The 72,089-nt window shown below is 44.6% G+C and overlaps 2 protein-coding genes across 2 annotated transcripts; both read left to right on the top strand.

Annotated features, from left to right (window-relative positions):
- Positions 1-23,435: 23,435 nt before the first annotated feature.
- LOC125508603 (haloacid dehalogenase-like hydrolase family protein) lies at positions 23,436-34,011 on the top strand. The gene is made up of 12 exons (XM_048673363.2): positions 23,436-23,769; positions 26,236-26,372; positions 26,455-26,550; positions 29,481-29,600; positions 29,951-30,040; positions 30,465-30,626; positions 31,608-31,763; positions 31,921-32,070; positions 32,151-32,252; positions 32,972-33,081; positions 33,160-33,278; positions 33,639-34,011. The coding sequence occupies exons 1-12, from the start codon at positions 23,550-23,552 to the stop codon at positions 33,728-33,730; spliced, it is 1,554 nt and encodes a 517-aa protein (XP_048529320.1). The 5' UTR covers positions 23,436-23,549; the 3' UTR covers positions 33,731-34,011.
- Positions 34,012-43,297: 9,286 nt separating this feature from the next.
- On the top strand, positions 43,298-44,186 carry LOC125555885 (NDR1/HIN1-like protein 26). The gene has a single exon (XM_048718694.2). The coding sequence runs from the start codon at positions 43,409-43,411 to the stop codon at positions 44,045-44,047; it is 639 nt and encodes a 212-aa protein (XP_048574651.1). The 5' UTR covers positions 43,298-43,408; the 3' UTR covers positions 44,048-44,186.
- The last annotated feature ends 27,903 nt before the right edge of the window (positions 44,187-72,089 follow it).

The raw sequence follows: 72,089 nt of genomic DNA, 5'->3' as shown, positions 1-72,089 counted from the left end.
ATGCAAAGTCCTATCATTTTCTTTTTATTCCTTTTAGAAGGACTAGGTGCATCTATATTATTTCTCTAAGAATCTTGCTCAATTCTCTTAGGGTGGCCTTCAGGATACAAAGGTTCCTGAGTCATTCTACCAGTTCTAGTAGCCACTCTAACAGCATTATCATTATTCTTACTATTCAATTCATTGAGCAAATCATTTTGAACTTTAAGTACTTGTTCTACTTGAGTGGTAACCATAGAAGCATGTTTACTAATAAGTTTAAGTTCACCTTTGACATTAGCCATATAATCACCCAAGTGTTCAAGCATATTTGAATTGTATTTCAATTGTCTACCAAAATAAGCATTAAAATCTTCTTGCTTAGCCATAAATTTATCAAACTCATCTAAGCATGGGCTAGCAAACTTAGTAAATGGGATTTCAGCTTTAACATATCTATAGAGAGGATGTACCTTTACTACCTGTGTCGGGTTATCAAGACCATGATTTTCTTTAATGGGTAATGGGTTAAGATCATATGTTTCTTCAATAGACGGTAAATTAAGGCCATGTATTTCTTCAATAGGAGGTAAATTCTTAACATCTTTAGCTTTAATACCTTTTTTATTTCATAGATTTCTTTGCCTCTTGCATATCTTCAGGACTGAGAAATAGAATACCCCTCTTCTTCGGAGTTGGTTTAGGAATAGGCTAAGGAATTGGCTCTGGAGGTGTCCAATTATTTGCATTTGTCAACATATTATTCAATAGAATTTCAACTTCATCCGGTGTTCTTTCCCTGAAAACAGAACCAGCAGAACTATCCAGGTAATCTTTGGAGGCATCGGTTAGTCCATTATAAAAGATATCAAGTATTTCATTTTTCTTAAGAGGATGATCAGGCAAATCATTAAGTAATTGGAGAAGCCTCCCCCAAGCTTGTGGGAGACTCTCTTCTTCAATTTGCACAAAATTATATATATCCCTTAAAGCAGCTTGTTTCTTATGAGTAGGGAAATATTTAGCAGAGAAGTAATAAATCATATCCTGGGGACTATGCACACAACCAGGATCAAGAGAATTAAACCATGTCTTAGCGTCACCCTTTAATGAGAATGGGAATATTTTAAGGATATAAAAGTAACGAGTTCTCTCATATTTAGTGAACAGGGTGGCTATATCATTTAATTTAGTGAGATGTGCCACAACAGTTTTAGATTCATAACCATGAAAAGGATCAGATTGAACCAAAGTAATTATATCAGGATCAACAGAGAATTCATAATCCTTATCAGTAACACAGATAGGTGAAGTAGCAAAAGCAGGGTCAGGTTTCATTCTAGCATTTAGACATTGCTTATTCCATTTAGCTAATAACCTCTTATGTTCGTTTCTATCTTTGAAAGCTAAAATAGCTAAAGAAGCTTCTTGATCAAAAACATAACCCTCAGGAATAACAAGTGATTCTTCATCATCACTTTCATCAGTATTATCAGATTCGATATTTTCAATCTCTCTAGCCCTAGCAATTTGTTCATCAAGAAAATCACTAAGTGGCACACTAGTATTAGGCATAGAAGTAGTTTCATCATAAGTATCATGCATAGCAGAAGTGGCATCATCGATAACATGCGACATATCAGAACGAATAGCAGAAGCAGGTGTAGGTGTCACAAGCTTACTCAAAACAGAAGGTGAATCAAGTGCAGAGCTCGATGGCAGTTCCTTACCTCCCCTCATAGTGGAGGGATAAATCTTGGTTCTTGGATCTTTCAAGTTCTTCATAATGATAAGCAGATATAAATCCCAAGTGACTCAAAGAATAGAGTTATGCTCCCCGGCAATGGCGCCAGAAAATAGTCTTGATAACTCACAAGTATAGGGGATCGCAACAGTTTTCGAGGGTAAAGTATTCAACCCAAATTTATTGATTCGACACAAGGGGAGCCAAAGAATACTCTCAAGTATTAGAAGCTGAGTTGTCAATTCAACCACACCTAGAAACTTAATATCTGTAGCAAAGTATTTAGTAGCAAAGTAATATGATAGTAGTGGTAACGGTAACAAAAGGTAACCGTAGTGAAAGTAATGTTTTTGGTATTTTGTAGTGATGATAGCAATAGCAACGGGAAAGTAAATAAGCGAAGAACAATATGTGGAAAGCTCGTAGGCAATGGATCGGTGATAGAGAATTATGCCGGATGCGGTTCATCATGTAACAGTCATAACCTAGGGTGACACAGAACTAGCTCCAGATCATTGATATAATGTAGGCATGTATTCGAATATAGTCATACAAGCTTATGGAAAAGAACTTGCATGACATCTTTTGTCCTACCCTCCCGTGGCAGCGGGGTCCTTACGGAAACTAAGGGATATTAAGGCCTCCTTTTAATAGAGTACCGGAACAAAGCATTAACACATAGTGAACACATGAACTCCTCAAACTACGGTCATCACCGGTAAGTATCCCGATTATTGTCACTTCAGGGTTAACGGATCATAACACATAATAGGTGACTATAGACTTGCAAGATAGGATCAAGAACACTCTTATATTGATGAAAACATAATAGGTTCAGATCTGAAATCTTGGCACTCGGGCCCTAGTGACAAGCATTAAGCATAGCAAAGTCATAGCAACATCAATCTCAGAACATAGTGGATACTAGGGATCAAACCCTAACAAAACTAACTCGATTACATGATAGATCTCATCCAACCCATCACCGTCCAGCAAGCCTACGATGGAATTACTCACGCACGGTGGTGAGCATCATGAAATTGGTGATGGAGGATGGTTGATGATGACGATGGCGACGGATTCCCCTCTCCGGAGCCCCGAACGGACTCCAGATCAGCTCTCCCGAGAGGTTTTAGGGCTTGGCGGCGGCTCGGTATCGTAAAACGCGATGAATTCTTCTCTCTGATTTTTTTCTCACCGAAACACAATATATAGAGTTGGAGTTGGAGTCGAAGAGGCACCAGGGGCCCACGAGGTAGGGGGCGCGCCCCCACCCTCATGGAGAGGTGGTGGGCCCCCTGGCCTTCATCTTTTGCAGGTATTTTTATATTTTCCAAAAAGTTGCTCCGTGAAGTTTCAGGTCATTCCGAGAACGTTTGTTTCTGCACATAAATAACACCATGGTAATTCTGGTGAAAACAGTGTCAGTTCGGGTTAGTTCCATTCAAATCATGCAAGTTAGAGTCCAAAACAAGGGCAAAAGTGTTTGGAAAAGTAGATACGTAGGAGACGTATCAAGTACCAAGACATGACTGAAGATGAGCCAGAGAAACCGCTCTTCGTGAGATCAAGGATTGCATTAAGAAGGCTAAGGTGATCAGAAAATCACTTGAGAAGGCCTCCCTCGCCGGGCAGGTGAGCCCGTCAGGGGCGAGGCTGCGCCTGTGACCAAGTACAGACCGACCCGACAAGCATCCCGGGGCCGTCAAGACCACAAGACAGAGCCCAGCAGGCTCCGTACCGGCAAGCCTCCACCAAGACGCCATCGCTCCACCTCATCATACGCCAATCACTAATCAGTGCAATGTCGAGCTCCCAAGTGGCTAGGTGATCCTGTCGGGTACGTGGCAACCTCCTGGAGAAGAGATTAACTTTATTGACACCTGTCATGATGGCGTGTCACACTAATAAGAGGCAGATGGATAAGCGGTGCGGCAGGCTTGCCGGGCTTCAATCTCAGCATGACACCTAATAGTGCATTTAATGCACTTTTGTCCTAACTGCCAGAGTTAGGTATGATAGTACTGTTAGCTATCTAATCATGCTGTAATGACTATTTTGCCACTATGGTCGCCACTTTAGCTATAAAAGGATGCCCGAGGCCACCTAGCAAGGGGTTCGAACATTTGATCCCTTAACACTTGTACACGCGCGACTGCTCTCCCCGAGACACACTTGCCGAGCTTGAGTTCACCGCGTCTTTGTGTTCCTCCAGATCAATCGACAATAGCAGGGGCAGGGTTTTACGCTGCAAAGCAGGACGAACTTGGGTAAAAGAGAGTTGTCCATCGCCGTGCTACCCTGTTGTTTCTGGTCTTTGTACAATGTGACCACCCCCTTACCGAACCACAAAGGGGAAACCCTGCCCCATAGGTGATCATGCTTCCCCCATGACATATTTGGCGTTCCAGGTAGGGGCGTGTTGCTTGTGTGAATTTGAAGTAGTAGCCATCTCATCGATCTTCATCACCTTCTACATCATCAATGGCTCCTAAGAAGAAAAGTGGCGCGCGGCGCATCCTTCTGCTTCAAAGGCCTCCTCGCCTGTAGCTGAGGGCGTCGTGGACATCGTAGCCGCGACGGGCAGGGCAGGCACCACGAACGGTGCAGCCAACACACCCACCGCGGCCAGAGCGGGAACTGGGGCCGTAGGAGTGGCCCGGCTCCCCCAACCTTCTAGCGGGCATGGACATCCCAGTGCGGGTCAAGGGGACACTCAGCCTCCGCCTCCTCGCCCCACCAGTGGTCGCGACCACCGCAGTGGCGACGCCTGTTCGAGCGCAAGCCAGGATCCCCTGGCCGTGCCGACCAGGGGGGCGATGTCAAGACACACACTCCGTCCCACGCAGGGCAAGCGTGACAAGACCCCGAGCAGAGCCGTCGATCTGCCACGATCACATCCGCATGGTAAAGGCCCAGCTGACCAAGAGCTTGACCACCAAGGCCAACCTCAGCTGCGCCAGACCACCCTTATGATTGGTACAAGGTAGCAGGAACACAATGACGCTCCTTCTGGTTTGACCAGGAGTCGAGTGGCGTCGCGCTCCGCCTCCCACACCATGTCAGGGACGATGGCCAAAGCAATGGCGAGGCTCAGCTGCTACTGAACTTTCCCCCGGTGGCAGATAAGATGGATGGTGGAGAGCCACCATCCAGAGCCTCATTGGATTTGCTGAAGCCAATACGCAGCAGCACGCAGAACCATCGCGACACCCGCAGCTCACGATGGCAGCCACACGGAGAGGACTACCCCCACGATGCAGTCCCCTTCGCGGCAGCCCGCCCAGGAGAAGGCACGGCAGGCACTACAAACCCAGCGTGTCGAAGAGCCTGATGAGATATCGATGGCCTCATCTGACCCACACCTCCAGTGGGATCAACGCCAAGTGTAGCTTCTCATGAGTCCTTAGGAGCTCTCTATGATCCTCTAGAGTTGTTTCATGAGCTAACTTAAGAGTGTTTAGTTCTTTAGTTAGACGCTCAATCTCCTTCTTATTATTGTCATTCGTTTCATCTTGATTAGCATGATTACTAGCAAGTTCATCATAGTTTTCATCACTAGTGTTGTCAACAAGTAAATCATCATTAGCAAATCATCTTCATCACTATTGAAATCAGCATACTCGGGGTGTGATACCTTAGGGCCTTTAGCCATGAAGCATTTTCCAATTCCTTCATTTGGTGAGTCAAATATGTCATAGGAGTTGAATGACACAAGTGCAAGACCGGCAACACTGTCATCTTGAGTATAGTCGGAGTCAGAGTGATAGCTTCTTTCGGAGTAGTTGTTAGAGTCGGAACTTGAAACCCATTCACCAATGTGAGCTTAATGTCTTCGTATTGTGTAGCTCTTTGATTACTTGTCCTTCCTTTCCGAATCCTTGCTTCTATGAGAGGGTCTTCGTTCACAACGATCATCTCTACTCCTTCTCTCTTTTGGAGGTGAGCCATCTATTCTACTCCTCCTCTTCGATGAGTCTTATCTTTTCTTGTAGGGAGTCATACACTCATTGGAGAAGTGTCTGGGTCTTCCACAATTGTAGAAATTACGATCACGACTAGAAGATCTTTTGTCATTGTAGGACCTTGACTTGGAGCTTTTCTCGTTGCTTCTATTTTTGTAGAACTTGTTGAAGCTTTTCACCATTAAGCTCAATTCTTCATTAGAGACTTGTTTTTCACTTGATGTTGTAGGAGCATCACTTGAAACTTTCTAAGCACTACTTGACTTGTTGTGGAGCTCTTCCTTATCCTTGAGTGACATCTCATGAGCAACAATTCTACCAATGACTTCCGTGGGATTGAGATCTTTGTAATTGGGTATAATTTGGATCAAAGTGCACACGGTGTCGTATTTCCATCCAAGGTTCTTAGGATCTTCTTGATGATGAATTTGTTGGTCATCTCTTCACTTCCTAAGCCAGCAATCTCATTTGTGATGAGAGCAAGCATAGAGTACATTTCAGCGACTCCTTCACCATCCTTCATCTTGAACTTGTCAAGTTGACTTTGAAGCACATCCAACTTGGATTCCCTGACGGACTCGGTACCTTCATGCATATTAACCAAAGTATCCCAAATTTCCTTTGCATTCTCAAGGCGGCTGATTTTGTTGAATTCTTTGGGTTATAATCCATTGAAGAGAATATCACAAGCTTGAGCATTTTATTGCAACATCTTCATTTCTTCTGTTGTTGCTTCACGATCATGTTCTTTTCCATCCTCGAAGAAATCACCTTGCAAGCGAATGCGCACGATAGCCCAAATGGCGGGGTTATGACCAAGAATATGCATTTTTATCTTATGCCTCCAACTAGCAAAATTTGTACCATCAAAGTAAGGACCTCTACGGTGGTAATTTCCCTCGCTAGACTCCATACTCTCCTAGGTTGTGAAACTAAGGCTATGATCACCAAAGCTATGGAAATCAAGGCAAATGGAGACCAAAGCTCTGATACCACTTGTAGGATCAAAAGTATGTCTAGAGGGGGTGATTAGACTACTTGACCAAATAAAAAATCTAACCTTTTCCAAATTTTAGTTGTGGGTAGATTTTAGCAATTAGCACAAGTCAAGCAATCAACCTACACAAGCAATTCTAAGAGTGTAGCAGTGGAATGTAAAGCATTGCATATGAAGGTAAAGGAATGGGTTTGGAGATGGCAAATTCAATGGAGACACGAAGATTTTTGGCGTGGTTCCAATAGGTGGTGCTATCGTACGTCCACGTTGATGGAGACTATAACCCACGAAGGGTAACAGCTGCGCGAGTCCATGGAGGGCTCCACCCACAAAGGGTCCAGGAAGAAGATGAAGGAAATATGCCCTAGAAGCAATAATAAAGCTATTATTTATTTCCTCATATCATGATAAATTTTTATTATTCATGCTAGAATTGTATTAACCGGAAACATAATACATGTGTGAATACATAGACAAACATAGTGTCACTAGTATGCCTCTACTTGACTAGCTCGTTGATCAAAGATGAGTTTCCTAACCATAGACATAAGTTGTCATTTGATTAATGGGATCACATCATTAGTATAATGATGTGATTGACTTGACCCATTTTGTTAGCTTAGCACTTGATCGTTTTAGTTTACTGCTATTGCTTTCTTCATGACTTATACATGTTCCTATGACTATGAGATTATGCAACTCCGATTACCGGAGGAACACTTTGTGTGCTACCAAACGTCACAACGTAACTGAGTGATTATAAAGGTGCTCTACAGGTGTCTCCGATGGTACTTGTTGAGTTGGCATAGATCAAGAATAGGATTTGTCACTCTGATTGTCGGAGAGGTATCTCTGGGCCCTCTCGGTAATGCACATCACTATAAGCCTTGCAAGCAATGCAAATAATGAGCTAGTTGCGGGATGATGCATTGCAGAACGAGTAAAGAGACTTGCCGGTAACAAGATTGAGCTAGGTATTGAGATACCGACGATCGAATCTCAGGCAAGTAATATACCGATGACAAAGGGAACAACGTAGTTGTTATGCGGTTTGACCGATAAAGATCTTCGTAGAATATGTAGGAACCAATATGAGAATCCAGGTTCCGCAATTGGTTATTGACCGGAGACGTGTCTCGGTCATGTCTACATAGTTCTCGAACCCGTAGGGTCCGCACGCTTAAAGTTCTATGACGATTGGTATTATGAGTTTATATGTTTTGATGTACCGAAGGTAGTTTAGAGTCCCGGATATGAAAACGGACATGACGAGGAGTCTCGAAATGGTCGAGACATAAAGATTGATATATTGGAAGCCTACATTTGGACATCGGAAGAGTTCCGGGTGAAATCGGGATTTTACCGGAGTGCCGGAGGGGTTACCGGAACCCCCCTGGGGTTAATGGGCCTTGTTGGACCCTAGTGGAGAGAGAGAGGGGCCGGCCAGTGTAGGCCGCACGCCCCCTCCCCCTCTGGTCCGAATTGGACTAGGAAGGGGGGGCCTTTCCTTCTCCTTCTCCCCCTTCCTTTCCCCTCCTAGTAGGAGTAGGAAAGTGGGGAGTCCTACTCCTACTAGGAGGAGGACTCCTCCTCCTGGAGAGCCCTACAGGGCCGGCCGGCCTCCCCCTTGCTCCTTTATATACGGGGGCAGGGGGCACCCTAGAACACACAAGTTGATCATTGATCTCTCCTAGCCATGTGCGGTGCCCCCTCCACCATAATCCACCTCGGTCATACTGTAGCGGTGCTTAGGCGAAGCCCTGCGACAGTAGCTTCATCAACATCGTCACCACGCCGTCGTGCTGACGAAACTCTCCTCCGAGCTCTACTGGATCGTGAGTTCGCGGGACGTCACCGAGCTGAACGTGTGCTGAACGCGGAGGTGCCGTACGTTCGGTATTGAGGATCGGTCGATCGTGAAGACGTACGACTACATCAACCGCGTTGTCATAAGCTTCCGCTTAATGGTCTACGAGGGTACGTGGACGACACTCTCCCCTCTTGTTGCAATGCATCACCATGATCTTGCGTGTGTGTAGGAATTTTTTTGAAATTACTACGTTCCCCAACAGTGGCATCCGAGCCAGGTTTATGCGTAGATGTTATATGCATGAGTAGAACACAAGTGAGTTGTGGGCGATACAAGGCATACTACTTACCATCATGTCATACTCGACGGTATTGTTGGATGAAGCGGCCCGGACCGACTTTACGCTTACGCGAGACTGGTTCTACCGACGTGCTCTGCACACAGGTGGCTGGCGGGTGTCAATTTCTCCAACTTTAGTTGAACCGAGTGTGGCTACGTCCGGTCCTTGTGAAGGTTAAAACAACACTAACTTGACGAACTATAGTTGTGGTTTTGATGCATAGGTAAGAACGGTCCTTGCTCAACCCGTAGCAGCAACATAAAACTTGCAACAACAAAGTAGAGGACGTCTAACTTGTTTTTGCAGGGCATGTTGTGATGTGATATGGTCAAGACATGATGCTATATTTATTGTATGAGATGATCATGTTTTGTAACGGAGTTATCGACAACTGGAAGCAGCCATATGGTTGTCACTTTATTGTATGAAATGCAATCGCCCTGTAATTGCTTTACTTTATCACTAAGCGGTAGTGATAGTCGTAGAAGCAATAGATGGCGAGACGACAACGATGCTATGATGGAGATCAAGGTGTTGCGCCGGTGACGATGGTGATCATGACGGTGCTTTGGAGATGGAGATCAAAGGCACAAGATGATGATGGCCATGTCATATCACTTATATTGATTGCATGTGATGTTTATCCTTTATGCATCTTATTTTTCTTTGTTTGACGGTTGCATTATAAGATGATCTCTCACTAAATTTCAAGGTAAAAGTGTTCTCCCTGAGTATGCACCGTTGCTAAAGTTCGTCGATGATCGGGTGTGATAAGCTCAACGTTCATCTACAACGGGTGTAAGACAGTTTTGCACACGCAGAATACTCAGGTCAAACTTGACGAGCCTAGCATATGCAGATATGGCCTCGGAACACTGAGACCAAAAGGTCGAGCGTGAATCATATAGTAGATATGATCAACATAGAGACGTTCACCATTGAAAACTACTCCATCTCACGTGATGATCGGTTATGGTTTAGTTGATATGGATCACGTGATCACTTAGATGATTAGAGGGATGTCTATCTAAGTGGGAGTTCTTAAGTAATATGATTAGTTGAACTTAAATTTATCATGAACTTAGTACCTGATAGTATTTTGCTTGCCTATGTTATTGTAGATAGATGGCCCGTGATGTTGTTCCATTGAAATTTAATGCGTTCCTTGAGAAAGCAAAGTTGAAAGATGATGGTAGCAATTACACGGACTATGTCCGTAACTTGAGGATTATCCTCATTACTGCATAGAAGAATTACGTCCTGGAAGCACCGCTAGGTGCCAGGCCTGCTGCAGACGCTGCTGATGATGTTAAGAACGTATGGCAGAGTAAAGCTGATGACTACTCGATAGTTCAGTGTGCCATGCTTTACGGCTTAGAATTGGGACTTCAACGACGTTTTGAACGTCATGGAGCATATGAGATGTTCCAGGAGTTGAAGTTAATATTTCAAGCAAATGCCCGGATTGAGAGATATGAAGTCTCCAATAAGTTCTACAGCTGCAAGATGGAGGAGAATAGTTCTGTCAGTGAACATATACTCAGAATGTCTGTGTACCATAACCACTTGACTCAACTGGGAGTTAATCTTCCTATTGATAGTGTCATTGACAGAGTTCTTCAATCACTGCCACCAAGCTACAAGAGCTTCGTGATGAACTATAATATGCAAGGGATGGATAAGACAATTCCCGAGCTCTTCGCAATGCTAGAAGCTGCGGAGGTAGAAATCAAGAAGGAGCATCAAGTGTTGATGGTCAACAAGACCACTAGTTTCAAGAAAAATGGTAAAGGGAAGAAGAAAGGGAACTTCAAGAAGAACGGCAAACAAGTTGCTGCTCAAGAGAAGAAACCCAAGTCTGGACCTAAGCCTGAGACTGAGTGCTTCTACTACAAAGGGACTGGTCACTGGAAGCGGAACTGCCCCAAGTATTTGGCGGATAATAAGGATGGCAAGGTGAACAAAGGTATATGTGATATACATGTTACTGATGTGTACCTTACTAGAGCTCACAGTAGCACCTGGGTATTTGATACGGGTTCTGTTGCTAATATTTGCAACTCGAAACAAGGACTACGGATTAAGCGAAGGCTGGCTAAGGACGAGGTGACGATGCGCGTGGGAAATGGTTCCAAAGTCGATGTGATCGCCGTCGGCACCCTACCTCTACATCTACCTTCGGGATTAGTTTTAGACCTAAATAATTGTTATTTGGTGCCAGCGTTAAGCATGAACATTATATCTGGATCTTGTTTGATGCGAGATGGTTATTCATTTAAATCTGAGAATAATGGTTGTTCTATTTATATGAGTAATATCTTTTATGGTAATGCACCCTTGAAGAGTGGTCTATTTATGTTGAATCTCGATAGTAGTGATACACATATTCATAATGTTGAAGCCAAAAGATGCAGAGTTGATAATGATAGTGCAACTTATTTGCGGCACTGCCGTTTGGGTCATAATGGTGTAAAGCGCATGAAGAAACTCCATACTGATGGACTTCTGGAATCACTTGGTACTTGCGAACCATGCCTCATGGGCAAGATGACTAAAACGTCGTTCTCCGGAACAATGGAGCAAGCAACAGATTTATTGGAAATCATACATACTGATGTATGTGGTCCGATGAATATTGAGGCTCGCGGCGGGTATCGTTATTTTATCACCTTCACAGATGATTCGAGCAGATATGGGTATATCTACTTAATGAAACATAAGTCTGAAACATTTCAAAAGTTCAAAGAATTTCAGAGTGAAGTGGAAAATCATCGTAACAAGAAAATAAAGTTTCTACGATCTGATCGTGGAGGATAATATTTGAGTTACGAGTTTGGTCTACATTTGAAACAATGCAGAATAGTTTCACAACTCACGCCGCCCGGAACACCATAGCGTAATGGTGTGTCCGAACGTCGTACTCGTACTTTACTAGATATGGTGCGATCTATGATGTCTCTTACTGATTTACCGCTATCATTTTGGGGTTATGCTTTAGAGGCGGCTGCATTCACATTAAATAGGGCACCATTGAAATCCGTTGAGACGACGCCTTATGAACTGTGGTTTGGCAAGAAACCGAAGTTGTCGTTTCTTAAAGTTTGGGGCTGCGATGCTTATGTGAAAAAGCTTCAACCTGATAAGCTCGAACCCAAATCGGAGAAAATTGTCTTCATAGGATACCCAAAGGAGACTGTTGGGTACACCTTCTATCACAGATCCGAAGGCAAGACATTCGTTTCTCTCGAAAGAAGTGAGTGGGAGGAAAGTAGAACTTGATGAGGTAACTGTACCTGCTCCCTTATTGGAAAGTAGTTCATCACAGAAACCGGTTCTTGTGACACCTACACCAATCAGTGAGGAAGCTAATGGTGATGATCATGAAACTTTAGATCAAGTTACTACCGAACCTCGTAGGTCAACCAGAGTAAGATCCGCACCAGAGTGGTACAGTAATCCTGTTCTGGAAGTCATGTTACTTGACCATGATGAACCTACGAACTATGAAGAAGCAACGGTGAGCCCAGATTCCGCAAAATGGCTTGAGTCCATGAAATCTGAGATGGGATCCATGTATGAGAACAAAGTATGGACTTTGGTTGACTTGTCCGATGATCGGCAAGCCATCGAGAATAAATGGATCTTCAAGAAGAAGACTGACGCTGACGGTAATGCTACTGTCTACAAAACTCGACTTGTTGCGAAAGGTTTTCGACAAGTTCAAGGAGTTGACTATGATGAGACTTTCTCACCCGTAGCGATGCTTAAGTCTTTCGAATCATGTTAGCAATTGTCGCATTTTATGATTATGAAATTTGGCAAATGGATGTCAAAACTGCATTCCTGAATGGATTTCTGGAAGAAGAGTTGTATATGATGTAACCAGAAGGTTTTGTCGATCCAAAGGGAGCTAACAAAGTGTGCAAGCTCCATCGATCTATTTATGGACTGGTGCAAGCCTCTCAGAGTTGGAATAAACATTTTGATAGTGTGATCAAAGCATATGGTTTTATACAGACTTTTGGAGAAGCCTGTATTTACAAGAAAGTGAGTGGGAGCTCTGTAGCATTTCTAATATTATATGTGGATGACATATTGCTGATTGGAAATGACATATAATTTCTGGATAGCATAAAAGGATACTTGAATAAGAGTTTTTCAATGAAAGACATCGGAGAAGCTGCTTATATATTGGGCATCAAGATCTATAGAGATAGATCAAGACGCTTAATTGGATTTTCACAAAGCACATACCTTGATAAAGTTTTGAAAAAGTTCAAAATGGATCAAGCAAAGAAAGGGTTCTTGCCTGTGTTACAAGGTGTGAAGTTGAGTAAGACTCGATGCCCGACCACTGCAGAAGATAGAGATAGAATGAAAAATGTTCCCTATGCTTCAGCCATAGGCTCTATCATGTATGCAATGTTGTGTACCAGACCTGATGTGTGCCTTGCTATTAGTTTAGCAGGGAGGTACCAAAGTAATCCAGGAGTCGATCACTGGACAGCGGTCAAGAACATCCTGAAATACCTGAAAAGGACTAAGGATATGTTTCTCGTTTATGGAGGTGACAAAGATCTCGTCTTAAATGGTTACGTCGATGCAAGCTTTGACAGTGATCCAGACGATTCTAAATCACGAACCGGATACATGTTTATATTGAATGGTGGAGCTGTCAGTTGGAGCAGTTCTAAACAAAGCGTCGTGGCGGGATCTACATGTGAAGCGGAGTACATAGCTGCTTCGGAAGCAGCAAACGAAGGAGTCTGGATGAAGGAGTTCATATCCGATCTAGGTGTCATACCTAGTGCATCGGGTCCAATGAAAATCTTTTGTGACAATACTGGTGCAATTGCCTTAGCAAAGGAATCCAGATTTCACAAGAGAACCAAGCACATCAAGAGACGCTTCAATTCCATCCGGGATCAAGTCCAGGTGGGAGACATAGAGATATGCAAGATACATACGGATCTGAATGTTGCAGACCCGTTGACTAAGCCTCTTGTACGAGCAAAACATGATCAGCACCAAGACTCCATGGGTGTTAGAATCATTACTGTGTAATCTAGATTATTGATTCTAGTGCAAGTGGGAGACTAAAGGAAATATGCGCTAGAGGCAATAATAAAGTTATTATTTATTTCCTCATGTCATGATAAATGTTTATTATTCATGCTAGAATTGTATTAACCGGAAACGTAATACATGTGTGAATAGATAGACAAACATAGTGTCACTAGTATGCCTCTACTTGACTAGCTCGTTGATCAAAGATGGTTGAGTTTCCTAACCATAGACATAAGCTGTCATTTGATTAACGGGATCACATCATTAGTAGAATGATGTGATTGACTTGACCCATTTTGTTAGCTTAGCACTTGGTCGTTTTAGTTTACTGCTATTGCTTTCTTCATGACTTATACATGTTCCTATGACTATGAGATTATGCAACTCCCGATTACCGAAGGAACACTTTGTGTGCTACCAAATGTCACAACGTAACTTGGTGATTATAAAGGTGCTCTACAGGTGTCTCGGATGGTACTTGTTGAGTTGGCATAGATCAAGAATAGGATTTGTCACTCCGATTGTCGGAGAGGTATCTCTGGGCCCTCTCGGTAATGCACATCACTATAAGCCTTGCAAGCAATGCAACTAATGAGCTAGTTGCGGAATGATGCATTGCAGAACGAGTAAAGAGACTTGCTGCTAACGAGATTGAGCTAGGTATTGAGATACCGACAATCAAATCTCGGGCAAGTAACATACCGATGACAAAGGGAACAATGTATGTTGTTATGCGGTTCGACCGATAAAGATCTTCGTAGAATATGTAGGAACCAATATGAGCATCCAGGTTCCGCAATTGGTTATTGACCGGAGACGTGTCTCGATCATGTCTACATAGTTCTCGAACCCGTCGGGTTCGCACGCTTAAAGTTCTGTGACGATCGGTATTATGAGTTTATATATTTTGATGTACCGAAGGTAGTTTGGAGTCCCAGATATGATCACGGACATGATGAGGAGTCTTGAAATGGTCGAGACATAAAGATTGATATATTGGAAGCCTACATTTGGACATCAGAAGAGTTCCGGGTGAAATCGAGATTTTATCGGAGTGCCGGAGGGGTTACCGGAACCCCCCGGGGGTTAATGGGCCTTATTGGGCCCTAGTGGAGAGAGGGGGGCGGCCAGGGCAGGCCGCGCGCCCCCTCTCCCTCTGGTCCGAATTGGACTAGGAAGGGGGGCCCTTTCCTTCTCCTTCTCCCCCTTCCTTTCCCCCTCCTAGTAGGAGTAGGAAAGAGGGGAGTCCTACTCCTACTAGGAGGAGGACTCCTCCTCCTGGCACGCCCTACAGGGCCGGCCAGCCTCCCCCCTTGCTCCTTTATATACGGGGGCAGGGGGCACCCTAGAACACACAAGTTGGTCATTGATCTCTCCTAGCCGTGTGCGGTGCCTCCCCACCACCATAATCCACCTCGGATCATACTGTAGTGGTGCTTAGGCGAAGCCCTGCGACGGTAGCTTCATCAACATCGTCACCACGCTGTCGTGCTGACGAAACTCTCCTTCGAGCTCTACTGGATCGTGAGTTCACGGGACATCACCGAGCTGAACATGTGCTGAACGCGGAGGTGCCGTACGTTCGGTACTGAGGATCGGTCGATCATGAAGACGTACGACTACATCAATCGTGTTGTCATAACGCTTCCGCTTAACAGTCTACGAGGGTACGTGGACGACACTCTCCCCTCTCGTTGCTATGAATCACCATGATCTTGCGTGTGCGTAGGAATTTTTTTGAAATTACTACATTCCCCAATAGAAGCAACTTTGTCTATCCCACCATGGCCATCACCCATGAAGGACTTGCCTCACTTCTGTAGATCTTCACGAAGTAGGCGATCTCCTTGCCCTTACAAACTTCTTGGTTCAACTCCACATCATGTCGGAGGCTTCCAAGCGAAACCTAACCAATCTAGGAGACACGACTCTCCAAAAGGTAATAGATAATGTGTTGATGATGAACTCCTTGCTCTTGTGCTTCAAATGATAGTCTTCCCAACACTCAACTCTCTCACACAGATTTTGGCTATGGTGGAAGAAGGATTTGAGTGGACAACTTAGGGAAGGATAGAAATCAAGGTTCAAATGGTAGGAATGGAATCTCTTGATCTCAACACATGAGTAGGTGGTTCTCTCTCAGAAAATGAATGGTGGAAGTGTAGGCACGTTCTGATGGCTCTCTTTTTTGAGAAGAAGGGGGTGGAGGGGTATATATAGCCTCCACACAAAATCCAACTATTACAAACTTTTGACCCATCTCGGTGGCACCGATTGGAGAACTCGGTGGCACCGATCTATACAAAAACATGAATGTTAGGAATCTCGATGGGACCGACTGGAACAACTCAGTGGGACCGATGTGCTCGGACTTAGGGCAAACTTCATCTCGGTGGCGCCGATCGCATCATCTTGGTAGGACTGAAGTGAATGCAATGAGCAATAGAGAATCAATCAAGCCAACTCGGTGGGACCGATTGCAACATCTTGGTGGGACCAAAGTGAATGCAACAAGTCACAGAGCGCTGGCAAGGCCATCTCGGTGAGACTGAGATCCGTATTGGTAAGATTGAATTGTTAGGGTTTGGAAGTGGCTATGTCAAGATGAACTCGGTGGCTCCAGATGGGAAATATCGGTGGGGCCGAGTTGGAAATTAGGTTTTGGATATATTTGGATAGAGAGAGTGGTTGAGGGTTTTAGAGTAATATCACTAAGCACTTGAGCAACAAGATCATTACGCAACACCTCATCCCCTTTTAATAGTATTGGCTTTCCTATGGACTCAATGTGATCTTGGATCACTTAAACAAAGATGTAGAGTCTTGAGCTTTTGCCAATCCTTGTCCTTAGCATTTTGAGGGGTCTACATCTCTATTTCATGCCATGCCAATCATTGAACATCCTGAAATATTTATCATGAATGGATATTAGTTCAATGAGGTATATGTTGTTATGAATTACCAAAACCACCAGGGGATTAGTTGCACTTTCATTTTCCGACTTGGCGAAGTACTGTAGGGCCCACAACATCAACTTTCTTGCTTAGGGTTAATGACACTCCTCGTTTTCCATGCGCCAGAGGGAGGCAAACGTCTAGTAGTCTTTTAAAAAAATGCCCCTCACGGAGTCACGGGCCAGAGAAAAAGCGCCAATTAAACGTCGTCCTTTTTCCTGTTGGTTGCAGCATCAACTTCTCCCTTAAATTTTTTTACCCCCCTGAAAGGTTAGTGACAAAGCTCCCAACTAAAGACGAAAATTCCATCTCTTCATATCTGTGTTTTAACAGGACTAAGAAAACAAAATCTAGACTCCTAAACTTATATTTACATCAGTTTTGCGAGGTATTATTTCATACCACTCTCTCCTTCCGAAGGGCTTCGGCTTGCTCAATGGTGAGAAAATTTACCTCTTCTACTTCTCAGTCTTCCTTTTGTTCATCTGTGAGGTAAAGCTTCGAGCGTTGCCCCTTCATGATCCAAGGTCCATCGTTTCCTCCTTTTAGCTTAACAGCTCCGGAGTTATATACCTCTTCTATCTCGTAGGGTCCTTCCCAACGGGACCCAAGCTTTCCTAGAAACAACCTGAGATGGGATTTAAATAAGAGGACCTTGTCCCTAGCAGTGAAAGTCCATTTTAGTATCTTACGATTGTGCCACATCTTAACCTTTTCCTTGAACAATCTGGCACTCTCGTCAGCACTATTACGAAGCTCTATAAAGCATGTATATTTAGTAATATTTTCTCTCTAGCTTCCTTAAAATGAAAATTAATATTTTTGATAGCCCTAGATGCAATAATATTGTATTATTATATTATTGATAGCCCTAGAGGCCACAGGTGTTAGAGAGACTATGTAAACTAGATTATAATCCTACTCTCTGATATATATAATCCTAAGACTCAAAACATTTTGTTCTAGACTCAACAACGTCAGCGATTCGATCAAGCAGGGGGCTCCTAAGTCGGGGAAGGCTCTTATACCAACTTGTAACACCCACGATGCGGCTATATCTCCCACGTGTCGGGGCACGACTTAGAGGCATAGCCGCATGGTAGGTTTGTCGCAAGAGGGGTAATCTTCACACAATCCCATATATTGAATAAGAAAAGGATAAAGAGTTGGCTTACAATCGCCACTTCACACAAATACAAGTTAAACATACAACATCCAGAATACAATCAAGGTCCGACTACGGAACCAAAATAAAAGAAGACAACCCCAAATGCTAGATCCCCGATCGTCCCAACTGGGCTCCACTACTGATCAACAGGAAACAAAACACAACAACGAACACGGTCTTCATCGAGCTCCCACTTGAGCTCGGTTGCGTCATCTGCACTAGTATCATCGGCACCTGCAACTGTTTGGAAGTATCTGTGAGCCACGAGGACTCAGCAATCTCACACCCGCGAGATTAAGACTATTTAAGCTTATGGGTAGGAAAGGGTAATGAGGTGGAGCTGCAGCAAGCACTAAGCATATCTGGTGGCTAACATACGCAAATAAGAGCGAGAAGAGAAGCAAAGCACGGTCGTGAACTAGAAGTGATCAAGAAGTGATCCTGAAACTACTTACGTTCAAGCATAACACAAGAACCGTGTTCACTTGCCGGACTCCGCCGAAAAGAGACCCTCACGGCTACACACGCGGTTGATTCATTTTAATTAAGTTAAGTGTCAAGTTTTCTACAACCGGACATTAACAAATTCCCATCTGCCCATAACCGCGGGCACGGCTTTCGAAAGTTCAAACCCTGCAGGGGTGTCCCAACTTAGCCCATCACAAGCTCTCACGGTCAACGAAGGATATTCCTTCTCCTAGGAAGACCCGATCAGACTCGGAATCCTGGTTACAAGACATTTTGACAATGGTAAAACAAGACCAGCAAAGCCACCCGATGTGCCGACAATTCCGATAGGAGTCACACGTATCTCGTTCTCAGGGCAACACCGGATGAGACAGGCTACAAGTAAAACCAGCCCTCGAGTTTCCCCGAGGTGGCCCCGCAGGAGGCTCGGTTCGGACCAACACTTAGAGAAGCACTGGCCCGGGGGGTGTTAAAATAAAGATGACCCTTAGGAGCGCGACTCCCAAGGGAAAAGTAGGTGGTGGTGAGGCAAATGGTAAAACCAAGGTTGGGCCTTGCTGGAGGAGTTTTATTCAAAGCAAACTGTCAAGGGGTCCCCATAACACCCAACCATGTAAGGAATGCAAAATCAAGGAACATAATACTGGTATGACGGAAACTAGGGCGGCAAGAGTGGAACAAAACACCAGGCATAAGGCCGAGCCTTCCACCCTTTACCAAGTATATAGATGCATTAAAGTAAATAAGATATAGTAATGATATCCCAACAATATCCATGTTCCAACATGGAACAAACTTCAACTTCACCTGCAACTAGCAACACTATAAGAGGGGCTGAGCAAAAGCGGTAACATAGCCAAACAACGGTTTGCTTGGAAAGATGGGTTAGAGGCTTGACATGGCAATATGGGAGGCATGATATAGCAAGTGGTAGGTCACGCGGCATAGCAATAGAGCGAGCAACTAGCAAGCAAAGATAGAAGTGATTTCGAGGGTATGGTCATCTTGCCTGAGATCCCGCAAGGAAGAAGAACGAGTCCATGAAGAAGACAAACGGACGTAGTCGAACGGATCCTCACAAACGTGACGTTATCGGAACTAACCCGAAGAAGCAACACCGGAAAGAAGCAAACAACATAGTAAACAACCATCACATGAACATGGCATGATGCACAACCAAGTATGATGCATGTCCGGTTTAATGAAACATGGCATGGCAAAGTGCACAAGCAAAACTATAAGTTAAGTGGAGCTCAATATGCAACGAGTTGCATATTGAGGGAACACCACATTCAAGTTATTTAGTTCGATCTTGTTTATGTACCCAACAACATTAAATGTTGATTAACATGGCAAGAGGTGAAAGCATATGAAAAATACCTATCTAGGCAAGTTTAAATGAGGCCGAAACAATAAGCAACAAGTCCGGAAAAATCCTCATGTGAATATTTTAGGTTTGGTACTGTTCTTCCCTAAACCATACTTTAGAGTTGTTAAACATGCAAAGTACTCCCACCATGTTAAACTAGGCATTTTTTCTACCCCATTTACATATAAAGTTTATTAAAACCGAAGCTACGGTTATTTAGTTATGAATTAAAGCATTTTAGCATGGCATTAGAGCAAAATTTAACAAACAACATTTTAAACATTTTAAACATGGATGAAAGTTGCAAATTATTAATCTACACAAAATTCTAAGCATTTTACATGTATAACATATTTTAATGTGATGCACGGTTCATGAGTTATTAAATGCATGATGTCTAAGGGTTTTTCTGCAAAACTGTAATACACTGGATAATAGATAAATTCGCAAATCTGGGAAAAAACCTACGCGGACCGAAACAAACACTGGAGCAGGCCCAACAGGAGAAAAAAAACAAAGGGGCGCTGGGGGGTTTTCTCACCATGGGCCTTGGCCCGTTCGGTGGAAGAGAGGCCGGCAAGGGAGGCGCTGGGCCGGCTGGATCTGGGAGGCCCACTGGCGGTCGCTCGCAGATGCAGCGCAGTCAACGCGTGCGCTCGCTGCACGTGAATAGAGGCAGCGCACGGGATGGCTGCGGCGGCGTGTTGGAACTCCGATGAGGCTCGGGACGGCTGGGAATAAGCGGATACAGACGAGGACGGCCAGATCTAAATGTGGGGAGTCCATTTTGGTGGTCGAGGAGCTTGGCGGCGTCGGTGGTGGAAGTGCATGCTTCGGGCGCCCATGGCGGTGCTTCCATGGTAGAGAGAGGGAGAAGGTTAGAGAGAAGGGAACCCAAACAAGTTAAGAGGGAGGAGATATAGGGAGGCCAGAGAGGACCTGGGCTTCTGGTCACCGGTGATGGGGCTCGCCGGAGTGGGGGAACAGTGGGAGGCGCGGCGGCGGACGGAAGACGGCAGGGTGCTCTCCCGATCCAGATCGGGATCAAGCGGGAGAGCCTCGGACGTGGGCGGTGGCTCGGGACGCTCGGGCCCTGGATGGGCTCGGGCGGGCCTCGCACGGGCTCCGCGGGCCGCGGTGAAGTGGGGCGCGAGGAGGACAAGTGGCGGGGTGTGGTTGGCTGCGCGCGACGATGCTGCTGACGTGGCGGCGGCGCTGGGTGGTCCTGGCGGCGACAAGTGGTGGCGGGGGAGCGGGCCGGCGCTGAAAACAAGGAAGGCGACGGCGGCTGATGATTGGGGTGGCGCGGAAATTGAGGAGGGGTAGGTAGGAGGTCAAAAATGGCAGGGGAGGCGTCTATATATAGAAAGGGGGCTAGGGTTAGGGGTTTTGCTCCGTTTCTGGACCCTACGATCGCAATCGAACGGCACCGGGCGGAGGGGGAAACTAGGTGGGGTTTGTGGGCTGTGTAGGAGGGTTAGGCTGAGAGGAGAGTGGAGAGATGCAGCCCGACACGGTTTCCGGAGACCGAAAACGTCCGACGAAAAGACCGGCTACTATTGCCGCTCTATTTAACCGTTGGGGCAACAAACAGACTCCGAATGTGATGAAACTTGGCAGGCGGTCTACTGACAACACAACAACACTACACGCCAACTTTCAACCCATTCCGAGAACATTTTCCGGCCACTAATAAAATAATATTTCAGACGTGCCGCGGGCGCGTGCAAGTGTGTCTGGGCTCAGAACGGACAACGGAAAGAACTGGGGGAACCCGGACGAATGCAAGTTTTGAAAATATGATGATGCAATGCACATGATGACATGATAAAATGCAACACGCAAGCGAAAAATATGATAAAGACGGCGAATAACTGGGAGACACCTGACGCATCGGTCTCGGGGCGTCACAATTATTGACTCTAGTGCAAGTGGGAGACTATTGAAAATATGCCCTAGAGGCAATAATATTGTATTATTATATTTCCATTTTCGTAATTAAGAGTTTATATTTCATGCTATAACTGCTATGATTCTGGAATATGTGATTCAGTGAAAAAATCGTATGCACGTGTGAAATGATAAAGGTATAATATATGTTCCCGGTCTTGCCTCTAAGACTGGCTCAAGTGTTGTTAGTGATCATGTTTCCGGATCTTAGGATATTGTTAAGTGTAACGATAGTCCTAAAACAACAATGAGAGTATGGCGTTAGAAGAACGATCATATTGAATCGACCTAATGTTATACTATGACATAATATCGTCTGAAATCAATTGTTATAACACGGAGTGTTAGCATGTGTTTTTAGTTCCTCGGACCATGAGAGTATCTTAGTCCTTCTATCGTACGATGGACTTTGGGGTTGCTCAAACGTCATCAGTAACTCAGCGATCATAACGACAACTCGGCGATGTCTAGGATCCAAGCCTGCTGGGGGATGACATCATAGGCTAGACGGTGATTCCGTCACAGGCGGGGCACTTTATCGACAAGGTCCGGAGCAAGTTTTTCAAATGAGGAACCATCAAGCCATGGATCCGTCTGAAACCTGCAAGTCTGGCCGTCGCCCAAAGTCCAAGCAGCCTCAGAGTGGAAAATCTGCTTGACCTCAGGGTTAGAGGGAGGGGGGAGGTGTCTCCATGGCCGTTGCGGGTCGGTGGCCTGCAACCACATCCACCGCACACGCAGGGCGATCCCGGTCCGCTGGATATCGCATATGCCGAGGTCGCCCAACTCCAAGGGCCGGCACACCAAGCCCAACTCATTGAGTAGTTCCCGCGCGCCTCCTTGCACCCGTGCCACAGGAAATCGCGGATGATGCGCCTGATCAACTTGTGGATTTGGGGGGGGGGAGGAGCTGAGGGCCATGACGAGTAACAAGTGAACATGCATGACACATAGGACGTGTTGAACAAGCGCTAGCCGCTCGCCTCGGGATAGCAATGATGCTCGCCAAGTGGGAAGCTTCTTGGCGATCTTGTCGACCAAGGGCATGAGGGCGGACGAGAGTACCGTTCTCGTGGACAAAGGCAGTCTAAGATAAGCAATGAAGAGGACGTGGCTTGGTAGTTCAACATCTCGCAGTGGCCGCGGCAATGAGGGCCGGCATTGGATTTGCGTGATCGAGCACTAGGCGAAATTAGTGCGGTTCGGACGGTTGTGGGTGGTTTGGGGTCGGCTTTGAAGATACCCTATATTAATATTAAAATAAAAGAAAAAAAAAGTTTGGTGACCATCACGAAATATGCCGCCCGACCTCACCTGCCACGAGCCCCGGTCCGATTTCCGAAGCTGATTTAAGTTCCCAGGACCGTCCCGTCCAAATTTACGGGATTTTCCTTACCTGCCAAGTTTTACCCACTGACATGCTAGCCCCTTCCGCGACGAACCCAACCGCGAAGTGGGTGTGCGAAAAATCAGAGTAGCGATGACAAGAAAGCGTTTATTCCCCTCCCCGATTATTCCCGTCCGTGAACCACCAGAAACGCATCTCGTCGATATAGAATAAAAAAATAGGTAAATAAAAACCCCAGTTTCTTGCTAATCAGAGTAACAGAAGGCACTAATCGAGCCGCCGATTATCGGAGCATAAGTAAGACCAAACACTCCGTCACAGCGCACACACCACTCAAGTCCATCGTCCCCACTCTCCAGAGGAGGAGGAGAAGGGAGCGACACGGGAGCCATGTCGACCGGTGGCGCAGAGTCTGCGGCGGCGGAGGCGATGGCCTCGGAGGCGTACCTGGCGGGCGACGCTGTGAGGGAGGCGCGGGAGCTGGTGGCGGAGCTCTGCCGCCACTTCTACCTGCAGGGGTGGGTCACCGGCACCGGCGGCAGCATCACCGTCAAGGCCAACGACCCCACCGTGCCCCTCGCGCAGCAGCTCATCGTCATGTCCCCGTCCGGTAACTAACTCATGCGCTCCCCTCTTCTGTTCCCTGCTTCCGCTCGCCCGGCTCCGCGTCCCTCTCGCCGTACCTGTTCGATGAATTGTCAAACTGGGTTGCGAATCTCCTGTCGGCAAGGGGCCTTTCAATCGAGGTTGCGCTTGCTGGATGAATTGCACTTTTGACGAGTGTGGGCGTGCGATCCTTCCACCGATCTTCTTTCTTATCGTCACTTAATTGTTTGCCCAGCTACTAGCTTGCAATGATTGCCCACATTGGTGAAATGGCTGACTGAAAACTGATTTGTAGAATTATCCGCTAGCGTGCGTAGTTTAATGATGAGATTGGTGGTACTCGAGCCTGTTAGACATAGTTGACGTTATAGCTCTTGTGCAAGGCAAGTCAACTACATAACATAGCTGATCAGCTTGGCTGGACTTTGGCATTTGGAAGGTTAGGTTGCTATTTGATAGGACAAATTGCATTAGTATTTGAGAAGGTCAATTTTATGTTTTTTACCTTTTAGGGTGTTAGTTGGAGTTGGGTTTTGCGCTTTTTGATCGCACCACCTACAGTGACTGTGTAGCTTTTGTACCATTGTGACGTTCTTTTTTTCTAATGCAAATGAAAGCTTGACGGAGCGATGCTGTGTGAACAGATCTACTAATTCTTTTATTCCAGCTAGTAAGAGGGATCTTGAACTAAGAAATAGACCTGATAGCTAAAAGAGGGTATCCTGAGCAATTGCAGGAATGGGGTTCGTTGATATTCTTGGTATAGTAGATGCTATCACATACACCGTCAAACTCAATTTGATGGAATTGTATGGTCTTAAAGGGGATCTTCTATAATTCGCACATAAGGTTTCGTCTAGTCATTAATAACTTGATTACTTTGCACTAGAATCAAGCATTTGAGTAAAAAGGCCTATGCCAATGATAATTTTGAGAGGAATGCTTCTATGCCCTCTAGTAAATTATTGGCACAAACTTTAAAGGAAACTAAAGGTTGGGGGTTAAAGGGACTAATCTCACCGGTTTTATTTAAGGAATGGTAGTTTCGGTATTAGTCAATATCTATTACGACTGCACATTCCACAGCAACGACCTGACTAACGATATAACACCTCACCTTGGGTTGCATTCGTTGCCAGACGGATGTACATGAGACGAAAGAATGCATCAGTGCGTAACTACATGCCCCCCTAGGGCTTCGTAATTAAATCTCACCGTTGTTGTTGCCGTTTCAGTAGCAGCATCCTCACTTGCTGAGAGGCTGCCTACTAGGGTTTGCATTGCCAGTGACTGACGAGCTGAGTGATGTCAACTGCTGCTTGCACAACTACGCGACGAAACCTTGGTCAGATCATGTTTGTGCTGTCCAGATCCAGCTCGCGCATTACTCCACTGATAGTAGCAGATTGGGGGTAACATATGGCTGTGATTGTAATGGTTGTCATTGATGCCACAACGCCACTGGCCAGGTACACCACCGCTGCTCCCAAGTCCCAAGCCCATAACATGGGCTTGAAAGCAGGTTCTAACTGTCTAACGTGGAATAACTGTTTCTAATTTGCCCTCAGCTATAACTAAGCACTAGTGCTCTGGAATTTGTGTAAAAAACACAGCGGGAAAGCATAGAAGCGCTGCTCTAATTTTCATGAAGCTAAATTATGTTCCATGTACGGACATATAATTCACAGTTTCGAATGCATATTATCATTCTTAGACGCATGCTCTAATGGCGATTCTTTTGCATGGCTGCACTCTGAAGATACTCCCTCCATCCGGAAATACTTGTCGGAGAAATGGATGTATCTAGACGTATTTTAGTTTAAATACATCCATTTTTATCCATTTTTCTGACAAGCATTACCGGACGGAGGGAGTACTTATGATTATTAAGTATGTTGTGGGAATAGCTAAAAATCAGAGTCCCGAACGACTTGGACCGACGTCAAGGAAGGGAAGTTTGGAGACCTTGGAAAGTCCCGTATGGCCCTAGTCAACAATCAAGCCTCCCTCGGTGCTTTTGTGACATATGACTAGGCCGTGCTCGGTTAAACATTGAAGTGTTATTTTGTCGAGTGTATGGCGGCCTTCGTTGTAAGGTCGTCGTACACCCCCCTCCCCCCTACTTGCTTAATTTCTGTCGTAACTATGGGTTAAGAGATACACCTGATCCCTATTGTCTTGACGACAACAACAAAATATCTTTAAAAGGACAGCTTTTGAACTACCTTAAGCACTATATGCCTAAAAAAAGTCGCCGCCAAAAGCTGTCAACTGATCTTTTTTCTTCAAAATATCATCTTTGATATGCTTATAAAAAACGTAAATACAATAGTTTGTTGTGTTATATATTGATTTGACCATAGGAACGATATGTAGTGTTGTAATCCAAAAGAAAACATGATTTTGTATTAGATACTCTGCTTGTACTATCAGTGACAAGCTGATAACATGAGTTGTTTATCTGGTGTAGGCGTGCAGAAGGAGAGGATGGCAGCAGAGGACATGTACGTGATGTCAGCAGAGGGCAAGGTGATATCTGCACCAGTAGCAAAGCCATGGCCACACAAGCATCCAAAGTGTTCAGACTGTGCACCTCTGTTCATGAAGGTTGTCATGTTTCCTTTGTTTTATTTGTTCTATTGTTTGAGATTCCTTTACATGTGGTCTAATTTCCTTGATGTTTTTGCAGTCTTATCTAATGCGAGGAGCTGGAGCTGTGATTCATAGCCATGGCATGGAGACTTGCATGGCCACAATGCTCAATCCTGGTGCAAAGGAGTTCAGGGTGAATCCTCATAGTCTTTTTTATATTTCCCATGGAATTTAGCTAATTCACAAAGTCTCATTTGTATTTGCATAATATTTTCCTGTAGTGCTTATACTAATGCAAGTTCAAGAATTAAGCACATCATGTCTGAATTAATGCTGAGATCGGGAATTCCTTATCCTCATGCAATACAAACAACAACAACAAACAAGTTGGGGTAGGTTAGAGCTGAAACCCATAAGATCTCGAAACCAACTCGTGGTTCTGGCACGTGGATAGCTAACTTCCACGCACCCCTGTCCATGGCTAGTTCTATGGTGATATTCCAGTCCTTCAGATCTCTCTTTATGGACTCCTCCCATGTCAAGTTTGGTCTACCCTGACCTCTCTTGACATTATCAGCACACTTTAACCGTCTGCTATGCACTGGAGCTTCTGGAGGCCTGCGCTGTGTATGCCCAAACCATCTCAGACGATGTTGGACAAGCTTCTATTCAATCGGTGCTACCCCAACTCTATCACATATATCATCATTCGGGATCCTCATGCAATACAATGCTGACAATAAAAGTGAAAACCACATTATGGACACCTTCTGATTCTGATTAATTGTGAAAGGATAATCATTTATACTTTCCATATTTTCATCTCCATCGTATACACTTTCAAGAGTTATTAGCATGTGCTGTGCTGCTGGTTAGCATAGTGATTCAGTAATCTGGAGTTCTGTTTTTTTCCCTACGTTCCTCTTGTGTCATGCAAAAACATCACGCCAGAAAATCATGAACACTAGCACATAGAGTTGCAAAATTTCTCTATATGTAGATTTGGTCTACCAGTGACATACAGATATGCTTCCACTATTTGGAACAGTGATACAGACTGTGATCTTAGAGCATCTCTAGCAGACCCTGTATAATGCCGACCAGCAAAATGCGTATACAGTTTGCAGAATCCTTTTTTACGGGTCCGCTTTGTGGGGTCTGCTTGGCTGCCGCCCGCGCCGGCCCGTAAATCAGTAATTTGCATTTCAATTTCGGGCATGAAAACACATTTCTTTGCTTCTTTATTTTCTTCAAGGGCATTGGATACATAATAATTCACCAAATCTTTGCTAGAATAGCAAGACCAAAGAAAACAAGAACCAGAATCAGGCATTTTAGAAGATATCCAACTTCCATAACTGCTCTCACTAGTTGGATCAACATCTTCTCCATGCATTCATTGTTTTTTGAGATAGCTTACCAGGCTTGACGCCTGGTTCCATGCATTCATTGTTGATCTGCGGATCTTGATCTTGTATTCTTCATTCTTCTTTGATTCTAAAGAAGTAGACGTTGCTTCCCTTCTAGTTTCTTCTCTAATTGCACATGCAGCCGCATCATTAGCCTCAATTCTACCAACGAGTGTTTCGGCGTGCTAGATGTTAGTCGCAGCAATGTCTGCGTGCAGTCGTCGCACTGTATGAGCTGCATCGGCGAGCCGCTGCGCGAGCTCCGAGCCCGGGCGACGGCCGGCCGAGTACTTGCCGGCAAACCGACGACGGCTGCTAGAGGACGAACCAGTACCTGCATGCGGCGCTGGGGCTTTGCTGGGGCTGTGCGGGGTGCTCCCCGACCAATCCATGGCTTGGCGCAGCCACCGGTGGCCGGAAACGCCAAATCCGGCGGCCGCGACAAACAGCCGCCGATCTGCAACTATCCGGCCGGCCGAGGTAGGAGGAAGTGGTGGAGGACAATCTTGGGCGAATCTCGGGCGTGTGGCGGCCTGCCGGCGTGATCCCGACGGCTGGTATGGCTGGAATCGTAGGCGGCGGCCCGGCGGTGGTGGGTGGGGAAAAGCGTGGGCTGAAATCCCCCCCCCCCCCCCCCCCTCGGCCAACCGCTACCGCTATATGCAGGGCACCGACGGGGCGAGGGGGAGAACCCGTGTTTTCGCGGGTTGGGGTGGGACTTCTGCCACGCCCCACAAATTTTTTTACGGCTCCGACGCGTTTCCGGGGTCTGATCGGGCAGCATTTTTCGCGTGGACCCGTATTTTGGCGGTTATTTTGCGGGTCGGGGCATTATATGGGGTCTGCTAGAGATGCTCTTTATACAGACCCCCTAAGTTGTGCACACCATGAAGTTTATGACATTTAGAAATGTGTATGGTTGATACATTGATTCGCAACTCTTATGGTGGGGTGTGTGCGATATGTTTTGTCCTGCATGTAGAATGTAGATAATAAACGTGACTACATATGCCATATAATTATCCAATATATGTGCCTTGAAAGTCAATTAGGAATAGTGAAGAATACTTGCCATGCTGACATATTTGAAATTAAAAAAATATAAAATACCGTACTGTACATGTTGCATGGTACACACAACACGTAGGTTGCTATATGAAGTTCCGCCACTGCTAATTCCCGCAGGAGTCTTCTCATTCCCAGTGTGGCTGATCATCCTCTCAGACCAGCTACTGATCATTGCCTAGGAGATTTCTCGAGAAGTCTTTAGTGCTCATTTTGGGCAACTCTCCAATATATTTCTTTCGTGGAGTGGCATGTATAATTCTCCTTTAATTGGATTAAGGGATCCTCCAGATAATTTCTTTATGCCCATCAAAGAACCTTGAGATGCAGTCACTTGCGGATTTCTTCAAATTGTTGTAGTGTCTCAACCCCACACCCATTGTTTTAGTCAACGAGGTTAACAGCAAGATTCAGGACAAAACTATAGTAACAGAGCTCTCAAGATACCACTGACATGTGCCGTACTAATAGGTAACTGTAACACAAATAGAAAAGACTTTTCAAAATATTATTCGTGTGTGACGCACGACTTACAGTGATAGTTGATCCTGTTTTACAAAGCTCTCGGCTTAATTAAGTCCATTGCTATCTGATACTAAATGACTTGCTGTATTTGTGACCATATACTGATCTGCTGATCTTACTGCAGATGACACATATGGAGATGATTAAAGGAATCAAAGGTCATGGGTACACCGATGAATTGGTGATTCCCATAATTGAAAATACTCCTTATGAGTATGAGCTCACAGACTCTCTAGCTGAAGCGGTATGCTACTAGTGTCCTTTGTTTCAAGTTTCCATCATTTCAGATTCCTTGATATCCAGTCTATGGGTGCAAATACAACCTTCTATTAGTATTTAGTTTTATTGTTCTCTTGAATTGTACTGATAAATAAGATGGTTCCAGGATTGGGATCAGGCAATGTTGTAGGCAGCAAAATAATCAATAGCATCATCTCATTCATCTGATCATTTAGTCACTACCCTATAATCAAGCTGATTAAAGGGCACGGTTATTCCTTTGTATCATGGATAGCAAAAAATATTAGTTACAACGAGATTAGTCTATAAGAAACATGGTTGGATCTAGCAGCACTTGACATTAAGTTATTACAGATCGCAGCATACCCTAAGGCAACTGCTGTCCTGGTACGGAACCATGGAATTTATGTGTGGGGTGACTCCTGGATCAATGCCAAGACACAGGTATGCTTTATTTCCATGACTTAGGTTTCTGTATCAGGTATCAGGTGTGGGTGCTTATTCATCTCCTCTCATTGTCTCTTCGTCTTTTTTTTAAGTTATCAGTTCGTTTGGTATAATTTCTTAGATCTATGATCTATGTCCACACGCTACCCTTCTCTTACTTTTAAAGGTCATTTAATGATTTGCATCCAAACTTTCTGAAATTTAGTCAACAATATGTTTTATCCAATCTAGATTATACATATGCAGAACTCAAATAAATTCTCCAGTGTAGCCCTCTATAGTAGCAGAGGGATAGTTTATTCCTCTTTTTTATGAGTCATGTGACATAGTTTTAGTGTGCTGTGTTGAGGAATGATTCTTATGCTTCCTGGAATTTATGCGAGGGCAGATATTCAGTACTTTCTATGGCCTTGCTTTTCAGGCTGAATGCTATCATTATCTTCTTGATGCTGCCATGAAGATGTATCAGTTAGGGATTGACTGGACAACTCCTGAGCATGGTCCAATAAACAGTGCCAAAAGATTGCGTAGTGTTGCAAGTCTTGGGGTTCCTAATGGATGTCATACAGCCAAATCATCAAAGGTCAGTTCTTTTTTCCCATTAATTTGTGAATTCACTCCTTTTGTAGTACTCGTAGATCATTGTATCATGGACAACAGCGGTTGTAAATCCTGTTTTTCTCTGATTTTTTATTTTTCAGTTGCAGGATGCTACTTACTGCAAAATAGTCCCATATATATTATTGAACAAATTCAAAGTGTTTGACTTAATTTGAATTATGTAATTTTAGTTGAATCCATATATTGGAATATTTCCAATCTGAATAATGCCCTGGAGATATTTATTTGGGTTCTGCACATTACTTCTGGCTTGTATGAATTTTATCAAGAATTTTTGGAGTCAGTTCGTATTTTTCCCAACTAGTTCTTTTGTCCTCCAACTTGAACCACTCAAGCAACCAGCCATCATCTAGCCCAAGCTACAGCCCAGTCTCATAGTTCTCTTTCTTTGACATGTGACTGTATCATCTTTATCAGATTTCTTCAAGAGTAAAATCCACTGGAGGCCTAAAAGTATTCAAAGTGTGTCCTAATAGTATGAAAATGCACACCTGAGTCCCAATGGTGCAAATAGTGATTCATCGCAGGTCCTACCCGGATCTCACCAGCTCGCTAGCGCATTGGACAATGCCACGGGGGCTCTATTTTGCAAAACAAAACAAAAAAAGAAGTTTCTCAAGTCCTGCAAAACGCGAATGGTTGAGAAAAACATGAATTGAACTCCAAAATATCTGGGAACAATCACATAAAAATGCAGAATCCATAGCACATCCCTATCAATTTTGTTTCCAGTATCGGGACTTAACTCAAATTACATAATTTAAATTAATTCAATCACTTGAAAAAATACATGGGACAACTTCTGCAATAAGTAACATCCTTGCAACTTATACAGTATATTATTACTTGTGTGTTTCCTTAACTGGTTTGTGGTTGCTGTGTCCGGGCAACCCAACTGTTTGATGTTTTTCTTGAATACCTGTACTCACACTGTTCATTGCAGCATTGTGTTGTACTTGACATCGAAGGAACAACAACACCAATATCATTTGTGACTGATGTTATGTTTCCTTATGCCCGTGATAATGTGCGGAAGCATCTGACTTCTACATACGATTCCGAGGAAACCAAAGAAGACATCAAACTTTTACGCATCCAAGTAAGTTATGGTAAAGGAATTTAACGATGTCCTGTGAAGCTAGCTCTTGGAGCATCCAAAAATCAAACTTGATAGTACTAGCATATAATATTTGATTTCCTTGCACAAATTAGTTTGTTTTACTCGAGTTCTAACAGACTAGTGACCAATTATTCAGGTCGAAGAAGACCTGAAAATTGGAGTTGTTGGGGCTACTCCAGTTGCACCGGATGATGCTGGCAAAGAAGAGGTTATCAGTTCTTTAGTCGCTAATGTTGAAGCAATGATCAAAGCAGACCGGAAGATTACATCATTGAAACAACTTCAGGTACCTTTCATATTCCATTCCAGTGCTGGAAACATATATCTTTTCATTTGATGGAGCTATCTTCTATTGGCTAATTCCAGGGACATATATGGAGGACTGGGTTTGAAAGGAAAGAACTGAAAGGAGTTGTTTTTGAGGATGTTCCCGAGGCACTGAAGAACTGGCAATCTCAGGGTATGAAGGTATGTATCCATTTGGTCAAACTCTTCTGAAATGTGAACTAGGCTTTTGAGGCATAAAACTGGATTGTCATCGGATGTGTTTATTTTTCATACTTCATAACTGAGTGATTTAGGTCAGAAAGTTGACTCCTGAGCTAAAGTATCAAGAACAATGGCCATGCCAGAACTCTGTAAATCATTCACAGAAAAATAGTGTACTTTCGCAACGTGCCCAACCATTGAGATGGTCATCAAACATTTGCTCCACGGTTCGTCTGTTGTACTTTCATGCGCAGAAGGACTGATGCATGTAAGCAATATCAGTTTGAATAAAGCAGAATGATGCTACGGAATCCTCAGTCCTTCACCATACTGAGAAATCATTTTTTTTTCAGCTGTTAGGTTGTCAAAAGTCCACCTAAATGTAGTGAAGCATGGAGAAGCACAGGGAAATGGTTTTCTAATAGAACAGAAGAATCTATATTTGTATTAGTTGAACATGGTAGATGTACCGAGCTCTGTTATACTTAAAAGAGAATAAAGTAAAAAGGAGTGAAGATGAAATAGTGATACATGTAGTAATAACTATATGTTAGTTTAGTCATGTGACGTGATCTTAGAATGTGAATGTTAGCTAAAATAGAGCTAGGATTGTAGTTTCAAGTATATTTTGTCTTGTGTATGTATTCCTGTGTAAGTGTCCAATCACTTGATAAAAGATTATATATGCTTTCCAACAGGTTTACATATACTCAAGTGGCAGTAGAGAGGCACAGAGGCTACTATTTGGACATACATCTTATGGTGATCTGCGGCAATTTCTGTGTGGTTTTTTCGACACCACAACCGGGTAAGCCTTCGATTTCTTGTTCTATTTGTCCTTTCAAAAGTGAATATGGAATTACGATTCTCTCTCACTCGTACACAGAAACAAAAGAGAAGCAAGGAGTTATTTTGAGATCTCGCAATCACTTGGGGTGGACAATCCGTCTCAAATCTTATTCATCACAGATGTGTTGCAAGAAGCCGTTGCCGCAAAGAGTGCAGGTATGTCTAGGCTAGTTCCACTCCGCAATACTAGGATATTTGTGGACAAATCATAGTTTTGTCTTCTGGAGTGTTCACACTTTCCTGGCGTGTGTGCGCACTCACTGGCTAAGATAGCACTTCCTCCGTTCACTATTATAAGATGTTATAACTTTTTTCTAAATCAGATGTATATAGGCGCACTTAGTGTGTTTGTTCACTCGTTTCAATCCGTATGTAGTCCAAATTGAAATATCCAAAAACGTCTTATAATAGTGAACGGAAGGAGTATTCATTAAGGAGTAAACATCGATTTTATTGTATATGTTGAAATATCTTATCTATTAGGAGTAAACTTTGATTTTTATTGTATATCTTCAGGTTTCGAGGTAATAATCTCCATTCGCCCGGGGAACGCACCGCTTCCTGCGAATCATGGCTTCCGGACTATCAGTTCCTTCAGTGAGATCTGACAAATGTGCAAGAAACGAACATGCCAGGGAATCTCTATTGGGTGTGTAACATGACAGTGCTTCGTGGCCCCCCGGATCATGTTCTTGTAATAGTAGTATAGAGCCTTCGTAGGCATCGGATTGCAATAAAACAAGGGTGGCAGAATAAAAGAGGAAGAATTTGCATGTAGTCCTGTGCATGTAAACGTGCGTATGTGTGTGCTTCAGTGATTGTACTTTGGGTTTTTGGGAAATCCGTGTTTGCCAATGAGAGAACAGAACTCTGTCTCTGTCCAAACCAATGACCGAGCCCAAACAAACAGATTTTTCGTTTGGTCTTATCCGGTTTCCCAAAGAAAACCGATCTAAGGGACGAGAGAGTGGAAGATAACGAGGCAGGGATTTGTTGGGATGGACGGCTTGGCCTATTGCGACGGGACGATAAGAGTTTTCATTTATTTTTTCAGATTTTATTATGGACTATTTTTTGCTTCTGTGATGAAACCCCAAATTTTGACCCAAAACAAAACAAAAAACGACTGAGCCTGAATCTGAAGAACGGAATATTAACTTTATACTCCCTCTGTAAAGAAATATAAGAGTGTTTAGTGTTTAGTTGCAAATTAATTATGAATGAACACTATCTCAGTATCCAAAATCAAATCCCCAACTAGCCCACCCCTTCCACTAAATCCAGCACTCCTGATACTTTTGAGAATTTCCTAATTTCCACTATTCGACTCCTTCCACTAAATCTTGCACTCCACTAAATCCCCAACTATTCCTACCTGGTACTACTGACTGGAATGAGTGATGGTCTTCAGTGAACCTACTTCTCTATGTTTGCTTCGGAACGAGATTTTTCTCCGATGCCACCAAGCTTTGGTTCAGCCAAGATCATTTTTGTTAGCTTCGGTACCTCCGAGGCTAACATTTTTGATATTTCCGAGCACTTCTCGGTTTGCTACGGCTCTCGTTCTCAATATAAGTCTAGTACTCCTAAGCACATTCTATATGTTATCCTCGAGTCGAGACTTAGCTGTTTATGCACTGATTTCATTTCGGGGCTTGCTTTGTTGACCCCCAGAACCTCCGAGAATCTTTATGCCTGGTATCTTTGACCTTTTTGTTGTGCCTGGTATCACAGGAACAAGCTCCCTTGTGCCTGGTATTTTTGACCTTTTTGTTTCTAGTACCTCTATGTATTCGGATCTTTGATATGCTTACTATAAAACCCAGTACGTCCAAGTACCACACACTTCGGGGAATGTTTGTCTTCCCGCCATACCATTCACATTTGAATTTGTCTGACAATACTGTGGAAAACTATTGAGACTTACGGGCTAGTTTCATTTTCCTGTGCGACTGTTTGATTTTTGCTTTCTCTATGAATAGACCCCCACACTCCATATTTTGGAACAAACCTTGAGAGCCTTAGTGAATATATTTGGGAGTAGAACTTTGAGAGTTTGATGGACAAGCTCCTCCTTTGCTTGAACATCTTCTTTGCGCTCCATCTCTCTTTGTGTCAAACCTATATTTGTGTGAGAGAGATCCCATGGTTTCATGAGAGAGTTGATTAAGATCTTTTAAGGAAATATCAAAATGAATTTACTTTGCTCGTACTCTTGAAGTGTGCACCTCCTAGATGGTTATGAGTCTCTTGAGAGCCTTCAAGTTGTGAAGAATCACGAGATTATACAAGGCCTGGTTGTAGGATCATTTAGTATGTCTAGAAGGGATGAGGGTGAATAGACTACAACCACAACCTTGAGGAACTTTTTCCCAACTTTAAGTTCTTGGTAATTTTAAGTTTAACTAGCCGTTCCCTAAGACTTTCAACACATGCAAGTGTACAAAGAGCAAAGCGGTGGAAATAAACTACTTGCACAAGTGTGGGAGATCATGGATATGGTTTACAGGGACGGTCGATAGACCTATCACAAAAAATCTACCTAGTTTTAGGTTTCACAATTTTAGAGCAAGGGAGGCTAGTTGATCATATTTCAATTCAAGCAAGCATGACAAGTATAGCACCAAAAATGAGATAACTTGCATGAAAATAAAGAGATTGAGTTGCAAGTGCAAGCATAGATGGACGCTGTAATTTTTTTCCATGGTGCAGATAGTTGGCACAATTTAAAGTGCACTCACGCCCTTAATCATATTTTGATATTGATGACAATATATTTATAGGAGACTAATGATGTTTGCTAAGTTAATACACATGTTTTAGTCCCTATGGTAATTCGTGTGTGGATCATAGACCCCCAAAATGATTATGACTCAAGAAATGTGCAACAACGACGAGAAGCCAAGCTTTTCACTTTATTCTTGAGTTATAGGGATCCTCACTACTAAGAGAGGATCAAAGGGTTTCGCGAAATATTTGCTTAGCTCAAAATAATCATTCCATTCCATTCATACCCAAAAAAGTCCAAATCAAAATAAGCCTAACCAAACCTTATACTTTGGTGCGAAAAGAAATAGTGAAAATAAACATTTCATGTGCAAGTCGAACTGTCCGGAAAGTCGCCGAAATGTTTGGCTACTTTATCTGAAACATCATAAGCTCAAAATTGGAGGCGGATGTTTAGTCAGGTAGCTATCCAGCGTAGAGTTTTTGCATGCCTACCCTCACTGAGACATCGGTAGCTAAAATCATTAGCTAGACGTTGTGCTGAACGATCACACATGAGATGGTTCTATCCAGCTAACCCCGCTGGATTGATTCTGTTGGTTTCTGGGTTGTTATCGGAGTATTTTTCCGGCAAATTGTTCGATAGGGTACCTTAGGGCATCTCCAGCCGCGTTTCCAACAGGCCCCCCAGGCCACTTTTTCGGCGCCGGCGCCGAAAAAACGGCACAGTCGCACCCCCAGGACGCCGAAAATCGCCGGCTCGGACCTTTTTCCCGCCCGGCGGTCACAGGCCGAACTCGGCGCGCTGGGGAGCAGTTGGGGGCTCCGGCGCTAGGGAAAAGCACGCCTGACCCACACCGACGGGGAAAAAGTCAAGGTTTTCTTCCCCCGACTCGCCTCGCACCCCCCGCGCCCTCGGCCACCACTAGCTATATCCCATCGACGGCCGCCGCCCTACTCCGCTAGATAGCCATTCCCCGCCGGAAAATAGCAGCGCTTCGCCGCGGCAGCCCCTCCCACAGCAGCTGGGCGTTTCCGGCCGCGGAGGCGCGGTTTAACGGCGGGTGCACGCCCACCGAGCGCAAGGTGTTCGGCGTTTTGCCTGTCTCGGCGATGGACTCGGATGACGAGGAAGAGCTCGCCGCGCTGCTGGAGGAGGAAGCTGCGGCCGACGTCCAGGAAGAAGAGCATCTGATGGTGCTCGCCGCCCTCGCCCAGCTGCTGGCAAGCAATGAAAAGCCGCGGCGAGGTGGCTCGGCGCCGGGGCGGGTGAAAGCAAAGAACCGGCATCGTCTCCAAGGCTACTGCATGCTCTACTCCAACTACTTCGCCGATGCTCCACTTCATGGCGAGAGAACATTTCGGCGCCGTTATCGGATGGGCCGAAAGCTCTTCCTCAGGATTGTGAATTCCATCCGAGAGTTCGACAACTACTTCAAGTGCAAGATGGATTGCACTGGCGCTCTTGGATTCACCTCCATCCAGAAGTGCACGACAGCGATGAGGATGCTTGCATATGGAGCTCCCAGTGATTCACTCGACGACTATGGGTGCATGGTCGAGTCCACCAGCATAGAGTGTTTCTACAAGTTCTGTCGGGCAGTGCTGGCAGTGTTTGGGCCACAATACTTGAGAACACCCAATGCGGAAGACACTGCTCAGATCCTAGTCCAAAATGCAGCAAGAGGATTTCCTGGGATGCTTGGAAGCATCGACTGCATGCATTGGAAATGAAAGAATTGCCCATTTGGTTGGCAGGGGATGTACGAAGGCGCCAAAGGCGGTTGCAGTGTGGTGCTTGAGGCGGTAGCCACACAGGACCTCTGGATTTGGCACTCCTTCTTTGGTATGCCAGGAACTCACAATGACATCAACGTGCTGCAGTGCTCTCCTGTTTTTGCCAAGCTCGTTGAGGGTCATTCTCCTCCGGTGAATTTCGAGATCAATGGGCACCAATACAATAAGGGGTACTACCTAGCAGATGGCATCTATCCGAGATGGTCGACATTTGTGAAGACGATCTCAAACCCTGTGCCAGGAGGCAAGAACGCCCGATTTGCGAAAGTTCAGGAGGCTTGCTGGAAGGATGTCGAGCGGGCATTTGGTGTGCTCCAATCTCGATTCGCTGTTGTTCGGTACCCCGCTCAGACCTGGTCGAAAGATCAAATGTGGGAGATCATGACTTGCTGTGTCATCTTGCACAACATGATCATCGAGAGCGAGCAAGAAGACCCGGTGTTTGACACTGAACCATACTACAGGTAGGGTCCTCTAGCCGAAGTTGATCACCAGCTACCGACAACTTGGACTGCCTATCTCAGTATGCGTCAGGAGATCTGAGACCCACAGGTGCATCATCAACTGCAGAAAGATCTGATTGAGCACCTATGAAGGCTCAAGGGGGACGCCGTGTGATGAAATACGAGTTTTTATTTGTTGAACTATATAATTTGTATTGAACTATTTGTTGTTGTACTATTTTGTTGAAGTATTTGATTTTTCTGTGATGAAATATGTGATAAGAAATAATTGTGTTGATAATTGAACGCTGAGACACGGCGAAACCACGCCGAATATGTGCCTATTCTCGCCCATATGGGCCGTTTATTCGTCGAAATTGGGCTGCAAAGTGGGCCAATTTCGGCACCTGGGGGCGAGCTGGGGGCGACGACTGGGCGCAAAACCGCCCCCAGCGCCGATTGTATCGCCGGCTCAATTTTTATGCATCCTTGGGGGGCCAACGGCTGGTGATGCCCTTAGGCCAGGCGATTAGATCGCATGGGAAACATGGAAGGATTTACCCGGGTTCAGGCCCTCGCGGAGGAGATAAAACCCTACTTTGCTTGTGTATAGGAGTTAAATTATCAAGGGATTGAGTAGCAACTCTAGGTTATGTCTCTTGTTGACTAACCTATAGCCCCGACTTATATGGGTTTGAGGTATAGGGTTACATGATCCTAGTTGGCTGGAGGAATCCTCCAGGACGTCGGCCACCTTGTCTTGTACTCCAAATCCTCCGGGTCCATCTTGTTGTAGGGCCCATGGGCCGAGTTCTTTAGCCTAGGTCACAACCGACCTATGAGGCCCCAGGCTGGCCTACTTGGGCTGGCTTATGGTAAGATGGGGCACCCCTGGGTCGTAACACCATGACTAGCCCTTGAATCGGTCTTCGAACTTGGCCACATCTTGGGCAAAGTTGATATGAGGCATGGACTTCTACAAGCTTGCCAAGATCATAAACAATTCCCAAGGTTCCCTCAGAGTGAATCTACATCATCAATCCGGTTGAGAGAATGGGTTGTGTATTATGGCCAATTTCTTTAGTCGGTATGCTCTTGGAATCCTACCTACCGATATGGGTGGCGGTCGTATCCAATCCTGAATTGTTGGTATAGACGCCGAACTCCAGAGGAAAGTTCTCCCGAGAAACTGGCTTCCCGCGAAGTACATGCGAAATCTTTCAAAGTTTTGAGCCCGGGCCCTTTGGAATAGACATACTAGTCTTCGGTCTAGCTGGTCGAGCCAGATCATCTCGATCGTGTTGATCGTCGGTCACGTGACATGCGCGAAGGGGTGCGGGGCCCACTAAGGCCATGCCTTGTCAACCATGATGACGTGACTGGATGGCACACCTTGACCCTTGTGTGCATTATGTGTGCGTTAGTGAGATATGAGGTAGTTTATGATGTCGTGCGGCACGGTGTTATTGTTGTTGTTTTTCAATTCATAGGGGTTTATAAGGGGAAAACTACCAAGCAAGGTCACGAAGCTTGAGCATTTGCTTCTCTCCTCCTTCTCCATCTCTCAACCCCGAGAGCTCAGCCTTCATTTCCTACTTTGCCCAAACCTTCTCGCTCTCCTTGCTCCATGCTCTCCTTCACGTGCACTCTCCTCCACCGTCATCCAATGGCCTTGAAATTGACCAAGATACATCCAGCCAAGGGCGGTGACATGGGCAAGAAGGTTATCCACGACAAGGGCGTCGCCGGCGGCAAATGGAAGTTGAAGGTTGTCTCTGACATGAAGGGGAAGTGTATGGCTTCCACCGCCATTGAAACGCATCTCCAGCACCTCTTTGAGCTGGGGTACTTGCTGTCGTCAGGAGTCACCGACTTCCTTTCATGGGCGGTAGAGTCCGAAGACGGTGAGAAGATTGCCAAAGTCATTCTGCAATCGCGAGTAGATGAACGGGTTTGTTTCACACCCTTCATAGAATCAAAGAAGTGACATGGGAACACTTCTCTTCTTCTATCCTTGAATTGGATCTATCTTACTCTATGTGGTGGATGGATGGAATGGAGTGGAGCGAAGGGAAGTGTGTGACTTGGGGTCGAATGGATGTGTGAAATCGATATGATGGATGTAGCCACGAAAGGGTATGTGAAGATATTATAGAGGATCCAAAATCTAACTATTACTTGAAAAAGTAACTAACTTAGAAGTACCGGGAGAAAATTATGGAACTACCGAGACAGATCAAATAAATTTAAACGGACAAGCTAAATTTAGGAACTAGACATAATACAATACTCGGAAGTATTGATAGAAAGATAAATGGTGGTTCCGAATGAAAAAATGTAGTTGTTTTCATATGAAAATAGAACGGCTCAGAAGTACCGGGTAAACCAATTTCTTGGTAGTACCGAAATAGACATATCATTTATAAAAAAGGATCCACAAAGAAAGACTGAGTCATAGCTCGAAAGTTCCAGTGAAAAAAAAGGTACCAAATTTATACTGTGACTCACAAAGAAGCAAACGAGAGGGATGAAAAGTGCTAACGAAAAATCTCATACTCGGAAGAGCTGAAGCAAACAAAGAATGTTTCAACTGAGATTGGCTCCGTAGTTCTGAAATGTTGAAACTAGGTTCTCTGAGTATGAATAACTCTAGGTGACTCGACCAGAATACACCATTGCCGTCTTCTTCTTGTTGTGCTCTCTTGATTGACTCCCGTATTCACTGACTTTCATATTGTCCCGTCAGCCACACATGCTGCCTCACGGCGACATCTTCTCTACAAACAAACACAGATCCATATCAAGCTTTTCTCCTCTAGGTAAACACATCGCGACCACCAAACATCAAAACTCGCTAATGATACTACTTGTTAAAAATCTGAGGGGCGTAGTTGATTATTTAAGGACAAACAATCACACAAGAGGCACAACACCGAGACTCGTTAATGAGGTTCACCACACATCGACTACGTCCCAGGAATGACTGCGGACACTCCTTCCCGTTGATATCGCTACAATATTGCACACCGTTTGTTCGAGCCCCGCCAAATGCCGCCGGCTCCCTTGCGTACATGTACTATTATGTTGCGCATGTTATGTTATGTGTCTACCCACGAGAAGTGCAGCGCTGCACGCAGCGACATCTGAACGCGTGGCATCCACGGCGCACGGCCCTTCGCGATTCACACCAGGATAGTGCTAGTTAGAGTATAGTGGGGCATTGGAATTCCGTTTGCAACGTATATTAAGCTGAAAGCTGACAGTACGTTCTGACATAAGGCATTGTATCATGCAACTTTTGGCTCGAACGCGCAGGATCACGGACCATGCAACTTTTGGGTGTAGGAGACCAGTACGCATTCTCGGAGACCGTGCAGGTGGGTGCATGAACGCCGGGGACTGGATCCGGCCATTTTCTGAACACGGCATCGCCCGGAGAAGGACCGCCGCCGCTCAAACAACTTGAATCACTTCGTGCTCGGGGACGAGGGGTAGATTCCCAGCTCTGCCGGTAAGCAATCCAGCTCCCTTAGCAGCGACCAGCAGGGAACCAATCTGACATCCGAACACCATGAAAAAAGAACGAGAGCAGGCTGGGAGGAGACGAAGCAGGGATTCACTCACGCGTCAGCCATGGCGGCTGCCGCCTCCACTCCATTCGCCGGAACAAGCTCCATTCGGGACATTGTATCTGTGTCTCAAGTCAGAACTGGTGTGTGTGGGCGGATGTGCAGGCACGCTGCATGCACATAAGATACACGCCACCCTTGTAGTGTGGCAGAGAGAGAGACGCCTTTTTGTGCACCATCACTCACCTTTATATCTTTTATGGACCATCCTCGTCTGCCAAGACAGGCATCCCGTACGCCCTGGCCCTGTATTTTCTATTGTATCTTGACTAAATACTGGACCAACAATGCATATGCGTAGATCACCGTGATAAAAGTGTGTGGTTGGATTGCAGCGTTCAGATGCCGCTGCGTCCAGAACATCCACTCTCGTCTACCCACACATTATATAGGAGGCATGGGTTACATACGTCCTATTCAAACACAACTTATCTGTCTACATGTCCAACTTTAAGTTCAACCATAGCCTCTTGTACAAAATATTCGACAATTTTTGTTTCTTGAGGTAAATATTCGACAATTTTAACATGTGCATGTCGATTTGGTACTCCAGGTTGTTAGAATAAACTATGTATCAAAGTTCCTATGGCGATTGATTACTGCGAGGAGCAATATGGGGTTGCTGGAGGATGAGTGAGGTAGTGGATTTGAATGTTCCAGAATCCACTTTGGTATGTGGGTTACCTTTACCCGCTGATAGCAATTCACTCACGCTTCACACCCAAACAACAAGAATCTCCACCCCCACCTCCTACTCGATCCATCACACACATAGCTAGCTTAGCTTAGCTCCCTACTTTGTGAAAAAGCGGGATGAAATAGAAAGGCTGCTTTCCTTGGTTCCTCCTTTCAATCCTAGCTTGTGCTCCCTTCATTCCTAAATATAAGTCATTTTAGAGATTTCAATGTAAACTATATATGAAGCAAAATAAGTGAATCTACACTTTAAAATATATCTATATATATTCGTATATAATCTTTATTAAAATCTTTAAAATGACTTATATTTAGGAACGGAGGGAATATGATGATTGCAATCTAGCTTGAAGCGAAGGAGTGCTTGTGTGATCTTAGCTGCTGGCTAGTTCACCAACCGTGCATATACACACGCATCTTCCATTGCGGCTTTAGCATCTTGTGATGTGATGTGGTTCATGTAGCCTAGCCAGCCATCTTCCACAATCTCCATCAGGGCAGGCAGGCAGGCAGGCAGAGGGTTGGTGCCTTTCTTCTCTTGTGTCTTGATAAAAGGAAAATAGAGGAGAGAAAAGCATGATGGTTGACGAAGCACCAAGCAAAGCAAGAAACCATGCATACACCATACTTCATCATAATAACCAGCATGTAACTGAAAAGATGTCTTTACTAGTACCACCTCCGTTTCAAATTACTCGTCGTAGAAATGGACGTATATAAAACTAAAATACATGTAGATACATCCATACTTGCGACAAGTAATTCGAAACGGAGGGAGTAGTATATCAACTACTACAACTAACCAGAGAAAAACATTAAAACCTAATATGATGATTGAGACTTCACTGATTGTACTACCCCACTCACACACCTTAAATCTCAGGCCCTCGGACAGACCCTCCCCACTCTTGTGCTCTGTTCTCTTGCGCTACTAGCTAGCTTGCTGGTCAGCTCGGCTAGTCAGCTTGCTGGGCACTCCATCTCTGATCTCTCCATGTCCCTCATCACCGATGACCCCGAGCACTCCCCGCGGGACTGCGCCACCAAGCGCCGCCACCACCACCACCACCACCACCACCACCACTCCGGTGGCTGGCGCCAGCGACGGCTGCTGATCGCGGCGGCGTCGGGCGCGGCGTCGCTGCTGGCACTGTGTATCATCCTCTGGCTCAACCTCCGCCCCTCAGCTCCGCGCTTCACGCTGCTGGCCGCCACCGCAACCTCCTCCAACGCAAGCACCGGAGGCGGCCTCGTGCGCCTCGACGCGGCCCTCATGGCGCACAACCCCAACGCGCGAGCCGCCGCGCTCTACGACGGCCTCCGGGCGCGCGCCTCCTACGCGGGCTTCCAGCTCGCCACCGCCGGGCCCCTCCCGCCGTTCCAGCAGGCCCAGGGCGACGCCGTGCTCTCCGCCTCCCTCTCCTCGGCGGCGGAGGCGACCGCGGAGGAAGCAGCCGATGGACGGTCACCGGCGTTGCTGAGGCTGCGCATAGAGGGGCGGCTCCGGTGGAAGGTGGCGGCCTGGGTGTCCGGCGAGCGTGCCCTCGCCGCCGAGTGCGTCGCCGTCGCGGCGCCGTCGCAGCTCAGGGCCGTCGTCGTGCAGGGCACCGAGTGCGCCGTCACCATCGAATGAATAATAATTCTACACACGTATACATTATCTGCATCAGTCAACTGATGAATTACTTTAATTAACGTCTTTGTAAGTACTAGCTAGGAGAAGATCGACGGGATTAGCGTCTGCTTAATTACAGGGCTATTATGTTGTTGTATACTTGGGCCAACTCTAACCGATCCTTAAACATTAACGGAGTAAAAGGCTTAGGCTGGCCACAGTGGAAGTAACATCACACTTTTCAAAATAATTTTGTTTATGTGACACATATTTAATGATGAGAGAGGTGATGGTGGTAACTTAGCTAGTTACTGTAACATCACACATAACAAGACAATATGAGTCAACCATAACATAACAACACACATATGTTACTACTCACTGTGGAGGTAGTAACATAGCCTAGTAAAATGTAATGTTACTAGTCTAAGTTACTTCCTACTGGGACTAGTCTTAGTGGAGTATTGATAGTAAATACTCCATCAAGTTATGGCCGGACCTAGTTGGTCCTCTAAACCTAGCGGAGTAAAAAAAATCATTTGCATTTTAATTTTGGCCATCGAAACACATTTCTTACTTCTTTATTTCATTTAACGACATTGAATTACATAATAATTCCTCAATTCTTTGCTAGAAGAGTAAGATTAAAGAAAACAAAAATCATAATTAGATATTTTAGAAGATATCCAACTTCCATAACTGCTCTCACTAGTCGGGTTAATATTTTTTCGATGCCTTCATTATTGATCTGCGGATTCTCGATTTTTTTCGTGAATATGCAAAGCTTGCATATTATTCATTGATAGGTAGGAGAGAAATAACAGAGGTGTACATGAGAAAATGAGAGGAGCACCACATAAGGTGTGGGAAAAACAAAGGCATACATTGATATGCGGATTCTTGATCTTGCATACTCCATTCTTCTTTTTTGATTCTAAAGAAGTAGACATTGCTTCCCCTCTAATTTTTTCTCTAATCTCACATCTAGTCTCATGTTTAGCCTCAATTCTAGCAACGAGTGCACGGACACTAATTTTCGTGCTACCAATAGATCGATGTATTCTTCTTCCCAATACCAAGACGAGCATCCATCATCCTACACACATAGATGGGCATCAATGAGCTACCGAAATTAAACCGAATCCGGTGAAAGTCTGAATCAAAACAAGCACATACCCCATCGATTGTGCATTTGAAGAACACCCATCCGGGATGTTTCGGTATGGTAGAAACTCAGTGCACCACTTGCCGTGTGCAGTCGTCGCATTGTATGACCAGCAGCTGCAAGCCGGCGAGCCACTACGCGAGCGCCGAGCCCGGGAGAACCGACGGCGGGAGCGATTAGAGTGGCTAGAGGAAGAGCCGGTACCTGCATGCGGCGAGGAGGCTTTGTCGGGGTTGTGTGGGCCGCTTCCAAACAAATCCATGGCAAGGCGCGGCTGCCAGTGGCCGGAAACGCCAAATTCGGCGGCGGCGACAACAGACGCAGATCCCCTCAAGTTTTGGCGGTGGCGGGACGAGGAGGTGGAGGAGGACATCGGCGGAGGCCTACAAATCTTCCCCGACGGCTGGCCGGTGCCGGCGGGGAGAGGGAGGGGTAGGAGGGGCGACGGGGGCGAAGATGCCGCGCGGGAGGGGAGGGAGAGGCAGCAGAGGAGAGTCGCGTCGTTTTACTTGACGAAGCAAAGAGGAAGTAAAAATAGGGAAAATACTAAGGAAAGGGGTAAATTTTTACTCCGTTAGGCCAGATTGGGAATCGGGTAGCGATTAGTGGAGTAAAAAGCTAAATATAATCCACTTAGAAATGCCCTTACTCTACTTAGGCCCTGACTGGATTGGCGTTTACTGGCACCATACCCCTGTAAAATACAGACCTTCATTAGTCGTTTTTCTTTCCAGTTAAAAAATCAAGTGTGGCTGTATTATACATATGTAAAATAAAAACATAGGAGAAGATTGACGTCACATGCACGTAGTTGCCTATCTTCTACTGACGAAAAAGCCCCTCCCCCGTGCTTTATATTATAAAGCACTGGCCAAAGTGTACAGTCACAATCACGAGATCCAACATCATAAAAACATAGGTCTTTCTGGGGAACAACCATACAATCCCCAAAAGCGAAAGGAAAAAACCAAGAGACTAGTCCGGCGTCGGAGGAGGAGGTGGGGGTGGAGGCGCACATGGCGGAGAGAGTCTGGCGGCGGTCGAGCGTAAGCCGACGATGGTCGAGTCGATGGCGTCGTGGTCGCGCCGCTTGCTAAGCGGCCTCCAAAGCTGTAGAAAGCCAGACATTGGAAAAGAGCATCAGTCACACGAGAAGGGATTATGCGCTCAATCACCAACTTATTGCGAGCGTTCTAGAGCGTCCCGATTGCTATCCAAACGGCCGGGCGCGCAACCGACAGAAAACTACGAGCTTCTGCGTACATGTCCGGGAGATTGTTGTGAGTCCAACTCCCACCTACAGTCTCATGTAGACAAGACCAGAGGAACCTAGCAGGAGGGAATGTAAAGAATATATGATTCGAGTCCTCCGGGGTGAGGCACAAGGGACACAACCCGTCGGATGGGCCATTGTGCTTGTGCAAAACTTTGTCCCAGACGGAAGTCGCCCTCGAACCAGTTGCCAAAGGAAGATCCTAATCTTCAGAGGCAATTTAATGTCCCAGAGGAGGGATAGCTCATCTGGTCCTGGTACAAACAAGATCGCATGGTAGAGTGATCAGGATGAGAACTGGTCGTTGGTCTCTAGCACCATCTAGTCGAATCCTCCTCAAGGGAAGGAGTGTGGACAACAATACATGCGACAAGATCTTCCTAGAGAAGAAGCTCGACAGGCCCGAAGGAACGATGGAAACCTATGTTACCAAATCCGCTAGGGCCACGACCACTGATAGCCTCAGATTGGCACAGATCTGAAACAAAGGTTGGAAACGGATGGTGATACATCTCCAACATATCTACTTTTCCTAATGCTTTTCCTCTTGTTTTGGACTCTAATTTGCATGATTTGAATGAAACTAACCCCGGACTAACGTTGTTTTCAGCAGAACTACCATGGTGTTGTTTTTGTGCAGAAATGAAAGTTCTCGGAACGGAACGAAACATTGCGAGGATTTTTTATACAATAAACACGAATTTCTGGAGTCAAGATCCGCCAGAGGGGGGCACCTGGGTGGGCCTGGCACGCCCAGGTGGGTTGTCCCCACCTGCTGGCCCCGCAGACCCTAAAACCGACGCTATAAAATCCTATTTTTTTAGAAAAAAAATCAGGGAGAAAGAATTATCGCAATCCATGAGACGGAGCCGCCGTCACCTCCTGTTCTTCATCGGGAAGCCAAATCTGGAGTCCGTTTGGGGCTCCGGAGAGGGGGATCTTCGTTCTTCGTCATCACCAACCCTTCTCCATCGCTAATTCCATGATGCTCCCCACCGGGAGTGAGTAATTCCTCCATAGGCTCGCAGGTCGGTGAGGAGTTGGATGAGATTCACCATGTAATCGAGTTAGTTTTGTTAGGGCCTGATACCTAGTATCCACTATGTTCTAAGATTGATGTTGCTATGACTTTGCCATGCTTAATGCTTGTCACTTTGGGCCCGGATGCCATGATTTCAGATCTGAACCATTTATGTTATCACCATTATATCCATGTTCTAGATTCGATCTTGCAAGTTATAGTCACCTACTACGTGTTATGATCCGGCAACCCCGGAGTGACAATAGTCGGGACCACTCCCGGTGATGACCGTAGTTTGAGGAGTTCATGTATTCACCATGTGTTAATGCTTTGTTCCGGTTCTCTATTAAAAGGAGGCCTTAATATCCCTTAGTTTCCAATAGGACCACGCTGCCACAGGAGGGTAGGACAAAAGGTGTCATGCAAGTTCTTTCAGCACGTATGACTATTTACGGAATAGATGCCTACATTATATTGATGAACTGGAGATAGTGCCTGACAATGTATCTAGAATTTTTTATGTATCCATGCCATGTTTATAATATTCTTACATGATTTTGGTATGATTTGGTTAGAACTAACCCGGACTGACGCTGTTTTCAGCCGAACTACCGTGGTGTTGTTTTTGTGCAGAAATAAAAGTTCTCGGAATGCGCTGAAAATCAACGGAGATTTTTTTGGAAAATATAAAAAATACCAGAACGAAAAGTTCTCGGAGGGGAGTCCCGTGGGCCCCACGAGGGTGGAGGGCGCCCCCACCCCCCGGGCCTCATGGACTCTCTGTGGGGCCCCCTAACTTGTTCTCGACGCCAACCTCTCCTATAAATCCCCAAACCTCCAGAAAATAATCTAGATCGGGAGTTCCACCGCCGCAAGCCTCTGTAGTCACCAAAAACAAATCGGGACCCTGTTCCGGCACCCTGCCGGAGGGAGGAATCATCACCAGTGGCCATCTTCATCATCTTGGCGCTCTCCATGACGAGGAGGGAGTAGTTCACCCTCGGGGCTGAGGGTATGTACCAGTAGCTATGTGTTTGATCTCTCTCTCTCTCTCTCTCGTGTTCTTGATTTGGCACGATCTTGATGTATCGCGAGCTTTGCTATTATAGTTGGGTCTTATGATGTTTCTCCCCCTCTACCTTCTTGTAATGGATTCAGTTTTCCCTTTGAAGTTATCTTATCGGATTGAGTCTTTAAGGATTTGAGAACACTTGATGTATATCTTGCGTGGGATACCTGTGGTGACAATGGGGTATTCTATTGATTCACTTGATGTATGTTTTGGTGATCAACTTGCGGGTTCCGTGACCTTGGGAATCTATGCATAGGGGTTGGCACACATTTTTTCTTAACTCTCCGGTAGAAACTTTGGGGCACTCCTTGAAGTTCTTTGTGTTGGTTGAATAGATGAATCTAAGATTGTGTGATGCACATCGTATAATCATACCCGCGGATACTTGAGGTGACATTGGAGTATCTAGGTGACATTAGGGTTTTGGTTGATTTGTGTCTTAAGGTGTTATTTTACTACGAACTCTAGGGCTGTTTGTGACACTTGTAGGAATAGCCCAATGGATTGATCGGAAAGAATAACTTTGAGGTGGTTTCGTACCCTACAATAATCTCTTCATTTGTTCTCCGCTATTAGTGACTTTGGAGTGACTCTTTGTTGCATGTTAAGGGATAATTATATGATCTAATTATGTTATCCTTGTTGAGAAAACTTGCACTTGTGAAAGTATGAACCCCAGGCCTTGTTTCGAAGCATTGCAATACCGTTTGTGCTCACTTTTATCATTAGTTACCTTGCTGTTTTTATATTTTCAGATTACAAAAACCTATATCTACCATCCATATTGCACTTGTATCACCATCTCTTCGCCGAACTAGTGCACCTATACAATTTAACATTGTATTGGGTGTGTTGGGGACACAAGAGACTCTTTGCTATTTGGTTGCAGGGTTGTTTGAGAGAGACCATCTTCATCCTATGCCTCTCACGGATTTAAACCTTAGGCCATCCACTTGAGGGAAATTTGCTACTGTCCTACAAACCTCTGCACTTGGAGGCCCAACAACGTCTACAAGAAGAAGGTTGTGTCATAGTCATCAAGCTCTTTTCTGGCGCCATTGCCGGGGAGGTTAGTGCTTGAAGGTATATCTTTAGATATTGCAATCAAATCTTTTAGTTTCTTGTTTTATCACTAGTTTAGTCTATAAAAAAAAACTACAAAAAAATGGAATTGAGGTTGCCTCATATGCTTCATCTTTTTAATATCTTTCGTGAAAATGATGGAAAGGAAAATTGTGCTCAAGTGTTAGAAGAAGAATGCATTAAAATGTTTGGCACTAAATATTTGAATGATGAGCATGATTGCAATGTTGTTAGTATGAATTCTTTGAATATCCATGATGCTAATGATATGCAAAGCTACAAGCTTGGGGATGCTATGTTTGATGAAGAAGATATTTTTAGTCCCCCAAGTTTTGATGAGCAAATTTATTATGATGATAGCATGCCTCCTATTTACGATGATTATGTTGATGAAAGTGGTTTCAGAGAGGTCATGACTTTATTTAGTGATGAATCCACTATTTCGGAAGAGGTTCCAATTGATTATGAGAACAAAGTTGCTATATATGATGATTATTGTGATGACATGTATGCTATAAAGAATAATGATAACCATGAAACTTGTCATCATGATTTCAATTTTCAATTGGATTATGCCTCACATGATAGTTATTTTGTTGAGTTTGCTCCCACTACTATGAATGAGAAGAATTTTGCTTATGTGGAGAGTAGTAAAATGTCTATGCTTATGAATCATGAAGAGAATGCTTTATTTGATGATTATATTGTTGAATTCATTCATGATGCTACTGAAAATTATTATGAGGGAGGAATATATGCTTGTAGGAGTTGCAATAATATCAAATTTCCTCTCTATGTGTTGAAAATCTTGAAGTTTTGCTTGCTTTACCTTCCTATGCTAGTTGATTCTTGCTCCCATAAACTATTTGCTCACAAAATCCCTATGCATAGGAAGTGTGTTAGACTTATATATGCTAGTCATATTATTCATGATGCTCCCATTATGTTTCAATTGCTATCTTTTATGTGAGCATCATTGAAATTATCATGCCTAGCTAAAAAGGCATTAAAGAAAAGCGCTTGTTGGGAGGCAACCCAACATTTACCCCTACTGTTTTTGTGTGTTCACATGATTAAGCTACTGTAGTAATCATGTTTTATAGCTTTTGTTTCAAAAAAGTGCCAAGTAAGACCTTTGGGATGGTTTATGGTGATAGTTGATTTGATCTTGCTAAAAAACAGAAACTTTTACGCTCAGGAAAACAATTCTCATTTTTATCATAAGCAGGATAAAATACTGATTATTTTTGCACAAGGTTAATAAACCAATTTCTTAGGTTGTCCTAATTTTTCAGAATTTTTGGAGTTACAGAAGAATTCGAGAGTTACAGATTACTACAGACTGTTCTGTTTTTGACAGATTCTGTTTTCTATGTGTTGTTTGCTTATTTTGATGAATCTATGAGTAGTATCGGAGGGTATGAACCATAGAGAAGTTGGAATACAGTAGATATTACACAATATAAATAAATAATGAGTTCACAACAATACTAAAATTGGTGATTTTATGTCCTTATACTAACGGAGCTTACAAGTTTTCCGTTGAGTTTTGTGTTGTGAAGTTTTCAAGTTTTGGGTAAAGATTCGATGGAATATGGAATAAGGAGTGGCAAGAGCCTAAGCTTGGGGATGCCCAAGGCACCCCAAGGTAATATTCAAGGACAACCAAGAGCCTAAGTTTGGGGATGCCCCAGAAGGCATCCCCTCTTTCGTCTCCGTTCATCGGTAACCTTACTTGGAGCTATATTTTTATTCACCACATGATATGTGTTTTGCTTGGAGCATCATTTTATTTTCTTTTGTTTTGCTTGCTGTTTGAATAAAATACCAAGATCTGAAATTCTTAAATGTTATAGAGTCTTCACATAGTTGCACAATTATTCTACTACTCATTGATCTTCACTTATATCTTTTGGAGTAGTTTGTCGTTTGCTCTGGTGCTTCACTTATATCTTTTTAGAGCACAACGGTGGTTTTATTTTGAATAAATAGATGAACTCTCATGCTTCACTTATATTTTTTTGAGAGTCTTTAGAACAGCATGGTAATTTGCTTGAGTTATAAAATTAGTCCTAATATGATAGGCATCCAAGGGGGATATAATAAAAACTTTCATATAGAGTGCATTGAATACTATGAGAAGTTTGATTCCTTATGATTATTTTGAGATATGAGGATGGTGATATTAGTGTCATGCTAGTAGAGTACTTGTGAATTTGAGAGATGCTTGTGTTAAACTTTGTGATTCCCGTAGCATGCATGTATGGTGAACCATTATGTGATGAAGTCGGAGCATGATTTATTTATTGATTGTCTTCCTTATGAGTGGCAGTCGGGGACGAGCGATGGTCTTTTCCTACCAACCTATCCCCCTAGGAGCATGTGCGTAGTACTTTGTTTCGATGACTAATAGATTTTTGTAATAAGTATGTGAGTTCTTTATGACTAATGTTGAGTCCATGGATTATACGCACTCTCACCCTTCCACCATTGCTAGCCTCTCTTGTGCCGCGCAACTTTCACCGGTACCATAAAACCCACCATTACCTTCCTCAAAACAGCCACCATACCTACCTATTATGGCATTTCCATAGTCATTCCGAGATATATTGCCATGCAACTTTCCGCCGTTCCGTTTATTATGACACACTTCATCATTGTCATATTGCTTTGCATGATCATGCAGTTGACATCGTATTTGTGGTAAAGCCACCTTTCATAATTTTTTCATACATGTCATTCTTGATTCATTGCACATCCCGGTACACCGCCGGAAGCATTCATATAGAGTCATATTTTGTTCTGAGTATCAAGTTGTAATCCTTGAGGTGTAAATAAATAGAAGTGTGATGATTATCATTATTAGAGCATTGTCCCGTGTGAGGAAATAAAAAAAAGGGCCAAAGAAGCCAAACAAAAAAAAGAGAAAAAAAGAGAAGGGACAATGCTACTATCCTTTTTCCACACTTGTGCTTGAAAGTAGCACCATGATCTTCATGATAGAGAGTCTCCTATGTTGTCACTTTCATATACTAGTGGGAATTTTTCATTATAGAACTTGGCTTGTATATTCCAATGATGGGCTTCCTCAAATGCCCTAGGTCTTCATGAGCAAGCAAGTTGGATGCACACCCACTTAGATTCTTTTTGAGCTTTCATATACTTATAGCTCTAGTTCATCCGTTGCATGGCAATCCCTACTCACTCACATTGATATCTATTGACGGGCATCTCCATAGCCCGTTGATATGCCTAGTTGATGTGAGACTATCTTCTCCTTTTGTCTTCTCCACAACCACCATTCTATTCCACCTATAGTGCCATGTCCATGGCCCACGCTCATGTATTGCGTGAAAGTTGAAAAAGTTTGAGAACATCAAAAGTATGAAACAATTGCTTGGCTTGTCATCGGGGTTGTGCATGATTTAAATATTTTGTGTGATGAAGATAGAGCATAGCCAGATTATATGATTTTGTAGGGATAGCTTTCTTTGGCCATGTTATTTTGAGAAGACATGATTGCTTTGTTCGTATACTTGAAGTATTACTGTTTTTATGTCAATATTAAACTTTTGTTTTCATTCTTATGGATCTGAATATTCTTTCCACAATAAAGAGAGATTACACTGATAAATATGTTCGGTAGCATTCCACATTAAAAATTCTGTTTTTATCATTTACCTACTCGAGGACGAGCAGGAATTAAGCTTGGGGATGTTGATATGTCTCCAACGTATCTATAATTTTCGATGTATTCATGCCATGTTTATAATATTTTTACATGATTTTGGTATGATTTGGTTAGAACTAACCCGGACTGACGTTGTTTTCAGCAGAACTACCGTAGTGTTGTTTTTGTGCAGAAATAAAAGTTCTCAGAATGTGTTGAAAATCAACGGAGATTTTTTTGGAAAATGTAAAAAATACTGGAACGAAAAGTTATAGAAGGAGAGTCTCGTGGGCCCCACGAGGGTGGAGGGCGCCCCCACCCCCCTGGGGCGTACCCCTATGCCTCATGGACTCTCTGTGGGGCCCTCCTGACTTGTTCTTGACGCCAACCTCTCCTATAAATCCCCAAACCTCCAGAAAATAACCTAGATCCGGAGTTTCGCCACCGCAAGCCTCTGTAGACACCAAAAACAAATCGGGACCCTGTTCCGGCACCCTACCGAAGGGGGGAATCATCATCGGTGGTTGTCTTCATCATCCCGACGCTCTCCATGACGAGGAGGGAGTAGTTCACCCTCGGGGCTGAGGGTATATACCAGTAGCTATGTGTGATCTCTCTCTCTCTCTCGTGTTCTTGATTTGGCACGATCTTGATGTATCGCGAGCTTTGCTATTATAGTTGGATCTTATGATGTTTCTCCGCCTCTACCTTCTTGTAATGGATTGAGTTTTCCCTTTGAAGTTATCTTATCAGATTGAGTCTTCAAGGATTTGAGAACACTTGATGTATGTCTTGCGTGGGATACCTGTGGTGACAATGGGGTATTCTATTGATTCACTTGATGTATGTTTTGGCGATCAACTTGCGGGTTCCGTGACCTTGGGAATCTATACATAGGGGTTGGCACACGTTTTCGTCTTGACTCTTCGATAGAAACTTTGGGGCACTCCTTGAAGTTCTTTGTGTTGGTTGAATAGATGAATCTGAGATTGTGTGATGCATATCGTATAATCATACCCGCGGATACTTGAGGTGACTGTCGGTGTTTTGTGAATGGGGGTCCCCAGACTTGCCTGCCTGCGGCCCACAGCATGGCTCCACCAGTGGCCCTGTACGACCCATCTTCACCAGCAAACATTCAAGACCCCCATGAGGGGCCAGACCTCGCGAGGCAGACGATGCAAGACCTCCTCAGGAGCGGCCTCACCAGGCTGGCTCGCGAGGGGTGGAGAGATCAAGGCGAGGGGCACCTCACGAGGTTCCTGTGACGCAAGTCGTGACGACTAGAACCAGGCGGGCGCCAGCGCGCAGTGTCCTCGTTTCCTATTTGCTACTAAAGGGGCAAGCGCAGTCGAGGAGTCCCGAGGCATCAGGCAAAGGTTTCCATATCGGCGCATGAAAGTGCAACTATCCCTAGGTGGTTTTGGTAATTCATAACAACATATAGCTCATTGAGCTAATACTATTCCAAGATAATTATTTCAGGAAAGCTCAATGATTGGCATGGCATGGATGTGAAAGTGGAACCCTCAAAATGCTAAGGAAAATGGATTGGCTCAAGCTTAAAAGCTCAAGACTCTTCATTTTATATTTTAGTGATCCAAGATCACATTGAGTCCATAGGAAAAGCCAATACTATTAAGGAGGGATGAGGTGTTGCTTAATGAGCCTCTTGCTTCATGTGCTTAGTGATACGCTCCAAAACCCTCAACTACTTTCCCATATCCACATATGACCAAAACTCTAAGCCAAACTCGGTCCTACCGATTCTTCCTATCCGGCGCCACCGAGTTTCACTTGTCATTAGCCACTGCCAAACCCTAGCAATTCGGTTCTACCGATAAGGATCTCGGTCCCACCGAGATGGGGTTGCAAACTCTCTGTTTCCCTTTCGTAACTTTTTGGTCCCACCGAAAGAGCGAATCGGTCCCACCGAGATTGCAATGTAAAATCAGTGTTTCCCTTTTGTAACTTTTCGGTCTCACCGAAAGAGCAAATAGGTCCCACCGACTTTGCCTGACCAACTCTCTGGTTAGCTAATTACCAAATTCGGTCTCACCGAGTTTGTGTAATCGGTCTCACCGAGATTACGTTATGCCCAAACCCTAACCGAATCGGTCCTACCGAGTTGCATGTCAGTCCCACCAAAATTCCTAACGGTCACTAGGTTTACTACTTCGGTCAGACCGAGTTTTCTGATTCGGTCCCACCGAGATTGGTAAATTGTGTGTAACGGTTGGATTTTGTGTGGAGGCTATATATACCCCTCCACCTCCTTCTTATTCAATGAGAGAGCCATCAGAACACACACATCATTCCAACTCATTTGTTCTGAGAGAGAACCACCTACTCATGTGTTGAGACCAAGACATTCCATTCCTACCATATGAATCTTGATCTCTAGCCTTCCCAAGTTGCTTTCCACTCAAATCTTCTTTCCACCAAATCCAAATCCTATGAGAGAGAGTTGAGTGTTGGGGAGACTATCATTTGAAGCACAAGAGCAAGGAGTTCATTACCTACACACCATTTGTTACTTCTTGGAGAGTGGTGTCTCCTAGATTGGCTAGGTGTCACTTGGGAGCCTCCGAAAAGATTGTGGAGTTGAACCAAGGAGTATGTAAGGGCAAGGAGATCGCCTACTTCGTGAAGATCTACCGCTAGTGAGGCAAGTCCTTCGTGGGCGATGGCCATGGTGGGATAGACAAGGTTGCTTCTTCGTGGACCCTTTGTGGGTGGTTGCTTCTTCGTGGACCCTTCGTGGGTGGAGCCCTTCGTGGACTCGCGCAACCATTGCCCTTGGGTGGAGCCCTGTGTGGACTCGCGCAACCGTTACCCTTCGTGGGTTGAAGTCTCCATCAACGTGGATGTAGGATAGCACCACCTATCCGAACCACGGGAAAAACATCCGTGTCTCCAATAGCGTTTGAACTCTCCAAACCCTTCCCTTTACATTCTCGCAAGTTGCATGCTTTACTTTCCGCTGCCCATAAACTCTTTGCATGCTTGCTTGAATTGTGTGATGATTGCTTGACTTTTCCTAGAATAGCTAAAATCTGCCAAGAACTAAAATTGGGAAAAGGTTAAGTTTTTATTTGGTCAAGTAGTCTAATCCCCCCTCTACACATACTTTCGATCCTACAAGTGGTATCAGAGCCAGGTTTCCATTTGCTAGATCTCCATAGCTTTTGGTGGTCATAGCCTTGGTTTCACAACCTAGGAGAGTATGGCGTCTAGCGAGGGAAATTATCACCGTAGAGGTCCTTACTTTGATGGTACTAATTTTGCTAGTTGGAAGCATAAAATGAAAATGCATATTCTTGGACATAACCCCGCTTTTTGGGCTATTGTGTGTGTTGGTTTGCAAGGTGACTTCTTTGATGGGAGAGAACCAAACCGTGAAGCTACCGCGGATGAGTTGAAGATGTTGCAATACAATGCTCAAGCTTGTGATATTCTCTTCAACGGATTGTGCCCCGAAGAATTCAACAAAATCAGCCGCCTTGAGAATGCAAAGGAAATTTGGGACACTTTGATATGCACGAAGGTACCGACTCCGTCAAGGAATCCAAGTTGGATGTGCTTCAAAGCCAACTTGACAAGTTCAAGATGAAGGATGGTGAAGGTGTCGCTGAAATGTACTCTAGGCTTGCTCTCATCACAAATGAGATTGCCGGCTTAGGAAGTGAAGAGATGACCGATAAATTCATCATCAAGAAGATCCTAAGAGCCTTGGATGGAAAATATGATACCGTGTGCACATTGATCCAAATGATGCCCAATTACAAAGATCTCAAGCCAACGGAGGTGATTGGAAGAATTGTTGCTCATGAGATGTCACTTAAGGATAAAGAGGAACTTCACAACAAATCAAGTGGCGCCTATAAAGCCTCATGTGAAGCCCCTACATCATCAAGTGAGAAACAAGACTTCAATGAAGAACTGAGCTTAATGGTGAAGAACTTCAACAAGTTCTACAAGAGTAGAAGCAAAGATAGAAGCTCCAAATCAAGGTCCTACAATGACAAAAGATCTTCTAGTCGAGAGCGAAACTGTTACAATTGTGGAAGACCCGGACACTATTTCAATGAGTGTACGGCTCCCTACAAGAGAAGAGAAGATTCTCCGAAAAGAAGAAGCAAAGGATCACCACCAAGAGAGAAAAGGAGTAGAGATGATCGTTATGAACGAAGATACTCACGGAGAAGCAAGGATTCAGAAAGGAAGGAAAAATCATCAAGGAGCTACACAAGACGAAGACATCAAGCTCATGTTGGTGAATGGGTATCCGGCTCTGACTCCGACAGCCACTTCGAGAGAAGTTATCACTCCGACTCCGAAGATACTCAAGATGAAGGTGTTGCCGGTCTAGCACTTGTGTCAACCAACTCCTACGACATATTTGACTCACCAAATGAAGGAGTTGGAAGATGCTTCATGGCCAAAGGTCCTAAGGTAACACACCCCGAGTATGTTGATTTCAATAGTGATGAAGATGACTTGTTAGGTGACGATTTGCTTGGCGACAACTCTAGTGATGAATACTATGATGAAAGACCAATTAATCATGCTAATCAAGATAAAACGAGTGACAATGATAAGGAGAAGATTGAGGCTCTAACTAAAGAACTAAAAACTCTTAAGTTGGCTCATGACACTATCTTCGAAGATCATCGAGAACTTTTAAGAGCTCATGAGAAACTACGCTTTGAAAAGCTCAATCTTGAGCAAGAGCATGAGTTCTTAAAGGCAATCAATGATGATCTCCGCAAGAAAAGTTCTTCTTAAATTGCCAAGCATTTACTCTTATCCACTTACATGCCTCAAGTCAAGTCTAACAAGAAAGATTCTTGCTCTAGTTGTAACAATGATCATGCTAAATTCAATATTGTTGCTTCTAGTAGTTCTCTTGATTCCACTAATGATTCTCTTAGCCAAGTTACACTTGAGCAAGAAAATAGCTTATTGAAGGGAATTATAGAGAAAGGAGTGTACAAAAGCCTTGCCAGGAGTAAGCAATTCGAGGAAATTGTGCCCAAGCAAGGAATGCACCGGAAGAATCAAGGTGTTGGTTTTGAACGAAAGTTCAATGCCAATGGAGTTGAATGGGAAGAAGATCAATACCCCAAGACAAAGTTTGTCCCTCAACAAGAGAAGTATACTTCTTTCAAGGGGACACAAGCTCAAGATGATCTTCCACCACAAGACTACGAGCAAAAAGGCAAGGACAAGCTTCAAGATGAAATTGATGCATTTGAAGAAGCTCCTAAGACCTTAGTCAAGTGGATTCCCAAGACTTCTTCAAGTTCCACTTCATCAAGTACGACTACAACTCCAAGGATTCCCATCAAGATGATGTGGATCCAAAAGAATAAGAACTAGAGAGTTCTTGAGGGTGACTCCGCCAACATACTTCACTCTTATCATTTTGGCAAGAACAAGTGCAATCAACTTCCACATCTTGCACTAGTTCAAGGAGTCACAAACCCTCTTGTTGGTAAGACAAGGGACAAGGTAACCTAAAAGCTTTCATGGACATCATCTTTTGTGTGCATCACTCTATGTCTATGGATATCCTTGCTTGTTCCCTGTGGGACTAACCCATGTAGGTATTGAAAGTGCAATTCACTCAAATGGATAGCTCCAAGAGATCTACATCAACGTTGAGCATCCACATCTTCAATATCTACATGAAGTCATCATCGACAAAACCCAAGGTTAGTTCATCCCTCTTAGGGGGGATATCACATCTAGGGGGAGCTTTACTCTAAGACTTGAGCTAAAGCAACTCTAAAGATGTGAACAAAACAATGCTTTATGTAAAAGTGGTAACCCCACTTGAGCTTAAACGATGAGTATGACCTACGATCAAGTGTTCACTTGACTCCTAAGTCAATATACTCATATATAGATGACCTAGTCATCGCAAATTGCTTGATAGATGCTAGAATTGGTTGTGCATGCCTTGCCACATATTTCATTTGCCATCTTATTATGTGAGCATGCTGATTGCATATTTTACTCATTCGAGGACATCCACTTTTTGCTTTGATTGTTCGGTTTTATTTCTTTTTGCCAAGTGGATGGACAAGAATGCCTAAGAACCTCCTCTAGCTATCTATGCTTTTCTCGTCTCAAACTCTATTCATGCTGCATCACAAAATTTGATCAAGTCAGATTCGAACCACTCTGTGTGAGGAGCGCTCGGAGTCCCCGATTCGTCATAGACTTAAACTTCCAAAACCTCTTTATGATTCTCGGTCTGACTGATACTCCACTTCGGTCCTACCGAGATCATTAAGTTGATCTAGGTTTTCGATCTCGGTGCAACCGATTTGAACCTTTCGGTCTCACCGAGTTTCAGTAACTGCATACAGTTATGAATCTCGGTGCCACCGAGTTGTTCAACTCGGTCACACCGACAGGGTCGGGCTATATATAGTCACGGGCAAAATTTGGAAATTTCTCCGAACCCCTTCGCCCGCGCAATAGCCTGCTCTGCCCCCGAGGTCTCCGGATCGTCTTCTCGCCGCCAGCAGCCTCCAGTCGCTGGTCTCCGTCGCCGTCAACGGGATTTCTGCCCCGCCGTTGCCACCGTAGCAAGTCCCCGCCGAAATAGGGTATGGACTTGATCTTTGTGCTATTCCTCAATCTGATTCCTAGCACATTGTGATCATATTGATTCTTGCCACGATTGAAACAGTTCTATCCAGTCAAAACGCTCATAGATTAGGTTTGATTCGAAAATTCTAGGTTTAGGTCTCCGCCGAAACCATCTCGGACCCACCGAGTTGAAAAACTCGGTCCCACCGATTTGGCTTATGCCATTGCACAAGTGAGACTCGGTCTGACCGAGAATTACTTATCGGTGTGACCGATTTTTGAACTCAGTGAAACCCTAGCAGTCTCGGTGCCACCGAACTGTGACTCGGTCCTACGGAGTTCACTAGTTTAGGTTCCAAAACTGCTTCGGTATCACCGAGTTTGAAAGTCGGTAGATCCGAGATGATTTCAGTGGGAAACTAAAACTAAGTTTTTGAATCATTCCTTTTTGCAAAAATCTCTGCATTTTGTGATGCTCATCCACTCTATCTCCTCTATAATCTATTCACAGGGTCAGCAGTCAGTTTGCATCATGTCAGACCAGAGTGACAGCCAAAACTTGTCAGAGCAGCAAGTGCAGCTGAGTGAGGGCACTAGCCCCTCAGGTTCCTCAGATGATGGCAGCAGGAGCACACCCAGCAACCTGCCTAAAGCTGCCACGAGACAAAGGAAGAAGAAAACCTCAGATTCTGAAGATGAGGACTATGTGGCAGAGGAAGAGGCCACTTCCAAGAGAGTTGAGCCAGCTCAAGGCTCAAAGCCAGGCCTGAAAATCAAAAGGCCAGCAGGCAGGCAACCCATGTCAAAGGCTAGAGCCTCAACTGAGAATCCTGCTCCCATTGAGCCCGTTGCAGCTGAGGGCAAGAAGAGGAAAGAGAGAGTGAAGAAGACTGTGGCTAGAGTGCTTGGGAAGGCCTCCATCATGGTAGAAGAGGAGGAGGAAGAAGAGGCAGCTGCACCAGCGCCCAAGGCAGCCAAACTGAAAGTGCAACTATCCCGAGGTGGTTTTGGTAATTCATAACAACATATAGCTCATTGAGCTAATACTATTCCAAGATAATTATTTCAGGAAAGCTCAATGATTGGCATGGCATGGATGTGAAAGTGGAACCCTCAAAATGCTAAGGACAATGGATTGGCTCAAGCTCAAAAGCTCAAGACTCTTCATTTTATATTTTAGTGATCCAAGATCACATTGAGTCCATAGGAAAAGCCAATACTATTAAGGAGGGATGAGGTGTTGCTTAATGAGCCTCTTGCTTCATGTGCTTAGTGATATGCTCCAAAACCCTCAACTACTTTCCCATATCCACATATGACCAAAACTCTAAGCCAAACTCGGTCCTACCGATTCTTCCTATCCGGCGCCACCGAGTTTCACTTGTCATTAGCCACTGCCAAACCCTAGAAATTCGGTTCTACCGATAAGGATCTCGGTCCCACCGAGATGGGGTTGCAAACTCTCTGTTTCCCTTTCATAACTTTTCGGTCCCACCGAAAGAGCGAATCGGTCCCACCGAGATTGCAATGTAAACTCAGTGTTTCCCTTTTGTAACTTTTCGGTCTCACCAAGTTCACTCGGTCTCACCGAAAGAGCAAATCGGTCCCACCGAGTTTGCCTGACCAACTCTCTGGTTAGCTAATTACCAAATTCGGTCTCACCGAGTTTGTGTAATCGGTCTCACCGAGATTACGTTATGCCCAAACCCTAACCGAATCGGTCCTACCGAGTTGCATGTCAGTCCCACCGAAATTCCTAACGGTCACTAGGTTTACTACTTCTGTCAGACCGAGTTTTCTGATTCGGTCCCACCGAGATTGGTAAATTGTGTGTAATGGTTGGATTTTGTGTGGAGGCTATATATACCCCTCCACCTCCTTCTCATTCGATGAGAGAGCCATCAGAACACACTCATCATTCCAACTCATTTGTTCTGAGAGAGAACCACCTACTCATGTGTTGAGACCAAGACATTCCATTCCTACCATATGAATCTTGATCTCTAGCCTTCCCAAGTTGCTTTCCACTCAAATCTTCTTTTCCACCAAATCCAAATCCTATGAGAGAGAGTTGAGTGTTGGGGAGACTATCATTTGAAGCACAAGAGCAAGGAGTTCATTACCTACACACCATTTGTTACTTCTTGGAGAGTGGTGTCTCCTAGATTGGCTAGGTGTCACTTGGGAGCCTCCGACAAGATTGTGGAGTTGAACCAAGGAGTTTGTAAGGGCAAGGAGATCGCCTACTTCGTGAATATCTACCGCTAGTGAGGCAAGTCCTTCGTGGGCGATGGCCATGGTGGGATAGACAAGGTTGCTTCTTCGTGGACCCTTTGTGGGTGGTTGCTTCTTCGTGGACCCTTCGTGGGTGGAGCCCTGTGTGGAATCGCGCAACCGTTGCCCTCGGGTGGAGCCCTGTGTGGACTCGCGCAACCGTTACCCTTCGTGGGTTGAAGTCTCCATCAACGTGGATGTAGGATAGCACCACCTATCCGAACCACGGGAAAAACATCCGTGTCTCCAATAGCGTTTGAATTCTCCAAACCCTTCCCTTTACATTCTTGCAAGTTGCATGCTTACTTTCCGCTGCCAATGTACTCTTTGCATGCTTGCTTGAATTGTGTGATGATTGCTTGACTTATCCTAAAATAGCTAAAATCTGCCAAGAACTAAAATTGGGAAAAGGTTAAGTTTTTATTTTGTCAAGTAGTCTAATCACCCCCCTCTAGACATACTTTCGATCCTACAAGTGGTATCAGAGCTTTGGTCTCCATTTGCTAGATCTCCATAGCTTTTGGTGGTCATAGCCTTGGTTTCACAACCTAGGAGAGTATGGCGTCTAGCGAGGGAAATTATCACCGTAGAGGTCCTTACTTTGATGGTACTAATTTTGCTAGTTGGAAGCATAAAATGAAAATGCATATTCTTGGACATAACCCCGCCGTTTGGGCTATTGTGTGTGTTGGTTTGCAAGGTGACTTCTTTGATGGGAGAGAACCAAACCGTGAAGCTACCGCGGATGAGTTGAATATGTTGCAATACAATGCTCAAGCTTGCGATATTCTCTTCAATGGATTGTGCCCCGAAGAATTCAACAAAATCAGCCGCCTTGAGAATGCAAAGGAAATTTGGGACACTTTGATTGATATGCATGAAGGTACCGACTCCGTCAAGGAATCCAAGTTGGATGTGCTTCAAAGCCAACTTGACAAGTTCAAGATGAAGGATGGTGAAGGTGTCGCTGAAATGTACTCTAGGCTTGCTCTCATCAAAAATGAGATTGTCGGCTTAGGAAGTGAAGAGATGACCGATAAATTCATCATCAAGAAGATCCTAAGAGCCTTGGATGGAAAATATGATACCGTGTGCACATTGATCCAAATGATGCCCAATTACAAAGATCTCAAGCCAACGGAGGTGATTGGAAGAATTGTTGCTCATGAGATGTCACTTAAGGATAAAGAGGAACTTCACAACAAATCAAGTGGTGCCTATAAAGCCTCATGTGAAGCCCCTACATCATCAAGTGAGAAACAAGACTTCAATGAAGAATTGAGCTTAATGGTGAAGAACTTCAACAAGTTCTACAAGAGTAGAAACAAAGATAGAAGCTCCAAATCAAGGTCCTACAATGACAAAAGATCTTCTAGTCGAGAGCGAAACTGTTACAATTGTGGAAGACCCGGACACTATTCCAATGAGTGTACGGCTCCCTACAAGAGAAGAGAAGATTCTCCAAATAGAAGAAGCAAAGGATCACCACCAAGAGAGAGAAGGAGTAGAGATGATCGTTATGAACGAAGATACTCACGGAGAAGCAAGGATTCGGAAAGGAAGGAAAAATCATCAAGGAGCTACACAAGACGAAGACATCAAGCTCATGTTGGTGAATGGGTATCCGGCTCCGACTCCGACAGCCACTCCGAGAGAAGTTATCACTCCGAATCCGAATATACTCAAGATGAAGGTGTTGCCGGTCTAGCACTTGTGTCAACCAACTCCTACGACATATTTGACTCACCAAATGAAGGAATTGGAAGATGCTTCATGGCCAAAGGTCCTAAGGTGACACACCCCGAGTATGTTGATTTCAATAGTGATGAAGATGACTTGTTAGGTGATGATTTGCTTGGCGACAACTCTAGTGATGAATACTATGATGAAAGACCAATTAATCATGCTAATCAAGATAAAACGAGTGACAATGATAAGGAGAAGATTGAGGCTCTAACTAAAGAACTAAAAACTCTTAAGTTGGCTCATGACACTATCTTCGAAGATCATCGAGAACTTTTAAGAGCTCATGAGAAACTACGCTTTGAAAAGCTCAATCTTGAGCAAGAGCATGAGTTCTTAAAGGCAATCAATGATGATCTCCGCAAGAAAAGTTCTTCTTACATTGCCAAGCGTTTACTCTTATCCACTTACATGCCTCAAGTCAAGTCTAACAAGAAAGATTCTTCCTCTAGTTGTAACAATGATCATGCTAAATCCAATATTGTTGCTTCTAGTAGTTCTCTTGATTTTACTAATGATTCTCTTAGCCAAGTTACACTTGAGCAATAAAATAGCTTATTGAAGGGAATTATAGAGAAAGGAGTGTACAAAAGCCTTGCCGGGAGTAAGCAATTCGAGGAAATTGTGCGCAAGCAAGGAATGCACCGAAAGAATCAAGGTGTTGGTTTTGAACGAAAGTTCAATGCCAATGGAGTTGAATGGGAAGAAGATCAATACCCCAAGACAAAGTTTGTCCCTCAATAAGAGAAGTATACTTCTTTCAAGGGGACACAAGCTCAAGATGATCTTCCACCACAAGACTACGAGCAAAAAGGCAAGGACAAGCTTCAAGAGGAAATTGATGCATTTGAAGAAGCTCCAAAGACCTTAGTCAAGTGGATTCCCAAGACTACTTCAAGTTCCACTTCATCAAGTACGACTACAACTCCAAGGATTCCCATCAAGATGATGTGGATCCAAAAGAAGAAGAACTAGAGAGTTCTTGAGGGTGACTCCGCCAACATACTTCACTCTTATCATTTTGGCAAGAACAAGTGCAATCAACTTCCACATCTTGCACTAGTTTAAGGAGTCACAAACCCTCTTGTTGGTAAGGCAAGGGACAAGGTAACCTAAAAGTTTTCATGGACATCATCTTTGTGTGCATCACTCTATGTCTATGGATATCCTTGTTTGTTCTTTGTGGGACTAACCCATGTAGGTATTGAAAGTGCAATTCACTCATATGGATAGCTCCAAGAGATCTACATCAACATTGAGCATCCACATCTTCAATATCTACATGAAGTCATCATCGACAAACCCAAGGTTAGTTCATCCCTCTTAGGGGGGATATCACATCTAGGGGGAGCTTTACTCTAAGACTTGAGCTAAAGCAACTCTAAAGATGTGAACAAATCAATGCTTTATGTAAAAGTGGTAACCCCACTTGAGCTTAAACGATGAGTATGACCTATGATCAAGTGTTCTCACTTGACTCCTAAGTCAGTATACTCATATATAGATGACCTAGTCATCGCAAATTGCTTGATAGATGCTAGAATTGGTTGTGCATGGCTTGCCACATATTTCATTTGCCATCTTATTGTGTGAGCATGCTGGTTGCATAATTTACTCATTCGAGGACATCCACTTGTTGTTTTGATTGTTTGGTTTTATCTTCTTTTGCCAAGTGGATGGACAAGAATGCCTAAGAACCTCCTCTAGCTATCTATGCTTTTCTCGTCTCAAACTCTATTCATGCTGCATCACAAAATTTGATCAAGTCAGATTCGAACCACTCTGTGTGAGGAGCGCTCGGAGTCCCCGATTCGTCATAGACTTAAACTTCCAAAACCTCTTTATGATTCTCGGTCTGACCGATACTCCACTTTCGGTCCTACCGAGATCATTAAGTTGATCTAGGTTTTTGATCTTGGTGCAACCGATTTGAACCTTTCGGTCACACCGAGTTTCAGTAACTGCACGCAGTTATGAATCTCGGTGCCATCGAGTTGTTCCACTCGGTCACACCGACAGGGTCGGGCTATATATAGTCACGGGCAAAATTTGGAAATTTCTCCGAACCCCTTCGCCCGCGCGATAGCCTGCTCTGCCCTCGAGGTCTTCGGATCGTCTTCTCGCCGCCAGCAGCCTCCTGTCGCTGGTCTCCGCCGCCGTCAACGGGAATTCTGCCCCGCTGTTGCCGCCGTAGCAAGTCCCCGCCGAACTAGGGTATGGACTTGATTTTTGTGCTATTCCTCGATCTGATTCCTAGCACATTGTGATCATGCTGTTTCTAGCCACGTTTGATAAACTTCTATCTAGTCAAAACGCTCATAGATTAGGTTTGATTCGAAAATTCTAGGTTTAGGTTTCCGCAGAAACCATCTCGGACCCACCGAGTTTAAAAACTCGGTCCCACCGATTTGGCTTATGCCATTGCACAAGTGAGACTCGGTCTGACTGAGAATTACTTATCGGTGTGACCGATTTTGGAACTCTGTGAAACCCTAGCAGTCTCGGTGCCACCGAACTGTGACTCGGTCCTACCGAGTTCACTAGTTTAGGTTCCAAAACTGCTTCGGTATCACCGAGGTTGAAAGTCGGTAGATCCGAGATGATTTCAGTGGGAAACTAAAACTAAGTTTTTGGATCATTCTTTTTGCAAAAATCTCTGCATTTTGTGATGCTCATCCACTCTATCTCCTCTATAATCTATTCACAGGGTCAGCAGTCAGTTTGCAGCATGTCAGACCAGAGTGATAGCCAGAATCTGTCAGAGCATCAAGTGGTCATGAGTGAGGGCACTAGTCCCTCCAGTTCATCTGATGAAGGCAGCAGGAGCACACCCAGCAACCTGCCTAAAGCTGCCACGAGACAAAGGAAGAAGAAAACCTCAGATTCTGAAGATGAGGACTATGTGGCAGTGGAAGAGGCCACTTCCAAGAGAGTTGAGCCAGCTCAAGGCTCAAAGCCAGGCCTGAAAATCAAAAGGCCAGCAGGCAGGCAGCCCATGTCAAAGGCAAGAGCCTCAGCTGAGAAGCCCACTCCCCAAGAGCCAGTTTCTGGAGAAGGCAAGAAGAGAAAGGAGAGGGTGAAGAAGACTGTGGCTAGGGTACTTGGCAAAGCTTCCATCATGGAAGAGGAAGAGGAAGAAGAGGCAGCTGCACCAGCGCCCAAGGCAGCCAAACTTATGGGAGATGCCATAAGGTGAGGGGGAGCTGCATCCAAGCCCAAGGAAGCACCTAAGGCTGCATCTAAGCCTAAAAGTGCACCAAAGAGAAACACAAGAAGCATCCCAGCCACTGAGAAGAACAAGGCCCCAGTGCCTGAGACTGTTGCTGAGGATGAGGAAGAAAATGTCCTAAGAAAGCTAAAGCCCAAGATCCCAGACCACAACGATGCTCATCCTGTGGCTGAGGATATGAAGCTCAGGAGAGACTCAGGGCTCAGGAAGTGGAGAGAAGCAGATCCATATGCTTCTAGGAGAAGGACTGCAGTGGGCTACAGGTTTCATACCAAGGAGCAGCAGGATTTCTATGAGACTGTGCTGCTAGATAAGAAGCCCATTGTCTGTGATATGCGATGGGTTGATTGGACATATATCAAGGAGAATGAGGAGTACTACCCAGGAGTATTTGACAACTTTAGTGCTTGTGGATTAGCTGACTTTGTTGGGCAGAAGCTCACAAAGTGGAACGAGGAACTTATCATGCAGTTCTACTCCACGGCACACTTTTATCCAGATGGGCGGATCACATGGATGTCTGAGGGTACAAGGTACCAATCTACAGTGGCTGAGTGGGCACAGATCATTAATGCCCCAGAGGAGCAAGATGAGGACTTGGATATCTATGCCAAGAAAAATATGGACCACAACTCCATGTCCAACATGTACAAGGAGATTCCGAATGAGGCACTTGACACGTTCAAATTTGGCTCAGTGCATTATCTGCTATCAGGACTGCCTACGATCAACTGGATCCTTAGGCACACCCTTCTGCCCAAGTCTGGAGATCACAAGATGATCAGAGGCCATGCTATCAACTTGCAACATGTGTTTGATGTGCCTCAAAAATTCAAAGTCATGAGCCTCATAGTGGAAACAATCAAAAGGACTGCGGCAGATCAGAAGAGGAGCTGCGGATATGCCCCTCAGATTCAGGAGCTCATCAACTCCAAGATGGGCACGGGCGTATATTTGTTGGATAAGGAACACCTGCCCATCCGTCCAGATTTCGAGGACAATGAAGTTGTCATGACTGAGAACGAGCCATCATCTGCCCAAGCATTTGCAAAGAAGGAGAAGGTGAGGAAGGAGAAAGCTGCCAAGATGCCTACTCAAGAGGAGGCATCTGAGTACTTTTTGAAGACCAAACAAGAGCAGCTTGGTTACTTGATTGCATCCACACTAAGGATTGAGCAAAGTCTGGCCACCCACACTAAGAACCAACAGAGCCCAGAGAGAATCATGGAACAGAAGTTCTATGACTTGGATGTCAAGGTAATGGAAGTTCAGTCTGCAGTGGAGCAGCTCCAGGAGGACATGAATGAGAGGAGAGGCAGGACCACGACTCATGCTTTTTCTAGAGTGCCACGAGGCCCGAGGTCGTCTGCTGTGCCAGTTGCTGACACCAGAGCCACCACTTCAGCACCAGCTACAGCCTCAGCTCCAGCATATACTTCAGCTCCAACTCCAGCGACTACTTCAACATCTACAGAAGCCTTCGTCCTTGGAGTGATCCGGACTCCACCACCACCTGAAGATCAAGCCTGAGCGTCGATCTAGTGCTATGCATTTTCTAGGAACTTTTTGGTAACTTGTTGCCAAAGGGGGAGAAGATGTATAGATCATAGGCTTCGAGAGAGAGAGAGTGTTGCTTTTCTCTCTTGCTTTATTTGGTGGTTTTTCGAACCTTTTCTACTTTTGAGTGCTTGATACTTAATGTTTGCTTGATGCTTGCTTAAATATTATCATTCTATCTATCGTTTGTGATCATTCACTATTCTTGGTGATGAGTGCATGTATTTCAATCTTATCATTTTGAGCGCTCCACCAAGATGTTTGTGACATGGAAGAGTAACCCATGATTCTAATTCTTTGTGCATTTGCAGTCCAAAGCAAGTTTTAAATATGCACAAATTTAGGGGGAGCTCTTACTTATCACATACCTCTCAAAGCGATGATATATTTCATGCTTATTATCATTTATCGAAGCTTTGATCTATATGTTGTCATCAATTACCAAAAGGGGGAGATTGAAAGTGCAACTATCCCTAGGTGGTTTTGGTAATTCATAACAACATATAGCTCATTGAGCTAATACTATTCCAAGATAATTATTTCAGGAAAGCTCAATGATTAGCATGGCATGGATGTGAAAGTGGAACCCTCAAAATGCTAAGGACAATGGATTGGCTCAAGCTCAAAAGCTCAAGACTCTTCATTTTATATTTTAGTGATCCAAGATCACATTGAGTCCATAGGAAAAGCCAATACTATTAAGGAGGGATGAGGTGTTGCTTAATGAGCCTCTTGCTTCATGTGCTTAGTGATACGCTCCAAAACCCTCAACTACTTTCCCATATCCACATATGACCAAAACTCTAAGCCAAACTCGGTCCTACCGATTCTTCCTATCCGGCGCCACCGAGTTTCACTTGTCATTAGCCACTGCCAAACCCTAGCAATTCGGTTCTACCGATAAGGATCTCGGTCCCACCGAGATGGGGTTGCAAACTCTCTGTTTCCCTTTCGTAACTTTTCGGTCCCACCGAAAGAGCGAATCGGTCCCACCGAGATTGCAATGTAAACTCAGTGTTTCCCTTTTGTAACTTTTCGGTCTCACCGAGTTCCACTCGGTCTCACCGAAAGAGCAAATAGGTCCCACCGAGTTTGCCTGACCAACTCTCTGGTTAGCTAATTACCAAATTCGGTCTCACCGAGTTTGTGTAATCGGTCTCACCGAGATTACGTTATGCCCAAACCCTAACCGAATCGGTCCTACCGAGTTGCATGTCAGTCCCACCAAAATTCCTAACGGTCACTAGGTTTACTACTTCGGTCAGACCGAGTTTTCTGATTCGGTCCCACCGAGATTGGTAAATTGTGTGTAACGGTTGGATTTTGTGTGGAGGCTATATATACCCCTCCACCTCCTTCTTATTCGATGAGAGAGCCATCAGAACACACACATCATTCCAACTCATTTGTTCTGAGAGAGAACCACCTACTCATGTGTTGAGACCAAGACATTCCATTCCTACCATATGAATCTTGATCTCTAGCCTTCCCAAGTTGCTTTCCACTCAAATCTTCTTTCCACCAAATCCAAATCCTATGAGAGAGAGTTGAGTGTTGGGGAGACTATCATTTGAAGCACAAGAGCAAGGAGTTCATTACCTACACACCATTTGTTACTTCTTGGAGAGTGGTGTCTCCTAGATTGGCTAGGTGTCACTTGGGAGCCTCCGACAAGATTATGGAGTTGAACCAAGGAGTTTGTAAGGGCAAGGAGATCGCCTACTTCGTGAAGATCTACCGCTAGTGAGGCAAGTCCTTCGTGGGCGATGGCCATGGTGGGATAGACAAGGTTGCTTCTTCGTGGACCCTTTGTGGGTGGTTGCTTCTTCGTGGACCCTTCGTGGGTGGAGCCCTGTGTGGACTCGCGCAACCATTGCCCTTGGGTGGAGCCCTGTGTGGACTCGCGCAACCGTTACCCTACGTGGGTTGAAGTCTCCATCAACGTGGATGTAGGATAGCACCACCTATCCGAACCACGGGAAAAACATCCGTGTCTCCAATAGTGTTTGAATTCTCCAAACCCTTCCCTTTACATTCTTGCAAGTTGCATGCCTTACTTTCCGCTGCCAATATACTCTTTGCATGCTTGCTTGAATTGTGTGATGATTGCTTGACTTATCCTAAAATAGCTAAAATCTGCCAAGAACTAAAATTGGGAAAAGGTTAAGTTTTTATTTGGTCAAGTAGTCTAATCACCCCCCCTCTAGACATACTTTCGATCCTACACAAACTTATGGGAGATGCCATAAGGTCAGGGGGAGCTGCATCCAAGCCCAAGGAAGCACCTAAGGCTGCATCTAAGCCTAAAAGTGCACCAAAGAGAAACACAAGAAGCATCCCAGCCACTGAGATGAACAAGGCCCCAGTGCCTGAGACTGTTGCAGAGGAAGAGGAAGAGAGTGTCCTTCGGAAGCTCAAGCCCAAGATCCCAGACCACAACGATGCTCATCCTGTGGCTGAGGATATGAAGCTAAGGAGAGACTCAGGGCTCAGGAAATGGAGAGAAGCAGATCCATATGCTTCTAGGAGAAGGACTGCAGTGGACTACAGGTTTCATACCAAGGAGCAACAGGATTTCTATGAGACAGTGCTACTTGACAAGAAGCCAATTGTATGTGACATGAGATGGGTCGACTGGACCTATATCAAGGATAATGAAGAGTACTACCCAGGAGTTCAGGACAGCTTTAAGGCGTTTGGAGTAGAGGACTTTGTTGGGCAGAAGCTCACAAAGTGGAACGAGGAACTCATCATACAGTTCTACTCCACAGCTCACTTTTATCCAGATGGGAGGATTACATGGATGTCTGAGGGTACAAGGTACCACTCTACTGTTGAGGAATGGGCGAAGCTGATCAATGCCCCAGAGGAGCAAGCAGATGACTTGGACATTTATGCCAAGAAAAAGATGGACCACAACTCCATGTCCAACATGTACAAGGAGATTCCGAATGAAGCACTTGACACGTTCAAGTTTGGCTCAGTGCATTATCTGCTCTCAGGATTGCCTACGATCAACTGGATCCTTAGGCACACCCTTCTGCCCAAGTATGGAGATCACAAGATGATCAGAGGTCACGCGATCAATTTGCTTCATGTTTTTGACGTGCCTCAAAAATTCAAAGTCATGAGCCTTATAGTGGAAACAATCAAAAGGACTGCGGCAGATCAGAAGAGGAGCTGTGGATATGCCCCTCAGATTCAGGAGCTCATCAACTCCAAGATGGGCACGGGCGTATATTTGTTGGATAAGGAACACCTGCCCATCCGTCCAGATTTTGAGAACAATGAAGTTGTGATGACAGAGAATGAACCATCATCTGCCCATGCACAAGCTCAGAAGGAGAAGGCGAAGAAGGAGAAAGCTGCC

Source organism: Triticum urartu, chromosome 5A (genome assembly GCF_056163025.1).
Source record: "Triticum urartu cultivar PI428250 chromosome 5A, HENAU_Tu73, whole genome shotgun sequence".
In the NCBI taxonomy this organism is placed as follows: Eukaryota; Viridiplantae; Streptophyta; class Magnoliopsida; order Poales; family Poaceae; genus Triticum; species Triticum urartu.
The sequence above is the reverse complement of the archived record's forward strand: the minus strand, read 5'-3'. Positions and strand labels throughout refer to the sequence as shown.

Excerpts from the sequence above, each read along its gene's own strand:
- LOC125508603 (XM_048673363.2), top strand. The coding sequence starts at position 23,550 with ATGTCGACCGGTGGCGCAGAGTCTGCGGCGGCGGAGGCGATGGCCTCG. Across the intron at positions 23,770-26,235 it reads CATCGTCATGTCCCCGTCCG|GCGTGCAGAAGGAGAGGATG; the intron begins GTAACTAACTCA and ends TATCTGGTGTAG. Across the intron at positions 26,551-29,480 it reads CTGGTGCAAAGGAGTTCAGG|ATGACACATATGGAGATGAT; the intron begins GTGAATCCTCAT and ends ATCTTACTGCAG.
- LOC125555885 (XM_048718694.2), top strand. The coding sequence starts at position 43,409 with ATGTCCCTCATCACCGATGACCCCGAGCACTCCCCGCGGGACTGCGCC.